Below are 68,621 nucleotides of genomic sequence, written 5' to 3' on the forward strand. Positions count from 1 at the left end.
ATACAGATGGACATAATGAGAAAAATGCTGATTTAGCGATGATATGACGACACTTTGATAAACGCTTATCACAAAATGTTCATCAAACAAAACACATGCCTACTGGAATGTAGAATCACCTAACATAAAAATGACTCTAGAAGGTGTGAAACATTTAAATCATTTAAAATAGAGTCGTGAATCTTCCAACATATGGTATATGACAATTTTGGAGGGCTCAAAAGTTCTTTTAAACTTTAAATCACCAGAACTACAATAGCCCAAGTGTCTACATCCATTTCTTTCTTGTATTTTAACCCCCCCCCCCCATTTCTCTATCCTGTCTCTTCTCATCTATTTTTCTTTTTCTTTTTTTTTCTTTTTTTTTGTGCATGATAGTTTTAACATTTAGTGGATATAGTCCCCATTGATTTGAACCCCAACACCATTTGCTTTGCTCTTGTATAGTTGTATTTTCTTGTTTCATCCAAAGAGACAGATCATACTCTTTAGAGTTTATTTTTTCTAGGACACGTCAATACATAAAAAGGTAGTTATTTTAACATTGCGGTAGGCTGTCAATGGGTTAGGTATTGATTGGATCCAGGTAGAATTGGAACTAACTTGACTTAAGATATTAAGGAATTAAGATAGGGTCTATAATTTCAGACACATAATTGAACTGATTAGTCCTTAATAACAACCCTACTGAAAATACTATAATGCATTTACATACATGCGTACATACATACATACATACATGTATACATACAAATATATCTATCAGGTTCAATCTGACCCATTGATAGCCCTACACTATGCCATACCATTGTCGTGGTTTGTTTTCTTCTTGCATGCTTTCATGAGATGACACATCACTTTAGAATGCTCTCTCTCTCTCTCTCTATCTCTCTCTCTCTCTATCTATCTATCTATCTATATATATATAGACCTCCTGCCAACAAGAACTCTACCCACAAACACTACCTATGTGTGTTGGGAACACCTCCCATGCATAATAACATGTAAGAGGATGAGATGTTCCTTATATTGTGACTGTGATGTTATGTGGGTAGGTGTGGGTAGAGTTGTCGTGAGTAGGAAATATGGACTAATAAAAGAATGAAGTCTAGGAATTTTCTCCTTTTTTGTTTTTTATTCCATGTCGTTTTTGAAACAACCAATGATAGGCTTTCTTTCTCCATAAAAATTTACCTAAAAACTCTATCTCTCCAATACACACAGAGATTCCCAATAACCTAAATAATCTCCTCTCCTAAAATTTCTCCTAAAACATCTCCGAATCTATCTCACAAGAAACCTTATATACATGTCTCTCTATCTATTCCCATCTCTATCTCTGTTTACCTTCTAAATACATGCATTTAATTTTTTATCATTGTATTAAAATATTAATATTTAAGTCAAAACTTAAAAAAAAAACAGTTTAATCTAAAACGTAAACATTGAAATAAGATGAGTAAACAAATATCTAAAATACTAATAAGAGAAAATAAATAAGACAATAAGACAAATAATAAAACTAAAGTAATAAATTTTAATAATTAATTAAAATACTATTATAATTATAAATAATATTTTCATGTTGTTATTATAAAATTTAATAATTAATTATAATAATTTTACAGTTATAAAGGGATAAAATTTAATTTAAAATTTAAAATGATTAACATAATAGAAAATCAAAATAAATTACTGCTTTTAATTTTAACAATAATTGTTAAAATTAATTATAATAAAGTTATACTTAATTTATAATAAAAAACTCTAACATTATTAAAGATTGTAATCAATAATAGACTTAGATAATATCATAACCTAAATTATGTATCAATAACAACTTATTAAAAAAATAAGATTTAATAAAAGTAGAGATTATTAATTTAAACCTAATTTTAAAATAATGAAAAATAAGAAAAACAGATCCAATTTAGTACAAGTTTACTTAAGGTTATGATAGTGATCATAACCATTTGGATAGAATTTGTTGAAAAAATGCATAAATTTCCAATAAAATATAGAATTTGCTAAATGTCATAGATATTTTGAAGAAAATACACATACTCGCAATAAAATATACGACAATACACAAAATTTTCAACAAATATGCATAACATTTATATATTAATGAATTTTAAATATATTATTTAAGTGATTTTTTTTTTCGTACAGTTTTTTTTGTCTATCTTAAGCTTTTCTGCCATCATCAACAAGTAAGTCATTGATTTTTTATTTTTTATTTTTTATTTTTTGAAACTGTACATTTTATCACGAAATATATGTTTTTTTTGGACTTCGGTGTTATAAAATTATTTGATGGTAAGTTTTCTTTTTGTTTTATATGATGTTCATTTGTATTGATTCTGAATGCCAAATATTGATGTTCATATATGCTTGCACCATGTGAAAAATACACATTAAAGATGAGAGGAAGGATAAGTTGATAGCTAAGACTCAAAAGGTCCAAAGCATGATAGTGGTGGAGGGAAGAGATGGGGTATTTGTCATACAAAATCTTCTTTTTCTTTATTGTAGTTATATATAGAATAATAGAAGTATTGGACTCAATATCCATTTTTATTTTGGTTGGTATTTTCTTCAATTATACAAAAAATGTGAATGAAACTTTGAAGATTAATTTTTTATTAAACAAAGAAAATTTACTTAATAACTTAATTAACTTAAACCTAATAACTTAATTTATTGTACAATACTCGATCATCCATATGGTATATGGGTGTGAGTTTCTTTCCTTTTTTTTTTTTTTTTTCTTCATGAGGTTACACAATGGGGTGTGAGTTAAACCATATCCTTTGTAGGCACCAAATAATTTTATTATAATTAATGATATACAAATTCATTAATAAAATTCAAAATTAACTAACAAAAATTTAGCAAATATCACATTAACAAAATTCACTTAATAATATCATAAAATTCTAAATAAATATAATTTGAGTAAAATTAAATTAATCCTAATTATTTCAAATAAATTGATTAAAACTAACTTCATTAATAAAATAAATATAAATTTAATTAATTAATAACTTTAAATATAAATCTTAAAATTTAATAAGTTTTAAAGTATCAATAATTTTTTTAACTTTATTAATAATTAATAACAACTAACAAAGGTCATATATCCAAAACATAATAAACATAATAATTGAATTGGACTTGAACCAGAACAATTTCTCCTGACAAAAACAATACTTAGATTGTTCTTTTGCTTCAAATTTAATCCCCTCTCTATCATCGTATTAGATAGCGGCTTTTCCCGTGCATCACATGAGGCCCTACTACTTTCTATTAACTTTTTTTTTTTTTTTTCACTTCATAGAGCTACGTAGCCAGCCCCCGTCCAATTTTCGAAAAAAAAAAAAAAGAAAAAACTAAAAACAAAGGAATAAAAGAGTGTGATCAAAACGCCCGGTTTATTGGAATGGGATACTTTGAATCTTGAACATTCCCTAATCAAGAGCATCTTCTTTCAAAAATTCACATCGACTTCCCATAAAGCGTGTCCCACAAAACATCCCAACCGTGCCTTGAGAACATCTTACCAAGGCCCACTTCATTCATGTTCTTAACCACTTCTGGAGGTGCCCAAGACCAAATCCAGCCCATTTGAAAATTGGGGTGGGCTGGTTGGTGGGGCTGCAGGCCCAGTTCCCTCAGTTGAACACTTGAACTTACCACCATATATATCTCGCGTATAAATTGAGCACAAACCCAAAACCCTAGTTTATTCGGCGGCCATTGTTCTTCGTTCGAAGGTGAGCGACCGTTCCCAATTCTCCGAAAGACTGCGACCCTCTGAAATGCAAAGAAGAAAAACAAAAAAAAAAGAAAAGAAAAGAAAAGAAAAGAAAAGAGATAGAAACATCGAGCATAACTGATTTTCTTTCTTTGCCTTGCAGATTTATTTAACGGATTTCCTGAGCGATCTTCATCGGATCACTCCAGGAGGTAGGATTTTACTACATTTGTATTGATTCCCTCAACCCCTCCCATTTTCGTTGGTTGTGACGAGCTTTTCTTCTGATAAACTCACGATTAAGGCATTTTCCGTATAATGTATAAAAATATATCTATAGTTTTGCCCAATCTGCTTTGAATCTAGGGGCTTTCATTTGTTGTTTTTGTTCTTGCAAGCTTATAGTTGTAAGTCAAACTTCTCTGTAAGAATGGTGTTAGTTCTTTAGGTTCCCTGTGCAATTTTTTTTCTCCTCTCCCTCATCTGAAATGTCGCTCTTCCTTTTTTTTTTTTTTTTTTCTCGGATTTGTATTTTTGTACCTGTATTTGTATGCCGTTTTTTTCTCCGTTTATCTGGCATCGTTGTATGTTGTTGTTTCCATTGTTTTACTTTATAGGAGCAATGCTTTTACAATGTTCAATTCAAGTTTGTCTGTAATCTATTGCTTGATGTGAGACTTCTTGTTGTGATAGGATTCGTATTAACGACTTGCCAGTCCTTTATCCGGTTGCTTATTTACTTGACATCGATTGAACTTAAATATTGATTGAACGTTCAGCATAAACCCGTTTCAGTAATTCTGCCACGACCTGAATGATCAGCCAATGAATATCGTTCTATAAAACCTTTCTATTTAATGAACAAAGCTAGTTGATATCATTTCTTCTGCTGGTTGCTTCTGACAACAATTGCAATTTTCCTTGTGCGTTTACTGATATTGCATCACAAATTGGCAGGAGCAGGTGATGGCTCCACAACAGCCAAAGAGTGGCCTCTTTGTGGGGTTGAATAAAGGGCATACTATAACCAAGAAGGAATTGGCACCACGTCCATCTGACAGAAAAGGAGTATGTTAATATTACAACATATGTTTTTCTTTTGAGCTTTGAAAATAACTATTCTGTTGCCATTTCCATATGAGTTTATTACATCCTATCTCCACAGAGATGCAGCAGCTATATTCTTGTTTGAGTGGAAAGAAAATGTTTTGAAATGATTCTCTTTTGAAAATTGGGATTGATAAAATTATGAAGACGGAACTTTTTTTTTTGTTTATTTTACATTCCCATTGATGTGAGTAGTTTTTGGAAATGATAATGCCACTTGCTATTGGCAGTTGCTTTGTCAAATTTAAAAATTGTTTACAGTTGTTGCAGCCTGCTTTTTCAACTTAGGGCACTGGTATATTACATGATTCTTCAACTTTTTTTGGTTACTCAGAAAACAAGCAAGAGAGTACACTTCGTCAAGAGCCTTATCAGAGAAGTTGCTGGATTTGCTCCTTATGAAAAGAGAATTACTGAGCTTCTCAAAGTTGGGAAAGACAAGCGTGCATTGAAGGTAGCAAAGAAAAAGCTTGGCACTCACAAAAGGGCAAAGAAGAAGCGTGAGGAAATGTCAAGTGTCCTCCGCAAGATGAGGTAATTATCAATTGTTACATTCCTTTCCTCTTCTACAACTTTTAGTTAAGTTTATATCTAGAGGAGTCCTTTATGTGGATATATAATTTCTATTTGTCCTTGGAATAATTGCTACATGGGTTGTCAAAATTCAAAACCATTTTGCCTTTGAATAAAGTTTAGAGCTTTCACAGACTTATGGGTACTTATCATCATCTGTTTTTTGGGTACTATTCCGTGCAGGTCTGCTGGAGTTGGTGATAAGAAGAAGTAAGCATTGAGTGTATATCAGTTGTGCTAATAACTTGCACAAGTAGGAGTTTCATTTTCACTTTTGGATGGACGCTGAGTAGTTAGAATCTTTTGTTTAATTTTTTTTGCCATTGTTTTGAATTGGAGATTGAAATTTTGCCATTCTTTTCCGACGGCCCTCATTGAGACTGATTATGGCCTCGAAGAAGATTTTCCATGCGTAATTTCATTCAGATTTTAAAATTATAGTGACAGCAATTATAGGCTCAGGCATGTTAATTCTAATGCTCTACCATGAATGTGGAGTTCACATGCATTGTTGCTGGAGAAAACGTGGATTCAAAATGGACCTTAATCCATCACAAAGTTTCCATGTGATTTTCATATCAGGCTTGTAATGCACTGATGAATCCTTGAAATGCAAAGGATTTCTGAGGGCCTGCCTTAATGTGATTTTCCTGAAATGCAGATGATTTCTGAACATAATCAACCGATGTTTCATAATTATCGTCTTCAATTCTTAGCTACTCCATATAGAGATTTTAGATGGTTATCTGTTTGTCCTAATCTACATGCAAATTGGATGTGATCCAAATTTCATCCGATCTTTACCAAAAAATTTGGATTTATGCAATCACCCCATCTTTTTTTTTTTTTAAACTTAGACCAGTCAGTGGTGCATTCTGAAGAGGATACTTTGGTAGGGTGATTCCGACCTTGTATTTCCTTTCCGCTGGGTGACATGTACTGAGTCTGGATATCCTGCGCACGAGAACTCTGCCCATGTTAATCGCAGTCACACATGGAGAATCTCATGGGGAGAATCTCATGGGGAGATATGTTCCCAATTCACCTGGGGTTGTGTATTGTGGGTAGGCGTGGGCAGGAGATCTGGAGTCACATGTATTAACCAGTTTGGAAAATACAAATATAAATATGTACTGATGTATAATGCAAAACTGTGCATACTCCTTGTATGATTTTCAGCTTTGCTTTTCTGGCTTTCTTCGCCTTCCTTTTTAGGGGTTCTCAATATATGGGCTGGATCAAACTAACATTGGTGGTTTGTTTTGGTTTGGCCTTAAAATGATTTGATTTGGTATAACAATTTGGTCTAATTTTCTAAATTAAATATATATATATATATATATATATATATATATATATTATTCTTGCTTATTTCAAATTTTAATAATTTGATGATCAAAGGAGCTGTTTATGTTTGAGAGTCGATGCAGTTTATATAACAGTAATTTGTAATTTGTGACAATTATTAACATTTCAATTTCATATTTGAATTAGATTTGTTATTTATGCAGGTATGCATATTATTTGAGGTTTCTAATTGGGTTTATCCCAATTTAATGTTCCAAATAAACTGGACCAAACCATAATAGAACGGTTTTTTTTGCTTTGGATTCTATAGTAAAATGGTTCGGTTTGGTTTGGTGTTGCCTGAGATCTCCAAACCAAGTCAAAGTAGACTGTGAATGTGTGTATCTTATTGGTTTGAGTAGCTGGTGATAGCGGTGGCAATTGGGTGGATTGGGTTGGGTTTGGTTTGGGTTGAGCTTCAACCCAACCCATCTAACCTGCCAATCTATTAATGATCCAGTTATATAAAATTAAATTGGTTGAGTTTAATCCGCCCAAACCCATTAATCTTATATTTATGTATTTAAAAAAAATCAACTCTCTTGACAAATAAGTTGGGCATAGGAGCATAGCTTGGTGGTAATAGTAGTTACTAACTTGAACTATCTAATTGGATTATCTTCGAGCTAATCACATCAAGGGTGGTTGAACTGATTAGGTCGGTTTAACTTAGATTCAAACCGGTTAGACCAACTTGAACTATCTAATTGGATTGTCTTTGAGTTAATTGCATCAAGGGTGGTTGAACTGTTTAGATCTGGATTAGTCTGGTCAGACCAGACCAGACCAGATTGGTTTAGTTAATGGTAGATTGACTTGGACTGACCCATATCAGGTTTGTGCATGGGTCTGAGATCAAGCCAACTGGTTCGAAGTGGGTCAAGAGAACTAAATTGGGCTGGTCCGGTTCGGCTTGGGCTGTATAAATACAGATAGAGCCAGACAATCCAAACCAGGTAAAGCAAGCGGGTGTCGGGCCATCCCGCCAATACCCATTTCGAATTCGGGTCAACCCGGATCAGCATGTGTTGGGTCGGGTCTGTTTTAGACTAGGCTAACAACCCAAACAAACCAGGTCTATTCATATTTAGACCAAGTTAAACTGGTTCGGGCTCTGGTCAAGTTGATTTGGATTTATATCGATTTGGGTGTAATTTGTTTATTCGAGACAACTAATTTTAGTCAATAATTAATAGAAAATTAATACATTAATTATAAATTACTTCATTCAAATGAAGAAAATAAAAAAAAAAAGCTAAGGAATTAATACATATATCTGTAGTGGTTAACCCAATGGTTATTTACAACCCAACCCATTTAAATTGACCCAATGGGTGATCAACCCATTTTCAACCCGCCAAGTAAATGGTTGGATTGGGTGGATTCAGTGGATTGGGTGAAAAATTACCACCCCTATTGGTGAGGCCAAATTTTTTTGGCAGAACATGGGTCAATACATTAAAAATTCAAAATTTGGCCTATATGTAACATTGCATTCGTGGTAATCGCCTTATCAGGGAAATTTTTTTTAATTAAAGTTTCTTTTTGTTTTTGAAATTTTAAACCCTACAAGCAGTCTTAGCAATTCAGATAATTCAACAAAAAATTCTAAAATATTGAAGCCATGTTTTTTGATGACTAAATAAACCTAGGGCATGGACGATCAACATTTAATCATTTTAGTCAATTAACTTCAGTCGTCGTACTTGGATTTCAAGTAATCTAGCCCACCCAAGTTAAGTAATGATGAGGGCAAATTTGGCCCTCCAGTAAAATTGTGACACATGGCACCTCATGACAACTAGGAAAACACCCAGCTAACAAACTTACGAAGTTGGTGACCCACCCGGGCACCTGCTTGGCCGGCCTGGCGCGACCTGCGCGCGGCGCGCGCAGCCTGTGCGAACTGCGCATGGCCTGCGCGAACTGTGCACGGCCTGCGCGACCTGGCCGACCTGGACCAGCCTAGCGCATGATCCGGCCAAGGCACCAGCTTGACGACTTGATCTAGACACACTCGCCGACTGACACAGGCGCCAGCTTGACGACCTGATCTAGGCGCTGTCCCGCCGACTGACACAGGCGCCGACCTGACGACCTGGCCTAAACACTGACCCGCCAACTGACGCAGGCACCCCTCTGACAACCCGGCCCAGGCGCCGACCTGGCCGCCTGACACAAGCGCCAGCCTGACGACCTCGAGGAGTTCACCACCGTACTCCGGTTCTGACCGGATGCGACGAGTCTTACCGTTTGGAGGCTTTTCACCCACCTAACCTGCGAAGACTCCGGTATATAAAGACCTCACCCCCCAAAGGGGAAGGGGATGGAAAAGAAAGGGAAGTAACCCTGCTCTCTAGCTCTCTCATATTATCTTCAAAGCTCTCTACAATAAGAGTGTTAACTTAAGCATCGGAGAGCCCCCACCGGGAAAGTACCCCCGGGACCTCTGATTCAGTTCTCGCAGGTCCTTCAGCTCCCGCCGCCTACGAAGAGGAGGAAAAGATGCAGTTCTCGGAAGTCCCTCAGCTCCCCCCACCTACAAGGAGGAGGAAGAGATGGAGTTCTCGGAGGTCCCTCAACTCCCGCCACCTACAAGGAGGAGGAAAAGATGGAGTTCTCGAAAGTCCCTTAGCTCCCACCACCTACAAAGATGAGGAAAAGATGGAGTTCTCACAGGTCTCTCAACTCCCGCCACCTACAAAGAGGAGGAAAAGATGAAGTTCTCACAGGTCCCTCATCTCCCACAACCTACAAAAGAAAGAAGACCGCCTCATGCTGAGGGCAGTCGGATTGCGCCGCACCAAGGAGCTCCAAGGCAATTCGCCACCAAGGTAGTTTGCCCCCAGGCAGTTCGCCCCCAAGGTAGTTCGCCACCAGGGAGTTAGCCTCCAAGGCAGTTCGCCCCCAAGGCAGTTCGCCACCAGGCAGTTCGCCACCAAGGATTTCGCCACCAGGCAGTTCGCCCCCAGGCAGTTCGCCACCAAGGCAGTTCGCCCCCAGGGAGTTCACCACTAGGCAGTTCGCCCCCAGGCAGTTCACCACCAAGGTAGTTCGCCACCAGGGAGTTCGCCACCAAGTAGCTCATCACTAAGGTACGCCACCACCGGGTCGAATAACGAGGTACTTGCCAAAAAATTTCACATCACAAAACATTGATACGTGGCCGAAAAACGGTTACATCAAGTACCAACCCAAAAAAAAATAATCCATTAAAGTGATCTTTTAATATCAATGTTTTAATACCGATCAAGTGATATACCAATGGACCAAATAAAAAAATAAACAAATAAGGCCATCAAAGTAGCTTCCTAGAGCAACTAATTAATCTTACCCATACAAGTGATATATCAAATCATTCCAATTATCTAGATCATCAAAATGGTGTCCATAAATAAATCACTGGATCTAAACCATTCACATGGTTTTTCTTTTTCTTTCTTGGGTAACTTGTGAGATCTAAGGCCTATACGGGTACAGGACAAAGATGGCTCTCGATTAGGAAGTCCAGTCAACGGCCCACATATGCACAGGTAATCCCAATTTTAAGGGACAGGTGGTCCGGTATCATGATCTTCATTCTGCAAGTTGTCAACAATACGAGTATGGAATTACATACTCGGCCCAATCTAAGCATTCGTGGCTAATAGATTTATTGGAATCATAAAATAAAGGCAACACAATTCGAACAATTTCTATGGTAAGATGCTCAACTCAAGACCATATTTAATCAAATGGTTCCTGACTACCTGAAGAGATGGAGGTCGAAACACACCAAACGTCCCGATCATGGACTCCTAGTTCTAGTAGATTCATGCAAATTAGTCTGCTCTCCTCGTCCTTCACTCCTCCTTATACTTAACAAAATATATGAATATATAAAAAAAATAAGCATGTCCTTCCTGGCAAATAGCTTCAAGTCAGCTGAACTCTTGAATGTGATTGTGGACCTTGGGATCCAATCCAATCTCAGATCCACACTATCATAGGCGAGAATGGCCTCTTGGCACACATCCGAAGGTTCAGAGCTGAATGGTTACACCCCATTTTTTAATTACTAGCATTAATCCGTCCTCTTGACAAAAGAAGCAAGGACAAACAAGCTGTTCCTTCTGTGCCAGAACTAATTACTGGATAAAAAATCACTATTACAGACAAAAAGATGGTTGAAAAAAGAGATACAAAAGTACAGTCTGGGAGTTGGGAAAGGCAGCCTCAAAACAAAATAGGGAACAGTGGCGAAATCCATCAGCCAGCTGCATTCCTTACCACGAAAATCATTATTTTCTGAACAGTTGAAGGCTTCTTTAGCACCGCCTTTCCCATCAACAAAAACCATCACAAGTTTCACACCTTGGGTCATAGCAAATAGAACTGTGAATAGAGATAATCTCGGATCTTATAATACTCTTCAGTTAAAGGGCCTTCAAGTACCACTTGCTGAGTCCCAGTACCACCACCCTATAAAATGTTCAGTCAGGAGAGAGAGAGAGAGAGAGAGATGTTAATGATCTCGTGTTGCATAACTGTAAGGCGGAACTAGTAAGAGATGTTAATCACCTTCTGCCCAGCATCTCCAACTTTTCGCAATGTCACATACTCCCCACATCGCAAGGCACCACCAGCAAATTCTACCTGAAAGGAGTTACCAAAAAGTAACTAACATAAGATATCATGAATAAAGCACCAAAAAATGTTGATTATCCAAAAGAATAAAGTAAGAGACATTACACCACCCGAATTCACAGGATCTTTCCAGACAGAACTCCAACTTTTATCAGTCTAATTTTGAACATGCTTACCCAGGATGTTGCCATGAGTGAGAACCTGGGTTCTAGTCTGCAAGTGGTTACTTTGTGCTGAAAAATGCCGAGGGTTTAGGTCTGTATCCAGTCTACCTCTCGCGAGACACCACAGATAGCGGGGACCAACATTGGGTAATGGCCATTTTTTCACCCACGATGTTGCCCACCACTGAACCGGTTAGGCAACCTGTTTGAAATATGTTTCATAACTTGAATCTTTTAAAAAGAACCGAGTTCAATTGGGTTAGGATTTTTAGAATCAATTTTTCTTTTCAGATTGCAAATATTCGATTAGGTGATGAACATTTATTTATAAAGGAAGGTCATGCCACCAATCCTCACCACATTTCTCAATGATAATGGGAAAATATCTACTTGCAAAGAAGAAGAAACCACAAAAGGAGAGGGTGCCTACATAGTTCAGAACTGGGATGAAGCAAGATACAAGATACAAGATACAATTAACTCTTAACTGATTCAGACTGAACATATCCCTCTAAGGAGGCTACTAGGGCACTAACTGACCTAGGAAGCCAAGAAAATCATATTTTCAAACAAAATACCACATCCCAAACCACCATAGGCAGAAATCACAGCCTTCACAGGTCTATCCTCTTAGATAGAGTCCAACCAATAACAATACATGAATCTTCTTGAAAAACACCCTCTTTTTGTGAGAATTATTTCATGAAAGATCCTGTCTAACTAGATACCCCCTTGCCATGAACAGTAAGGAAATGACTAGCAAATCATACCCTAATGAGCAGCTGTAGCAAGTTACTGAGCCACTTTCGTGCTGCAAATCAGATCCTCATGGCAGTTTGATTTTAGCTATCCCTATCCAAGAGATGAGGTCCACATCTGGAACAGTCTGAACTGAATAAACAAGTTGGTTAACTTATTAATTGTACATGAAGATTTTTATCATCACCATCCAAGCCTTATCCCAACTATATGGAGTTGGTTACATGAATCCTGTTTCACCAGTCCATCCTGTTTAGTGCCATATCCATTGCTAAATTATTGGTGCTTAAACCATTTCTTAGTACTACCCATGTCCTCTTTGGTCTACCCCTTGCCCTTCTAGTCCCTTGAACTTGTAACAAATCACTTCTTATGGGAGCTGTTGATGGTCTTATATGCACATAACCAAACCATCTTAGTCTAGTTTCTCTCATTTTATCACCTATTGGAGCTACTCCTAAGTTCCAACAATCTACAAGTGACTTCACTTCTGATCTTACCTTATCTAGTTTTTCCACACATCCATCTCAGCATATGGCATTTCAACCGCACTCATTTCCTGGACATGTTTATTGACTGCCCAACACTCTGCTCCATACAACATTAGCTGGCCTTACAACTGTTTTATAGAATTTTCCTTTTAATCCAAGTGGTATTCGCCTATCATATAAAACTCTAGATGCACCTTCCATTTTGCCCATCCTGCTCTAATTCTATGGGTGACATTCTCAATTTCTCCCTTGCTATGAGTTATCGAACCAAGGTACCATAAAAGGTCAAATTGAGTAATCTCTTGATTTCCAATCCTAAATTTACCCTAATTTGCACTTCCATTATTATTAGATTTACATTCCACATTATCTGTTTTAGACGTACTTTAATACCTCTTGTATCCAAGGCATTTGTTAATAAGCATAATTTTGCATTTAATTGTTCGTTAGTTTCATCAATGAAAACGATGTCATCAGGAAACAATATGCACCATGGGACCCCCTCCTAAATATGTTTGGTCAATTCATCTATGATCGGTGCAAATAAATAAAGGCCAAGTATTTTACTTAACTGTAAAATCTGATAGCTCCCCCACGGGTGTTCTAACATTGGTCCCCAATACATTTTTATGCATTTCAAAAGTCCTGTTACATTCAAAGGAATGCATTTAGCAAGTACTGAATAAAGATACCTGGACACCCTTGCTTGCAAGGAATTGCTTGAAATCTGCTAGTTTTAAATCACCAACAAGAACAGATTTGTGTGGTGGAGGTGGGGTTGAAAGAGGAAGCAAGGAAAGCATGTCATTATCTGTTTTCCCTACTTGAGCATCTAGCCAAGCTATCTCATAGTCACCAAGCTGTAAAATTGCACAACATTCAGATGCAGATCCAGGCAAGGAATTCACAACAAGCAGAGCACATGAACATAGATTATTTGCATCAGATACGGTAACATAAAGATGCTAACCTTCTTGAAGAGTACATTGCTCATCAACTTTTCAGAAAGTTGCACCTGCAATTGACATTGCATAAAATGTAAGACATACTGACCATTACTAGTTCATAACGATCTTACAGCTATCCACTATTGCTACCTTGTAAGCACACAAATCCGAGGTGACATCAATTGTTTCACCAATCTGAGGAGCATACACATGGGGGCAAACATGTTTCAAGCAATGCTGCTTCAAATGCTCAGTTGCCTCTGCTGATCCATGCACCAAAACCTTCATGCAGGGAAATGCATATGGTAAACACAATACTTTATGGAAACTTTATCAAATCAGCTTAAGTTACCAAGAAAGATTACATAATAGTTGGATGATTTTGGTCCAGGAACCTTTGCTTCTCTCAATGGTTAGTGGCGGATCATCACCTTGGGAGTAATCCCTTTTAAGATCAAAGCATTTGGATTCAAGTTACAGAGGTCATTTTGAAGTCATTTCTCTTCATCATTGAAAGGTGATTTGATTTGCATATGCAATCAAGTAGGGTTGTCAAATCCTTGGCAGGGCCCTTTGTGGTCTGGTCTATTTCCTAAATGACACAAGAGAGACTGTCTTGGTGGATCTAAAGGAAATGCTTTCAGTGGCAGTAAGTGTAAACACATTAGGGAGAATACAAGGCGTTCATCTGATGGGAGAATTTGTGGAGGTAGGCCATTGGAAAAAAGCTTTGAAGATTGAATCTAAGGAGCTCCTATTTGAGGAACTGAGATTAAATGGTCAGCTGAGCTTGAAAATCAGGGAAGCAAAGAGAAGGATGGTGCTGTTAGAAGGTTTGGGGGTAATTGAAGGGGTTAAGGAGTTTGTGGAAGGTGCAAGTAACAAAGGCAAACAAAATAGTTGGAAAGAGCTTCTCTCAGAAACTGGAAGAAGGTTTGTTGTAGAGTGTAAGAGAAACCTTAAAGGTTATTTTATTTCTTTGACAGAAATTTTTGGCAAGGGTAGAAAGCAGATGGTCTGCTTCCCAGAAGGAAGGAAGAGTCAGGGCTGGAAGGCAGTTCATGGCGCCTTATGTGAACTGCTGCAATGCTTGGGTGCTAAAAGAGAAGTAATAGTAAAAAGGAAGATAAGCAGTTCTAATAGTATGGTGAGCAATAATAAGCAAGAGACTCTTTTAGTGATAGCTGGGGCAGGTAAATACAGATTGGGAGTAAACATACAGAGAGGTGATTGGGAAAGTAAACTGATAGTTAAAGCTTCAGCTCACATTCTAGACTGGAGGAAAGTTGCAGATCTGTTAACAGCAAGTTTAAAGTTGAAGAGCACATTTATTTTAACACCTTTTGAGAAGGACAAGGCTTTGCTGGATCTTCTTGAGAATAGAGTAGAAGTTGAGGCTTTAAATATCCAAGCTAAACTTGGAAACTTCACAGTATCAAGATGGTGTCCGGGTTCAAACTCCAAAGATTTCTTTGTTGAAGATAGAGTGCTGGTGCGTCTCTTAGGTGTGGAGGATCACTAGGAGGTGCTTTTTGGGGAGACCTTTGTTCAGCTTCCCTTTTATTGAATGGAGTAAAACCTGAGGAGATTCCTCGGAAGATAGAGGTGCTAGTTGAAGGACAATGCTACTCAGTGTGGCTGGCTTCATCCATTGAATCGGTGCTCTAGAAAGAGGCTCGTAGGGAGGGAGATGAGAAGGTTGAAGAAGAACTGCGTGGCAAGAAAGGGTTGGAGGATTCAAACAAGAAAAGCACTTTCACTAAAATGGAAAAACAAATGCTGGAGAAACAAAAGGGTAGCATTCAGGGGGTGGGATTTTCGTGTGTGGAAGCAGTGAACAGTCTAGAGGGTGGCAGGTCCTTTGCACAGGTTGTAACCGGCGCCAATCTGACTTTTTTGAACAAGGAAAAGGGGTTGGTCCAAGGAAGAACCGAACCTAGACCTGATAAAACCAAACCGAGCCCGGGGTTGGACGTGCGTGACCTTCTTAAAAGTCACGTGAGCTCGCGGGTGTTTAAGAATGAGCCAAAGCAAAAGTCCATGCAGACTGTTAGTAGTGTTATTAAAGGCCCAAACAGGTCAGCGGGCCCGACCCAATGTGAGCCTTTAATGAATCACGTGACTGGGGTTTCGACTAAGATAGACAACGTTAACGGTCTATCATCGTCCCCAGTTGCGAGACAGGGGGGGAATGCACGCAGTGCCGGAAACCAGAGAAGAAGCGGGCTTTACAGTGGGTTTCCCGACGAAGTCTGAAGGAGCTTAGCCCCTTGCGACGCTCCTCAGAGAGGCCGAAGCCAAGTTTCGCTAGGGGAAGAATTGAAGAGAAGGAAGAGAAGATTGAAGGCTGGGTGCACTGCAGTGAAGGCGATGATGAACCGGAGGACCTTTCTGTTGATGACACTAGCGTGGGAAGTGTAAACGACGAAGGTAGTTGTGCTGGAGGTGACATGGATGGGTGGAATATTGCAAGCTTATTTCAGGGTGAAGATTGCAATCAACTTAACTCATTCCCAAGACCACAAAATGAGCAAGGATTATTAGAAGGGGCAAACCGGGAGAACCGGAAGCAGAGCAGGAACACGCCATCTAGGGGTGAACCAGGGGTAGAGTGGAAAGATCACCAGGTTGACCAAAGGACAGAAGTACTTCCCAACCAACTCAGGGAGATAAATGCTTACCAACCTCTGGAACAAGAAAGGAGGCCGGGAGTAGTCCTTTTCTAGCTTGTCCATTAGTCCCAGGTAACCAATGTGATTTCGGTTTGTGCTACTAATGTGTCTCCTCTGTCTTTGGTTCCAAATTCCGTTTCTGTTCCATGTCATGTAGCCCATGAATATGCAGTTGGGCTAGCAGGCGGGCTCTCCGAGGAGGGGGAGAGGGGAAGGAAGGAATGTGGGAAGGTGCGGGAAGAAAGGTATAGGAGTGGAAAAGTGTGGGAAATCACTGAAAGTATGTTTAAGGAAGTGGAAGGGAAGCTGATCTGGAGGAAGGAAGGGGAGGAAGGAAGAGAGGAGTTAGTGGAGAGGAGGGAAAGGAATGAGGGTTGAGATGGAGAGGATTACGGGGAGAGAGCAGGGAAGGAGGGAGGTAACATGAAAGGGAGGAAGGATGGAGAGGAAAGAACGGAGGTGGGACCAGAGGAGAGGAAGGAAGGGCAGGTGGACAGAGATGGAGGGGATTCTATAGGAAGGGTAGGGGTGGAGGAATCGGTGAGAGAAGACGTGATAGCAGAATTTGTAGGGAAGTTGAGTTGTAGGCTGGAAGATTTGAATGAGTTGAAAGAAAGTTTACAAAAGAGGAAGAAGCAAATCATAACAAAGAAGAGGAGATTGAGTGAAGTAGAGAGATTGAAGAGAGATGTAGAAGGAGACAAGAAGCTCGGGGTAAAAGGAGATAGAAGGAAAAGGGGAAAGTAGTGGGTAGGTGGCAAGGGGTTTTAAAAAAGAAGCGGAATGAAGATTCTTAGTTGGAATGTGAGGGGAATTGGGAGTGCAAAGAAGAGAGCAACAATAAAAGAGGTAATAAGACGGTATGACCCAGACATTGTGCTGTTGCAAGAGTCTAAGAGAATGGAGTTTAATGACAAGTGGGTAACGTGTGTATGGAAAGCTAGGGGTATTAGCTGGGTGGTGGCTCCAGCGTGGGGTGCTTCCGGGGGGATTGTAACAATGTGGAAGAGGGATGTGGTTGAAGGTATGGAGGAGTTGATCGAGAAGTACTCGGTTTCCATGAAGTTTAAGCAGCAAGAGGATGATTATATGTGGGTGCTCACAAATGTTTACGTACCGAATGACTATAGAGAGAGAAAGGAGTTATGGGAGGAACTGGCTGATGTTAGAGGGTTGTGCGATGGGCCTTGGTGCATGGGTGGGGATTTCAATGTGATCAGATTCTCGGAGTCCAATAAGGTTAACCAGAGGGTGACAAAAAGCATGAGGAAGTTTAACAGTTTTGTGGATGCCTTTGAGCTTAAAGAGATTCCCCTAGCACATAAGGCATTTACATGGTCAAATCTCCAATCTAAACCCATTTTCTCTAAGCTGGATAGATTCATGTTCTCTTTGGATTGGGAAGAACATTGGGGAACCTTGGCTTCTAGAGCTCTCCCAAGGGTGACCTTGGATCACTAGCCCATCGTGTTATGTAAGGAGGAAATAAGGTGTGGAGGTCCTACCCCCTTTAGATTTGAAAATATGTGGTTACTTCATCCAGGGTTTCCTAACAAAGTGAGGGAGTGGTGGCATGAGTGTAACCCGCTGGTGGAATGGGAGGGGATGAGATTCCATAAGAAACTACAATTCTTGAAAGCAAGAATCAAGGAGTGGAATTTGATGGAGTTCGGGAGGATAGAAGAAAGAAAGGGAGACCTGATGGATAAGATTGAAAGCCTTGACTCTAAAGAGGAAAGGGGAGAATTTGGAGAGGAAGACAATGATCTTAGGAGAGACTTGAGAAGACAAGATAGAGGACTGCCTGCACAAGGAGGAAATTAGCTGGAGGCAAAAATCTCGGTGTAAATGGTTGCAAGAGGGAGATAGAAACACTAGGTATTTCCACTCTCTAGTAGATGGCAGGAGAAGGAAGAACTTTATTTCCAAATTGGTAGTAAATGGAGTTGAGTTAGTACAACAAAAGGAGATTGTCAGGGCCTGTGTGGAGCACTTCAAATCTATTCTAAGAAGGCCTGCGAGTAGAAGGGTGTGGGTAGAAGGTTTGGATTGGCCAAATGTAGGGAAGGAGAACAGGAGAAGGTTGGAAAGAAGCTTTAATCTATGGATAGAACAAAAGCTCCAGGGCCGGATGGGTTCATAATGGCTTTTTATCAGGATTGTTGGGATATCTTGAAAGATGATCTCTTGCGGGTGTTTGAGGAGTTTTTCAGGAGAGGAATTGTCAATCCGGGTGTGAACTACATTTATAGCCTTAATTCCAAAAAATAAAGATGCGTCCCACCCGAAGGATTTTAGGCCAATTAGCTTGGTTAATAGCTTGTATAAGATCATTGCAAAAGTGTTGTCTTTGAGATTGAAGAAGGTACTGCCAAATATCATTGCACACTATCAATGAGCTTTTGTGAGTGGAAGACAATTTACAGATCAGATTTTAATTGCTAATGAGAGTGTGGAGAACTTTAAGAGGGATAAGAAGAAGGGAGTGGTCTCTAAGCTAGACTTGGAAAAGGCTTATGACTTGGTGGACTGGGATTTCTTGAGGAAAGTTTTAATTAAATTCGGGTTTGGGGCTAAATGGTGTAAGTGGATCATGGGCTATGTCCGGAATTGTCATTATTCAGTGCTAGTCAATGGGAAAATGGTAGATTTCTTTCCAGCCATTAGGGGTATAAGACCAGGAGACCCCCTTTCTCCTTTCTTGTTCATTCTAATTGCGGAGGTTTTGGGGAAACTGATTCACAGAGCAGATTCTAGGGGGCTCATTAGAGGCTGGAGAGTTGGGAGGGTGGATAACCCCCTCACTCACTTACAGTTTGCTGATGACACGATTCTGTTTTGTGAAGGCGGTAATGTGAGGTTTATTAGGAACTTGAAGTTGGTGATACAACTGTTTGAGCAAATGTCCAATTTGAAGGTTAACATTGGGAAAAACTGTGTAATGAGGGTGAATTTGGAGGGAGAGATCAAGGAGAGTGCTAAAGTGTTGGGGTGTGAAATTTCGGGGTGGCCTTTGAACTACTTAGGGTTTCCATTAGGTGATAATCCCAAGAGAGTTTTTGGAACCTGGTGATGGAAAGGTTTGAAAAAAGACTGGTATCCTGGAAAAAGAACTACCTCTCTCTTGGTGGGAGAATTACAACAATTAAGGCCACGCTTGCTAACTTACCCATCTTTTTCATGTCGGTGTTTAAAATCCCAGTGAAGATTGCTAATAGATTAGAGAAGTTAACGAGAGATTTCATGTGGGAGCCGAGAGAGGAGAAGAGGGATCATAGAGTTAGATGGGAGATAGTGTGTAGGAGTAAGTCGTGTGGTGGTTTGGGGCTTGGGAGTATTAGGAGAAGGAATATGACTCTGTTGGGGAAGTGGTTGTGGAGGTTTCCTATGGAGAAGGAGAAGCTATGGGCTAGAATAGTGGCAAGTATACATGGGTTGGAGCACAATGGATGAGACGCTGGAATCAGAGCTAGGACCACAAGCAATTCTCCTTGGAAAGTCATTCATGACCTGCTACCGGTTTTCTTCCCTAATATTAGGTATGACTTGAATTCTGGTAACTCCATAAAGTTTTGGGAACAAACTTGGGTGGGGAGTGCCCCTCTAAAGGATCAGTTTCCGTCTTTGTATGCTCTTTTTGATTTGAAAAATGAGCTGATCTCATCTTTCACCACCCCGTCCTCTTCCAATTCTGGGATTGGGTGGAACTTGGGTCTAAGAAGGGATTTGAGGGACTCAGACTTCGACAGTATTTCGAGCCTTATTGCACTTATTGATAACATTGTCTTAGACCCCACTAAGGCGGACTCTAGAATTTGGACACCTACCCCCAATGGTATTTTCTCTTGTGCCTCATTCTTCAAAGTCTTAAGTCAGTCCACCAGTCCTACCCTTACCCCTTTCCCTTTTGGTGAGGTTTGGTGCAGAGCTATACCCCATAGGGTTGGTAGTTTTTGTTGGGAAGCCTATCTGGAAAGAATCAACACTGGTGATCTACTCCAAAAGAAGAGACCCAATACTCGCTTGTCACCTCAGTGGTGTTTTCTGTGTAAAGTGGATGGGGAGACTGGTTTTCACCTACTGGTGTCTTGCCACTTCGCGAGGTCAATTTGGGATTGGGCTTTCTCCTTATTTGGATGCAGTTGGAATCCCCCATCAGACTTGCAGGGCCTTTTCTCCCCTTCCTTTTTCAGGTGGCGGATAAAAAGGGGAAGGACAATGTGGAGAGGACTAAGGGCTGCAATATGTTGGACACTGTGGGAAGAAAGAAATTCTAGGATATTCTCAGAAACTCAGAGAGGAGCAGCAGATCTAAGGGCTATCATACATATTAAGGCAGTACAGTGGCTGAAATCTTTGGAACTATTCATAGATTACACTGTGGATGACATGTTGAAGAAGTGGGATGAAATTGCAAATTGCACGTAGACCAAGTTAGTAATGAGTGTGGCTTGGACCCCCCCACCTAGTGGATTATTGAAATTAAACTTTGATGGGTGTAGTAGGGGAAACCCGGGACAATTGAAGATCGGGGGTGTTTTTAGGGATGAAAATGGGGTCATCTCTGTTATGTTCTCAGGCCCAATTGGAGTGGGTGACTCCCTTAGAGCTGAGATCTTTGCAGTTATGGAAGGAGTCCGGAAAGCTAAGGAATTGAACATCAAGAAACTCATAATTGAAGGGGATTCAGAGGTGGTGATAGGGTGGCTGACTAAAGATCAAAACAATTTATGGAAGTACAATAATGAGAGAAGGAAATTCAAGTGGATGGTGTGGGAGATGGAAGTTAAGACATGTTGGATTAAAAGATCGGCTAATTCCCTAGCTGACAGTTTAGCTAAACAAGGGGCAGAAAGGGATCCATTGTTTTGGGCTAAGTTGTAACGTTAGTATCTTTTTCTTTTTTCCTTTCTTGAAGCTCTTTGTGACTCTTGGAAGATAAGTGTGTTTGTCTTCCACTTGTAAATTTTCTACTGATGAATTAATGAAAGTGTTATTGATAAAAAAAGTAAAAAATAGTTGGATCAACTAGAAACTTGTATAAGAAAGATTAGTAGATGCTAAATAATTGTTGATGGTCCTAGACCTAGTATCTCTATGACATAAAGAAAGAATTCCATACAAGTTTCAGTGGGGCCACATGTGCAAGAATTGATTTTATTGACCGGCCATCAGAACGGCCCTCAAAGTCCATGTATATCAATGAACACTTAACTTGCACCTGAAACAAAGATGACAACATTAAACAGAAATATGTTGGTTAGGAGTATTAAAAGTACTATAGCACTGCAACTCTTTTAATAGATAAATAGCAACATGACTGTAAATTCTGAAAAAATAAGTTACACTATACAGCATTTTTGGTCCTTTGGGAATCCAACCTAGAACAATTAGAGGGATATTTTAGTGAGAACATGGAGAAGATGCCAAAGGGTTATTCAAAACCTAGTTTGAAGATCTATCAGTTAAAACAATAATCAAGCCAAGAAAGATAGTGCTGAAATAGTTCTCAGGTCAGAAGATCAAGTGGCAAATGTTTTCACTAAAATACTGAATAAGTACGAGAACCGTCATGCCATTACCATTTGCCAGCAACATTTGACCCCCGACCCCCAACTTCAGGGAGTACATGAATATTGTAGTTATCTTGGACTATCAGGGTCAAAATGCATTTTAGTTGTCAAGGCAGTAGAGCAAGGTTGAGCACCTTGTCATTTACATGCCTAGTGTTGCCTAGGTAATAAAGTTAACAAAAAATCCTTATAGGTTGTTTTCCAAGTTAGAATAGCAACTGGGCATGTACAGAAATTAAGAAATATTAGTAGTTTCACAAACAATAACAGATCTCACATGACAAAGAATTCTAAAACATTGAACAAATTAATGAAAAAACATAATTATTTAATACTTCGTGCCAATTATTACAAATTAAATAAGTTAAAAGGCATTCACTTACACACATACAGATTATAGCAAATTAAAACAAATGCAAAATTACAACAAGAAAAAAGATGGAAGGGTGTATCCCTATATTCAAAGTGCAGGGAGAGGCATGGAGATGAAAACAAGAAAAGAATAAAAGGGGAGCCCATATTTTCTTCATTTTTCGGATAGAGAAAGAAAGAGACAAAAAATAAAAGAAAACAAGAAAAAAGATGAGGGTGGATACCTTAAAATAGCACTATTACCAATTTTTTTTTTTTCCAAATGAAGATGACTAAGATAATTTAACATCTATTTGCGAGACAAGTACATTGTTAGCATAGGGGTATTTCTGTCTTTATACCTTGATTAATGTTGCTGATCTGTAATGTTGTGTTGGAACAAGTGCTCTTAACTTAAGTAAGGGCACATAGGTCTTTTCAGTTATGTTTTAATAATAATATAAATACTTACTGGCCGACTGGGAGAAGTCAAGTTGACTCTTTCAGTTCGAACCAGAATTCTCTCTTCTCTCCCTCTCTCTCTCTCTCTCTCTCTTTATCACTTTTTCTTCTTCTACATAACTGAACTCAGTCAGGCCGAACTCTAAGGCAGACCTGAATTCTATCATGGTATCAGAGCTTCTTGAAGCCGCCTAGATTTATGCTTGCCTAGGGTTCATTCTCTGCGCACCCTATCTAGGGTTTTCCTTTTTTTTTTTTTTATGTGTTCGATTGGAGATAAGGGAAAGGGATGAAAAGGAGTGATCGCCCCCTTCCCTTGGAGGTCTCTATGCCTCTAGTCAGGTCGTATGTGGTCGGTTGCTGTGATTTCTGAGATCGTCCTCTCCTAGTAGAGGAAGAATAGAGGGCCGAACTGTATGGGCATTGGCTATTGTGTGTGCAGTGGCTGTTGTGCGTGGACTGCTTTCCTGCTCGTATGGGTGTTACTTCAGCGATAAGGTAAGAGATTTCAGTGCATGATATCTGTTAAGGATTAAATAGGAGGTGTGTTTCAGACCATATGCTAGGGTTTCGGCCAATAAGTGCTAGGGTTTATGCTGGTTTCTTTGTGCATTTTGAAGGAAGAGATATGATCATATAGTGGTGAGATTTCAGGTAGTTGTAGGAGTAGAGTTTGTGGCGTGAGCACACGTTTCAGCAACAACAAGTGCTGAAATCAGTGTGACAGGGGTGATCTAGGGTTTGTGGTATAAAGAGCACACATTCCATCAACAATTAGTGTTGCAATCAGTGTGACAGGTGTAACCTAGTGGTGTGTAGTGTGCAGATCTCAGTGATAATAGAATTCAGCAAGTGTGCAGAACCAGTGATAACATAATGGGAGACAATAATGATTATAAACCTAGTGTAATGGTGCCTACAAACTACCTGAATGTTCAAATGACCTCCATTAAATTAAATGGAAAGAATTATGTGCCTTGGGCTAAATCCGTTTAAGTCTTTCTGAAGGCAAAGAAGAAGGTAAAACACATCAGAGATGAGAAACCCTCCTCTGACTCTCACGAGTATGAAGACTGGGAGCAAGAGGATGCTCAGATCATCACATGGTTGTGGAACAGTATGGAACCCAGGATTAGTGTGAACTTCATGTTCCTTGATACTGCCAAAGATGTGTGGGACCATGTGAAGAAATTGTATTCGGGGCAGGACAATACAAGCAGGGTTTATCAGCTTTATCAAGAGTACTTTAACCTGCAATAGGGCAATCAGAGTCTTGAAGAGTACCATGCCAACATGAGGTACATACGTAATGAGTTGAATGTCTATCATCCTCTCACTCCTGATGTCAAGATTCAGCAACAACAGAGAGAGCAGCTTGATGTGACTAGATTTTTGGTGGGACTAAAGTCTGAATATGAACCAGTACGGGCTCAGATATTAGGGGGATCAGCTCTTCCGTCCCTAGAAGAGGTATTTGCTCGACTCCGGAGGATTTCTATCGGATCTACTGAGAACTCTAATATCTCAGATAGATCTGCCTTTGCTGCATCGAGAGGCCGTGGTGTTAGAGGTGGGGCTCAGGGAGCTCAGTCTGGCCGTGGTGGTGGTAGTGGTTCTGCATATGGCCGAAGTGACAATGGTGGGTCTACTCATAATCGTGGTGGTGGTCATACTGGGAGCAGAGATTCAGAGGGAACCCGTGGTAGAGGACGTAGCTCAGGCCCGAGGAAGTGCACTCATTGTGGTATGGATGGACATACCATCAACTATTGTTATGATCTACATGGTCCTCTCTCAACCTGGGCCAATCATGCCGCGACCGGTGACTCAAATTCCAGCTTTAGACAGGAGAATCATTCATCTAGCCAGATGCCTCCTACATCCACAAATGGTCCCATGAAGGAGATGGTGAGTGTTCCCAGGGATGAATATGAGAGGTTTATCCAATCACAGCAGAACACGACGACTTTTGCTCACTCAGGTATGGCTTGTCTGGCATCTACACCCAATCCCTGGATCATTGACTCTGGAGCCTCCGATCACATGACTGGAACTCCAGGTGTGTTTTCCTCCTTATCTCATTGTTCCACATCACAATCTGTCACCCTTGCTAATGGTTCCACATCCTCAATTTGTAGTGTTGGTAATGTTGACCTAGATCCTATATCCCTCTCATTAATTCTGTATGTTCCTAAATTGCCTTTTAACCTTATGTCTGTTAGTAACCTGACCAAATCACTTAACTGCTCCATTACCTTTTTTCCTTCTATGTGTGTTTTTCAGAATCTCAAGACGGGGATGAAGATTGGTGGAGGGCATGAAGCAGGTGGACTATATTATCTTGACGGTGGTGGTGGTAGAACTTCAACAGCTCTCTAGCGGCACTGCCGAATTGGTCATCCGTCACTAAAAGTCTTGAAGTCCTTGGTTCCGTCCTTGAGTCAGCTTTCTGTTTTGGATTGTGAGTCGTGTCAGTTTGGGAAACACCATCGTGTTCCCTTTAGTTCTAGGGTTGATAACCGTGTGTCGAGTCCTTTTTCTTTAGTTCATTCAGATGTTTGGGGTCCTTATAAAGTGATGTCATATAATAGATACATATATTTTGTCATTTTTGTGGATGATTTTTCAAGGATGACGTGGCTCGATTTAATGAAAGAAAGAAGTGAATTGTTTACCATTTTTCAAAAAATTTATGCTGAGATTCGTAACCAATTTGGTACCCACATCAAAGTTTTTCATTCTGATAATGGCCGCGAATATTTATCCTCATCATTTCAGGAATACCTGAACCAACACGGCATTATACATCAGACCTCGTGTACCTACACCCCACAACAAAACGGGGTGGCTGAGAGAAAGAATCGCCATCTCCTTGAAATAACAATATCCCTTAATGCATCACATGCATGTTCCCAAACCTTTTTGGAGTGATGCAGTGCTTACCTCTTGTTTTCTGATTAATCGGATGCCCACGTCTCTCAAGTGCATCTACCTTGGCTATTCTCGGACCCAAAAAGGGTATAGGTGTTACCATCCTGGTTCTCGACGATCCTTTGTCTGTGCTGATGTCAGTTTCTTTGAGTCTACTCCGTTCTTTTTGGGGTCTGGTGATGCTTCTTCCTCCTCATCACCTCCTCCTCTTCCACTTCCCGTTGTCGATCCTCCTCCCTTTGTTCCAGTTGTGACCAAATCCTTGCTCCGGTGCCACCACCTGTTGAGCGCCCACCTATTCATCATGTGTATACACATCGCCCACGTGCACCAGCTATTACTCCTTCGGCTACATCTCCGTCTACAGATCCGGCACCAGACCCGCACTTAGCATCTGAGATTGATCTACCCATTGCTTTGCGGAAAGGTAAACGTACTTGCACCCTTCATCCCATTTCTAATTATGTTTCTCTTACTCACCTTTCCGCTTCCCATCGCCAGTTTGTTACCTTGTTATCTTCAATTATTGTTCATAAAGATGTCCAAGAAGCCCTTGCCTCTCCAGGGTGGTGCCGTGCCATGGAAAAAGAACTCTCAGCCCTTCATCATAATCATACTTGGGACCTCACTGCTCTTCCTCTTAGGAAGCAAGCTTTGGTTGTAAATGGGTTTATACGGTTAAGTATATGCCTGATGGTAGTGTTGAACGCCTGAAAGCGCGATTAGTTGCAAAAGGGTACTCTCAAACCTATAGTATTCACTACACAGAGACCTTCTCACCGGTCGCTAAGATAGGGTTAGTTCGTGTTGTGATCTCTCTTGCAGCCATGTATGAGTGGCCACTATATCAGCTTGATATCAAGAATGCCTTTTTGCATGGTGACTTACTCGAGGAGGTCTACATGGAGCAACCTTGGGGGTTTGTTGCTCAGGGGGAGGATGGTAAGGTGTGCAGACTAAGGAAGGCTATATATGGGCTTAAACAGTCTCCTCGAGCATGGTTTGGTAGGTTTAGTGAGGTGGTAAAGAAGTTTGGTATGAAACAATGCAAAGTTGACCATTCTGTATTTAGTCATGACTCTCTGGGAGGAAAAATACTGTTGGTGGTGTATGTAGATGATATTGTTATTACTGGGAATGATAACATTGGTATTGACATGCTGAAGACTTATCTGCAGGATCACTTTCAGACAAAGGATCTGGGTAAACTGAAATACTTCTTGGGGATAGAGGTAGCGAGATCCAAGTATGGGATTAACCTGTGCCAGAGGAAGTATGTGCTTGATTTGCTGGAAGAAACAGACCTATTGGGTGCCAAACCAGCGGAAACACCCATGGACACAAATACCAAGCTAAGTAGTGATATGGGTGAAGTATTTGAAGACCTTGGCAGATACTGACGACTTGTGGGCAAACTGAACTACCTAACCATTACCAGACCAGACATCTCATTTGTAGTTAGTGTGGTAAGCCAGTTCATGCAAAAACCTTTGATTCCTTATTGGAATGCAGTTCTGAGAATTGTGAAGTATCTAAAAGGGGCTCTGGGTCACTGTCTGATATACAAGAGTGGGGGAAAACTTGAAATAGAAAGGTATTCTAATGCTGATTGGGCCGGTTCTATGTCTGATAGGCAGTCTACTACAGGCTATTGCACGTTTCTGGGAGGTAACCTGGTGACATGGAAAAGTAAGAAGCAGACGGTTGTGGCAAGAAGCAGTGCAGAAGCAGAATATAGGGCTATGGCGCACACCGCTTGTGAATTAGTGTGGCTAAGGAACCTTCTACAGGAAGTAGGGTACAATATTAACACTCCAATGAAGCTCTATTGTGATAATCAGGCTGCAGTTCATATCTCCTCTAATCCAGTGTTTCATGAAAGAACCAAACACATTGAGGTTGACTGTCACTTTGTGAGGGAGAAGGTGCTGAATGGAGAGCTAGACACTACACATGTTAATACAGGAAATCAGTGGGCTGACTTATTTACAAAAGGCTTGAGTCGGGGAAGAGTGGACTACATATGTAACAAGCTGGGAGTATATGATATATACTCACTAGCTTGAGGGGGAGTGTTAGCGTAGGGGCATTTCTGTCTTTATACCTTGATTAATGTTGCTGATCTATAATGTTGTGTTGGAACAAGTGCTCTTAACTTAAGTAAGGGCACATAGGTCTTTTCAGTTATGTTTTAATAATAATATAAATACTTACTGGCCAATTGGGAGAAGTCAAGTTGACTCTTTCAGTTCGAACCAGAATTCTCTCTCTCTCTCTCTCTCTCTCTCTCTCTCTCTCTCTCTCTCTCTCTCTCTCTCTCTATCACCTTTTCTTCTTCTACATAACTGAACTCAGTCAGGCCAAACTCTAAGGCAGACCTGAATTCTATCATACATAAACATATGGCTATTAGTCGAGTTTACTGAAGCTATGAGCATACAGTTCTACCCATTAATCTAAAAGTTCCACATGATAAGGATGGAAATAACCAAAAAAAATCTCATAAATCAAAAGGACAAGGAAGCATGTCTATTTGTAGAATGTTCATTATCACAGGCCACAGAGAATTTTGAAAATGCATATATGCATGATAATAATCTTCAAGTTCCTAATGATTAAAAATAAAATATCTCTAAGTTGATAATGCACAAATAGCATCTTGTCTAGACCCTGTAAATGAATAAGCAAAAGAATAACACCACCACCCACAAAAATCAATATCGGTGACAGATTCTGAAATTGATGCCCCTTTACTTTCATAGAGAGTGAAAGTACCCCTTGAGATAAACAAAAGATAGGGTTTGACTTACTGTCAATTCATTTGAAATAACTTTCGAAGGTTTTGAATCAAGTATCAAGTTGGCAGCGCTTTCATCAAGTTTTCCATCCAGATCCCCACTGACCTGAAGCAGAATATCTGAAATATTAGGTGCATATAGGATATATTTATCAAGTTTAAAAGAAAGTACTCAATTAAGGTTTTCTTTTAAGTTACATTGGATATATTTACAATAAATAACTAAATAGATTACAGAGCATATAGAATATTGACCTTTGAGCAATAACAAACAAATTATTAGAACAGTAACCAAACATAACATGCCACAATCAAATCAGCAAATACAAAAATGTGCTTGAAGCCCCTGAACCCACGTTTCTTAAAATTGATGATATAATATGATGTCTTAAAATTGGCACATGGGAGGACATTTCTTGTAATATAATAGTGATGAGAACTTCAATTTGAATTCAATAAAGAATGGTTGATACTCAACATTACTAGAGAACATGTCATGAGAAAAACAAAAACATCAAATAAGGTGTCTAAAGCATCTGTGTCATGATTTTTCAAGTTTCTTTACAATATTATAATTATGCAGGTAAATATCTATCCAGCCATTTGTTCCGTTGCAATGATTCATAAAGATAGATGTCATTGGGTCTTGGTGGGTAATATAATCAGTGGTACTCTCTTTTATATTATAGCGAGGGATTGACATTACAGTTCTAGAACTTACCCTTCATTTTGGCATATGGATTAGCCTTGGACTCCTTGAGAGTTGACACTCGGACACTATTTTTTTTATCGGCACAGGCACTATTACTTTTTACCATTGTACTACCTTCTATTGTAAGCAGCATTCTTGCATATGCTTCAGGAGTTATTCTATTTGTGTTTCTGACACATTAGGAAGGAATTTTGAATTTTCTTGAAAATGAATTTAGAGATTCTCTTTCAGAGCCTTAATATCTTAGAACCTCCTGAAGTTGAAATATTGTTTATGAAAGGTGCCCTGATAATGTTTCTTTTTATATTGATAAAGACAATTTTTGTTAAACATATGAAAAATGATGAGTACAAGTAAAGGAGAGAATGAATTGGGCTTCCATGTATCAGTGTTTCACAGATTCCTCCTAATCCATGTCAAAGTCAACTTCAGCTTGGTTACCTATAACAAAATACAAGAAATATACATACATAAAATCTTTTAGAAACACAAAATCCCATCTGATTCTCTTGCACAGTATGGTGTGGCTGGTGTTGTAGAATTGGGCTTCCATTACCAAAGCAGCATTTTGCTAGCACTTCTTTGCTTGACTTTCTTGTTTGTTTGTTTCTTTTTTTTTTTTTTGTTGATAAATGAGTAAGATTTTATTAAACCAGCAAATAAGAGTTGCATGCAACCCATGGAAAGGCACGAGATGCGACCTTTCCTTTAGAACTAATTAGAGAATTATAACTAACTACAAAAAAAATTACACAGAAGCCCAAAATAAAGTAGCCCGAAGAACCCCTTGGTTTGCAAGTGAATCAGCCATTGAGTTTTCTGATCTGCCTATCCACTGAACTCTGATTGTCATATTCCTTGATAGCCATTTAACATTTCTGAGAAGATATCTAAAGCTCCAGATCACAGAGTCCAAATCCTTCAGCCAACCCACTATCACCTAGGAATCCCCTTCAATAATCAGATGCTCTATGCCTAGCTGGTTTGCAAGCTGGATTCCTTGTACAGCAGCAAGTAATTCGGCCCTTAAAGAGTCTCCCACATCCGCAGGACCTAAGTACAAAGATAGAATGCTACTGTCTTTGCTTGTCAGCACTCCTATGTCTGAAGGTCTTGGATTTCCTCTGCTACTTCCATCAAAGTCCAGCTTGATAAACTCCTCCTCTTGTGGCATCCATTCAACCACATGTCTGTCCTTCCTGGTAGAAGTATTAGCCACTACTAACCATCTTCTCCATAGGTCATCAAAAGAGTATGCACCAAAGAGCTTTAGAGTTTTCAGCCACTGAATTGCCCTTGTCAGAATACTTTCTTTAACTTCCGAGAAGCTCATTTCTTTTTCACAAAAAATTCTGGTGTTCCTTTCCTTCTAAACTATCCACAGCATGGCTGCTCTTATGCACTTCCACATAATTCTCCCTCTCTTTGTGTGCCATTCAAAGATATACAGACTAAACAGCAAACTAGTATCAGATAGCAGGTTCCACATACACTCAAACAACATAAAACTCCAATTCCATAAATCTGTAGCAAAGGAGAAAGAGATCATCAAGTGGTAACAGTCCTCATTCTGAGATTTACAAAGAACACACCAATTAGGGGATAAGCACCATTTTGGTCTCCTCTTTTGCAGGTTTTCAAAGATATTAATCTTACCATAATAAACTTCCCAACAAAAAACAACAATCTTTGGGGATTGACTTTCTTGTTTCTTGTTTCTCAATTTAGTCCTTCTACTACCCCAAACCCTCTATTGCACTCATTTTCTTCTTTTTCCATGATTTCTGTAAAGTCAATCTGGAAGATTTTTAGGCCAGCTGATATTTATTGTGGTTTTTCTTGTCATTAATTTTCTAGTGAGAAATAATTTTAGTTCTACTTTGTAATAATTAGTTTAAAACTGTGGTATGTCTTTTAATTGAAACCCCTCTTCCACACATAATCCAGATTAAGAGTGGCAACTAGCAGGTTGCACCCAGCCTGAACCCAAGCTGTAGGCCTGGTTATGTCAAGAGGCTGGACCAGCCAGAGACATTAAGACCTGCTCCAGCCAGGTTGTATGTAAATACTATGCTAATATGACCCACTGTTTTGTTCTATCAGAAACTAGTTACCATTAAAAAGGAAAGCGAATACTATGTGTACGCGATGTTCCATGCACCCCAGAGGGTAGCGAGGCCACCCACCCACACCACTTTTTTGTTGTCACTTTGCATTGTGGTGTTCTAACTTCCCCCTTGGGAAATCATTCCCCATTATAAAGCGTATTAATTTGCTCCTTGTCTTGCTAACTTTGTCCACCAGACCATTAGCTAACTTATATGTCAATGTGAAGTTGCATTATCTCATCTACCAGCCTTTTCATTTTCCACATTGTATTCATATATACCCATGGACCTACACTTTTTTGCTTACACTGTCCCACCACTAGAATAGAATCCCCTTCAGCCACTATATTGGTGTGGTGTAAGGACTTCATTAGACTTAAACCTTGCATTACAGCCCTTAATTCTACCTTTATGGAATTTCTCACTCTTTTCAACATCTTTTCATGTTATGTTATAAATATTTATACATACATATTAAATATTAAAAGTTGATAATTGATATAAGATATACAAATATCTGTATATGAAATCTATATAATAAAAAATATTAACTAAATATCATGACCCAGCCTTAGGGTTGGAATAGGCTTGTATGTTAGGCCTGGTGACTAGGCCAGCCCAACCTGGTAAATTGCCTCCTAATAATTTGGGACATTTGTTTCTTCTTTTGTTTTTTTTTTTTTTTTTTTTTGTGTTTCCAAGTTTATGTTAAGGGCAACCATGCACCTTGCTAGATTCAGGCCAAATTTTACTGTGAATGATTATAAGGGCCATATGGCCAGCCTAGGTTTGGGGCCAAATATTTAAGTCCGAACTGACCCTAGCACTGGCAAGGCAGGGCTTCCTAAGTCCTAACATTAACATGTTAATGTTAAGGGTGTAAGCTCGATGTTTGAGCCTTTGAGTGCAAGAGACCAATATTCAAACTAGGGATGTCAACGGGTCAGATATACCTGAACCCAATTGACCCAACTAAATGAAGAAGGCCATCGAACCTGACCCGACTTGTCTCATATATAATACACCTATACTCAACCAAGCCTATAATCAAATATTTCAATGCTGAAATGCCAATGGTACAGGTTTAGCATGAGCTCACCTCAACCTAAAGCTGATCTAAAACTTGATTTAGGCTGACACAACCCTACCTTGATAGGGTTAGGTGAAAGGGGTGGGAGATCCATCATATGGATGGCCGAACTCAGTAGGAAGGTTGGGCGAAATTTCAAAAATTTCTTTACAACCATCCGGGAATCCCATTCCCAATTTAGAAAACTGCATTTTCAATGTCCATTTTTGTAACCAAACCGGACCAAATCTGAAACCAGAATTAGAAAGGGATATACCTGATACGGAATCCACGCAAGAATGCTCCTCCCAACGTAGGTGTTCACGCCTAAAGAGTGTACCAAATCCTCCCTCCACTGAAGATGACACAGCTTAGGATGAGGCAGGATCAACAGGTAGTTCTTCACCAAGAACTTGTGATTCTTCAGCAAGAATCGAATGGGATAGTGAGCACAACTTCTAAATTGTTTCTTCTGGCAAAAAACAATATCAAGATCGAATCTTGATCAAATCCAAGAACTGGAGATCGAATAGAGTAGGGCGGCAAGAGCAGGAAGAAAAAGAACGAAAGGCAAGATTAGTCTAACTAAGTTGTCTTCTCTCTGTATTGAGTGAGTGTGTCTTCAAGGTTCGCCATTCTCTCTTATTTATAACCTTAAAGAGACAATTTCTTAATCTCATTAGGAGTTTCCTGATCCAAACCTTTATTTGGATCTGGACTCTTTAAGTGATAAGGATAATCCCTTATCTTATTTGCAGATAAAGATCAACCTTCTTAATCAAATTAGGAGTTCCTTGATCCAAATTTTTATTTGGATCTGGACTCTTGAAGTGGATAAGGATAATCCCTTATCTTAACTGCTGATCCAAATCCTAGATCCGCCCCTATTTAATTAATCTAATTAACCTAGTTCGAAATGGGCTTTTAGGCCCATTAAGCTTTCAAGCTCACTTCCTCTTTAATGCTGGCTAGCTTGGCTCTCTTTGTATGGCGTGGGATGCTATCATTGATCTATACATCAGCCACATGGATTCAGCCCAACCTCTGTTACAAGGCTTGGCCGAATTCACTGCTAAATCCATTGAACCCCTGAGTTCATCATTATGGACTCTTAATGGGTCCAACATTTATACTAAATGGTCATTGGGTCCAACCATCTTATGAAGGCCCAAGGACTGTGGGCAGATGCAAGATTTGCCCATCAAGTATAACCCTCAATGGTCTTACACTTAACCTCTCAACCTATAATGATCAAACACTGCCCGACAAGACAGGACCTCTCCCTCGGCTGCAAGGTGCAGTGATGCACTCTTTACTCACATGGATCCCGAGAATTAAAACATTTTGCAAATATTTTGAAACCATAATATATATTTATATCTCTATATAAATATATTTTGCAAAAACAAATTTCAACGGTTGAAATCAACTGCCAGCAGTTTAGGTTTCTATCAGAGAGAGTGCATCCCCGATCACTCACTTTGTCTGACAAAGGGGCTAATCATGTCACAATGATCACCCACTCAGATGAATTCTCGGACTGTCTCAACATACCTAGGTTTTGACCCCCTCTAAAGATTTCACTGATTGGCATATCAAAGACAACCCAATCCAACACCTAGTGCAATATCATAATCGAGTCTAAGGACATTCCAGTTTTGCCCATCTATCTCCAAGGCCCAAGGCAATACTGGAATTTTGATCCGGTTTAGGGTTTCAAGAAAACCTACACTGCATGTATCTCAGGTCTCACCCTAGCAACTGAGACAAGCCACCCCAACCAACTTGGTGGTACATCGGTGTCAGCCTTGGTAGGATAAATCTCCCCAGATCTATCCAACGACTGTGAAGATTCTAAACTAACACGAGTCTCATATATGTCCAGTTTAAGGGTATTACACAGAAACACACCATAATAACATGAATCAATTATGTAATTTATTCATTTACAATAAATGTCAAAAGATACATCAATCTTATTAGAGCTAAGGGCATACACTGTCTAACATTAGGTCAATGCAGGTTTACCACTAAACCTGACCCATTGGCATCCCTGGTTCAAACCATATTATGCCTGATATGGACTAGTGGAATATAAACTTTAAGTAGGGAGGAGACATATGCATTTAGGCCAAGCAAGCCTTGAGATATAATTCAAGGCTGGATCCAGCTTATGTCCTGGCTAGGCCATGCTTGGATGAGAAAAAAGCTAGGTCCAGGCCCCAACTTGATGGTATTTTCCATTCCATGTGATTATCAATTTTAATTTTATCCATGTAGTTCAGTCAAAGCTCAGACCAGTCCAACTGGTTCAGCAACTTATCCAGTTAGTGAGTAGTTTGGTTTCTAAAACACTGTTCATTATGTTGGAAACTTAAGTCTTTCTATCACAAGTTAGACTCACTTGATGGACAAATATTGAGTTAGTCACTTGGGCAATTTAACATTCATTAATAGCAAATCGAATTCTGCTAGTTATTAAACTCTCAATTCATCCAACCGTCCTGCAAAGCACTTGTGATATCAGCAATCAAGCCTAAGGGGGAAAGTAAACTGACTAACACCGTCTTTGAATCCCCAACAAATATTTTTGCATGCAAAAGATTTATAGTGGAAAATAACAGCCTGCAAGATAAAAAATAAAAAAACTATTCTTATAAAAATTTCTAGTATTTGATTGCAATCCCGAAACGAGGGGAAAATTAATGTGGAAATGTGCTAAAGCAGATCTGTTATAGACTATTTGGGAGGAAAGAAATGCCAAAATCTTTCAAGGAAAGCAAAGGAGTCTCTCTAAAGTAAAAGAGTGTATCTTGAAAAGGGCAACCCTTCGGCTGAAAACTTCAACACTTTTTGAGAATTACTCCCATGATGATCTCAGGAGAAACTGGGCAGCAGTGGCTTTCACATCTTCTCAAAAGATTAGAATACGAGCTAGCTGGCTACTCCCTCCAGAGGGTGCTGTGAAATTGAACTTTGATAGAAGTAGTCAAGGGAACCCAGGACCCTCGTGCATAAGAGGGGTTTTGAGAGATAAGGATAGCAACATTCTTTCCTTTTACTCAGGACCAGAGGGAGTTGGAGACTCTACAAGCGCTGAGATACTAGCAGCAGTACAAGGAATACAGCTTGCCAACCAACTCGGAGTGGAGAGTTTGATAATTGAGGGAGATTCTAAGGTGGTTGTGGGTTGGGTGGCGAACCCAGATACTGTTAATTGGGATTATAGGGATCTCCTAAGAAGAGTTAATTGGCTTACAAGAAACATGTCGGTTAATTTTCAGTGGGTTAGCTGATCAGCAAATGTTTTGGTTGATTCTCTTGCTAAACAAGGGGCCTCAAGGGTTTCTTGTATTGGGCTACTTCGTAAACTGATTTCTGTTTAGTGTGAGTTTGGTGATTTCATCCTTAAAGAGGAGGTCGCATCTCATGCCTCTTCTTAGGTTGTTTGTATGCTCACTGTTTCTCTATTAATAACAATTTCATTCATCTATCAAAAAAAAAAAACAAAAAGTTTGAAAAACAGGGTGACAGGATTCCTAGATTTTAGGCTTACAAATAGGGATGCTCACGGTTCAGTTAACTGAACTGTGGGCTATTTTTTGAAACCAAACCAGTACCGTTGTCTTTTGAAAAAACGTGAAGCAAAAACTAATTGGTTAACCAGTTGATCAGTTTGGTTCTTTGGTTTCTCGGTTTTTTATATTTACAATATACTATAATAAATATATAAATATAATATAAATACTATATATATATATATATATATATATTTTGTTGAGCACCCCTACTTACAAGGAGGAGAAAGACTTCATGAAATCAAAGGTTCTTGTGAAGGATACTAATACTTCTAAAATGTTAAACCCACAACCTCATTGGTGACTCCAAGTAAAATGGCTTACCTTTTACATTTCAATAAAACTTTGCTTCCTCATGTGTTTTTACTAGTAACCAAACACTAACAAACTAATACTGCCCCAAATTCAATATTAACTGCTAATTATATATATAACATTTTATAAGGAAAGTATTGTTTCTTGAAATATTACAAATATATAGTACTTGATAAATAAAGAAAACAGTCAAACAGACCTCATAGACAGAAAGGAACATGGAATCACATAGTTAATTGATTAATTGTTATTTATGCAATAACTAAGCAGATATTCAAAAAAAAAAAAAAGAAACTTACATGCATAAATGTTTGATCCATGTCTTCTTCCTTGATTACATAATCATCAGGATTAATGACCTCACCAAAGTCATCCCATTCAGCAGAGTTCTCAAAAAAGGGAAACATCGGGGCAACACTAGTGGATGGAGGAGCAAATCCATCAATTAAGATGTCCCGTTGCCCACTACCATGTGGGCCAGTCACTGCATAAGTATATCAACAAGTGAAATGAGCAAGTACACTATAACTGTACAATGTTCTTTTTTCTCCTAGGCAGCAGTGCCATGGTTGAGAATATGAAGACATATTATCTCCCACCAAAATGGTGCATTACATCTAAACAACTCGATGAAAGCAGAAGCAATAGTTGATGATATGTACCATCTGTATATGCATGGAATGTATGGTAGTAGGTAGGTTCGTGCTCATGTAGTAAGGATCAAAGTATCACAAAATCAAGTGTTATTATGACAAGTAACAGTTATAACAGAAATTCATTCAGGAAAAGTGAATAGATCAATTTAACATGGCAATTCTAACATTTAAGCTCGGTTTGTTGCAGTTTCACCAATTTATTCCCATTCCACACAGTATGCAAGCAACTATCATACTTGGATGCCTATATAAGGGTGCCACATCTAATACCATATCAGATACTACAATTTTTAATGTATATTTCACATCTGACACTGTCCAGGTGTGCTCTTGCCGTATCTTGGTAACATAGGCAATCAATTCACAAATCATACATGGCTACCATCATCAGCAACAAAAGATCTCATTGCTCCACTCAAATTTATCCTGGCATATTTTCTATTAAATCTTAAATCGCCATATCCTTTTTATTGCCACAAAGTGTTAGTGTATCAAGGTGCAAGCATATGAACTAGAATGCCCAAGATGATAGATAGATAGATAACTGGACTGCCCAATATCCACAAATGGGATTCATCTTTTATTAAATTATTAATTTTCTTCTCAATTTTAGGATCACTTTTTATCCTTGTATGGTTTGTCATGGACAGCTCCATAATGTATCAAGGACATTTTTGTCCAAAATGTAATTTCTTGTCATACTAAAAGAATGAGACTGTTATGGCATAGTGCAAAGGCTGCTATTTTGTGGAGCATTTGGGGCAAAAGGAATGACCAAATGTTTGATGATAAAGAATATAATCTGGAGTCCTTAATTGAGCCAACCAAAGTCAGAATAGCTCATTGGGTGTTGGTGTGTGAGGATTTTAAAAGGGTTTTACTGTATGATCTTAACAGAGGCTAGAACATAGTAGCAGGAACACCAACCTTGATCCAACCAAAAACTGTAAACTAGGTTCCTCCTGAAGAGGGATGGCTCAAACTAAACTTTGATGGTTGTAGCCTGGGTAATCCGGAAGAATCTGGTATGGGAGGAGTGGTAAAGGACAATAGGGAAAGAATATTGTTAAGTTCTGGGACAACTGGGTCTGGCAATTCCTTAAAATCTGAAATGACTGGTGTAATTCAAGGCTTAAGACTGGTGGCAGGTCAAAACTGGAGTAACATTATTGTGGAATGAGCCTGCAAAGTAGTCATCTCGTGGTTAGGTACAGATGAAGAAACTCCTTTGGGCTTTTCTTTTTTAATGCTAGAGAAGCCAAAGCATTGGGGAGAAACCTAAGTTATTCGTTCATGCTGATCTCTAGATCTGCCAATTATTTGGCTGGCAATCTTGCCAAGACTTGCGAAGAATTTATAAGCTGTAATCTGATAATATTATGCCTTCATGTTTGAAATAAAAAGCTGCTGTGCGGAACTGGTAATGGATTGTGTAAGAGGTTGGAGCATAGGAGGTTTATCCTTGAAAGGAAAACTGGCTTGGAACATGGCTCCTGCAGCTGTTTTTTGGTGAATATGGCAGTGTTTCAGCAAATGGATGTATTGGCTATCTGTAAACAAATTGTTCAAGGATAGGAATTACAACACTTTTTTTTTGTACAGGAGAATCTCTTTTTTGTAAAGCAGGGCTGGGGGGTATAGGTCTGTATGGGCAGTGTTTTGTAAATCTGTGTACAGCATCTTGCTGTACATGTTTTTTTTTTTGATAAATGAATGGTTTTCTGTACATGTTTTACATGATTTTTGTTTTCCTTCTTTCTTTTAATGATATTATATTTTACCTGTTGTCAAAAAAATGCTTTGTCATCTGTGTGCTGTTCTGTACTCTTCCTGCTGTCTAACCATGTACAGTGTGGGCTCCTGGATTTGAGATGAATGCAATTCTATTTTTACTCTTGATGATAAAAAAGAGTTGTTTGGCACATTAATTGTCAAAAAATGTCCTTTGGCATAATAATCTATAGTTCCTATTAAATTCCAAGTAACCAAGTCCTTTGCCAATAAGGTTCGAACCACTATTCAAAGTTAATACACAAAAAGAAACAAAAGTTCTAAATTTCCAGGTGGAAACATCATAAATCATTCAAATGAAAGTTGTAGAAAGTTATACCGTGTGGTCAAGGATAGGAAAGGAGTAAGCATACCATCTGATGAAGAATGAGAATTGCTTGCATCAATGACCATTGGATCCCCCAAATTAGCATCAGATCCATGAGATGCTTTTAAGTCTTCCTCTTTGCTTTGGCTAGCTTTTAGGGCTTCTTCTTTTTTTATTCGATTCTGTTCTTCCTCATAAGCTCTTAACTCCTCTCCAACCAATGGAACCCTCTTGCACATGGTCACTTTTACAGCTTTAGGAGGAGGATCTGCCTGAAGCATGCGGGCTAATGTAGCAAACTGAATGAATATTTGGTGTAAAAGATGTTAGAATCGCATAACTTAAGGCCGAATGTAATATTATGAATGAAATAATGGGCATTTTCATGTATTACACCAAAAAAAGAGACGAGAAGCACCATATAACCATCTCGGTCCCTGACACTGATCAAGAAAGGGTTTACTGTTCATAGGATTTTATATGGGCAAAAGTTTATGGTATTGTATTACAATTTTACAACCTAACTACTTCACAACAAAAAGCCTTGATCCAGTTCCTGCTTTGTTTTCAGTTAAGATAGCCCTAGTAAAACTCCTCACTTGCTTAAAGAAAGACTGAGAAGAAACTTCACATCTGGCTTGTCAAACAGTAAATTAAGTATCTAATGCTTATGTTGCCATAAGGAAAAGAAACCAAGATAGCCTGCCCAATTTCATATATCAAATGGAAGCAGAGGTAGCTACCATTGAGGCTTAGAACTATGGTGACGATTATATTATCTAAGAATGTACATAAGTAATGAAGGACCAACCCATTTGAACATATATTTGTCAGCATTAGGAGAAAGCATATATGTTAAAAATGAATTTGGTTGAAAACTAGATAGACTGAATAGAAGATATACCTGGCCTCTTTCTGTAAAAAGCACGAGATTCTTGGCATCACTTGCCCATTCAACAAATATATCATGAGAAAAACCCACCTCCAAACTGGCCATGGATACTAGAACAATCTAAATAAAATGAGAATCAGTTTACTCCCTTAAAAACAGAATCCCAAATGCATGCACAACCATGTATATATGCTCTTTGATTAGAATAAACTTCAAGAAATACGGGTGCTACAAACCTTTGGACCATCTGGTACTTTCTCAAGTTCACTCTTGTTGATGAGAAGGGTTACATGCCTGAAAATTTTCATCAGAGATAGTTGTCATAAAAGTTCATCAAAGAAAAACATATTTGGAAAGAAACATCAAGGCATGGGCTGATGATTGATGTATTTAGATGTATATGGTGTTTTCTTATCAGTGCATCTAAATTAATAATGGCTATGAACAGATGTTCTCTACAAAGTATGACAAAACAGAAGAAACTTACTTCAACAGAAAAGCATTATCGCGTGTGTGTTCAAAGGACTTTGCTATTGAATCACTCATCCACTCAAGAAAACTCTTGACATAATCAATTGTGCTCGATGAGACATATGTGAGGAAAAAAATTGGATAGTTCAGATGATGTTGTGCCCAGTGCTGCCATATACATCAAATCACATCTTTATAGTACCACTGGAGTTACACAAGAAGAGAACACTAAAAGACATGGTTTCTGAAAAGACCTGTTCCAATATCAAAAGAAGTTCCAATACTCGACCAGCTGTATCAACAGGAAGTAGTACATTTCCATCTGCTCTTAGAGTCTTCAGAATAGCATCTAAAAAATTATGCAAATATAATGCCCAAAGAACAAGTCAAATTATCATCCGCAGAATTTTTAATTCAAATAAATTTGGTGGAATAAGATCAGCATACCTAAAAGTTCTTGGTCCCTTTGGCGTCTAGAAGGCTGATTATTCAGAGCATTATAGGCATCTGTTATCAGGACAGCTGGTCTAGCAAATGATTCTAGAACAGTTCCATTTAAGTGCCTGATAGATAACCAAACCAATAAGTTTTTTCCCATATTTCCGAACATAAGCTAGAGCATTCACCGACTTTTCCTGTTTCGCATTTTATGAATAACAGAATTGCTTTTTTAACTTCAACAGAGGAATTTGGTAGGAAGGTTTGTGTATAACCTTTCTTTACGATGATTGAAGTCAACAGCATATATTACATCTTCCCCATCTTTTGTTATCTTCCAGACAGTGCCTCCCAAGAGATGCCCAGCCACATGAGGAGCAATAATGATTCCTTCTCCTTTGCCTATCATAAGCCTTTAAGTAAGAAATACCAAGAAGATGAAGAAGAGAACAGGAACAGGAAATTTGCACATATGACCTATATGATGTCCACCTTAGTCATACAGGTGGTGCACATCCAGAGGAACTGGAACCTGGGAGACAAGCAGAATAGATGGTTCTCTGTATGTGTGTGTGTGTGTGATGGTGCTGGATATGAAGATATCCAAACAAAAGCATCTATTTTTCCAGTTTAACCATGTTTACAAGATATATTGTAACAATGCCTACCAGACAGATGATGATTCTGAGAGTATGTCAGCCTCGTTACATTTTGGAAAGCAGAATCAATATCGTCCAGAGTAAACAAGTCAAAATCTGAAACTTGCTGCAAATGGAGAGATCATGAGATAAAATCTAAGAGATAACAGCAATACTTCCCCACAATAAAAGCGCAAAAGTTGGGTAAAATAGTGACATGTAAAAGGCAGAAAATAATAGGAATGGATGCATCTCTTTGTGCACACATCTGAGGTTTGTCCACATTCATGTTTCTTGTGACACTAAGAAGTTTTACACTTTTAAAACCGCCCAATACAGTTGTTTCTCCCCACCCCATCCCTACAAGAAAAGATTGCAATATACTATTATTGCCAGATACAAAAAAATAAATAAATAAATAAAACCATAGCTACTTGATTCATGTATTCACTTGGTACAAATTCTGGTTTGTAGCAATTACATGAATTAGATTCACTAGAAAAAGGCAGGTCAGGATTATAGGACAAAATCCTGAAGTGGAAAGCCATTAAGCTATAGAGACGTCTTGGTGGAAGGAGATTTTCATATTGTAGTGGGCCTGTTAATAAACAATGACCTAGGTCCAAGGCAATACAGAAACATATTGAGGGAAGGCAGATGACATGTGAATTGAGAGAGCTAGTTTTCCATGGACACAAAGATGATTCATTGGTCAAACAAGGAATGAACAGGGATAGATTGTATCGAGGTGTGATCAATAGGGAATATGATTTGAATTGTATACAAACCAGTAGGGAGTAGGGACAGATTGGTAAGGTGTCAAAGGCTACTGAGGGACAATGGTGTGCTTCGCACATTCTCCTTGTACATGTTATACATTCTTTTATCACTAATTAATAAAAGTGAACAATTACCAATAAAAATAGGATTATAGGAGAATACCAAGACAATATATCCTTTTTTATAAGTAAGACAATACATCTTATTTCCTACGTTTTAGCAGTCTTTTTTTATAACCTACATTTTAGTAACATTGTTTCTTTTTATTGTTTGAAGCAGCACATCAAATAAATATATTTTTATTTAGTATCCTGTTTACATAAAGTCATCAAGTTAATAGGAGAAATTTTTCTTTCTTGAATTTATACAAACCAACTTGCAAATTGGTTCATAATGAACCACTACTCAAATCAGATAGGTGGTGACTGAATTAGGTAACTATGAGAGGAATAAAGGTTTTACACAATTATACCAGTATCTGGCTTTAGTATATGCTTAAAAGACCATCACTCAATGCTGGTCCCATCTATCCGAGGTCTTGGAAGAGCTACACCAGATATGAACCTAACCTCCAGCATTCACATTAAATGGCCAATGCAATATACTAAACCCTGTGTTCTCTCACACTTGTCAGCCCAATATTTTACCAATGCACCAAGCAATGGCCCCTTCAAGGTTTCATCATTTGTTTCAGAATGGTAAATAATCACATCAAGGTAAAACCTAATAAAATGCCTGCACAGTTCAAGTATCAACTAGAAAATTCAATTCAAGTATAAAAACATAAGAAGAATGATGGATATTTAGAGATTAAAAGTAAAGAGTTTTCATTTCTACAATCTAAACAGACACATAGTGTCTAAAGGCAACCCTCAAAATCCAAGACATGGGTACTGTTAAAAATAATCACTTCAAGGTAAAACCTAATAAAATGCCTGCACAGTTCAAGTATCAACTAGAAAATTCAATTCAAGTATAAAGGCATAAGAAGAATGATGGATATTTAGAGACTAAAAGTAAAGAGTTTTCGTTACTACAATCTAAATAGATGAGACAATCACTATGCCCAAGATCTATGGCTCCCCATATCTCATGACGATTAAACAGAGTTGATCCAAAAAAAGAATGATACTTGAGCAGGAGTCCCAAATTTTTTGGCTCTTTGAACTTCACGATAATACTTAAGGGACCACCACTGCACCAGCCTTTGATCTATAGCAGAGGTCTCTTGCACCTCCCCCCTTCCCTCCCTCCCCCTCCATCTCCCTCCATCCCTCCTCCCCCGCTTGCTCATGTGTAAAGTAATCTACATCCAGGCTTCTATTCTTTGAAAGCATCACTAGTATTGTCTACCCTCCTTCAGCAGAGGACTACAGTTATCCTCCTTTGTATTTACACAAGACACATGTAAATGTGTCCAAATCTGTGTCCACACATTTCCAAATCCTTGCTCCTTACATGTAGCCATGTCCCCCAAATCATAAAATAAAAACCATGAAAAAAGCACCAACGAGGTAAACAGACCTTGCGGATATACCACATTCCTCCTTGAATTACTAAAGTACAGAGATGGATTATCAGGAGCCGAATTGACCAAAGGTGTTGAACTTTCTTACATCAAATTCAGATTGTCTCTTCTTCCACATTCTTCCTTGAAAGTTTATTTTTTCCTTCCCAAATAGCATTACATAATAGAGATGTAATAAAATGAAACATCAAAACAAACTAAATGTATTTTCTTGGGCCTTGAAAAGGTTCTATCAGGTTCAATAAAAAATATCTCTTATTAACCATGCAAAAGCAGCATATAAATTGGCATTAGGATCTAAAGGGTTTGATAGGTGTTACCCTCTACCAAAGTCAGAACTAAAACGAAAAAGGCAGCTAACCAAAAATCATCTTCAACTTTTGTTATTTTTAAAACTTAAACAATTACCTGAAAAGGAAAATTAAATGGTTGCCTTCTCAAACTCCAAGTATAGAATTCAACATGGTTACCCCATACCAGCCAGAAGACACTCATCATAAATATACATCATTAAACATAAGAAACAAAAGAATTCAAGAGTCAGAAAAATCTTCACCTTCCGTGAGAGATAGTGATCATACATGGTTAGGAGGCCTAGTCTGTACACAGGCTCTGTCGAATAAACTGGAGCAGACAGTGCAAGGTGTTTCATGGCATATGGCAAAGCACCAAGATGAAGTATATCTGGATGTGATAGCAAAACAGCATCTATGGTTGAAGATATCCTGCATATCCATGACAAGCCTTTAGGAAACTAAACCAACTTTGTGCAATCAGAGTGCCAACTCATTATAAAACTAGCAATCTTGAATTTCTTCTTAAAGAAAACCAAAAAAAAAAACACTTCTTATTCATCAAAAGAAATGTTAAAAACAATCTTGTATGATTGCTACCTGAATTGGTCATGTTCATGTGTTAGGCCAAGGATTACCTTCAAGACATGTAAAAAGGTGAAAAAATTGTTCCAAAATCTCTTTATATTTTTCTTTAACTTCTTCCGGTGGAATCTAAGGCTTCATGGAATATACCAAATGTCTGATTGCCCTCTGCATAGAGTAGATAGAACCACTTTTTTTTGGTGGAACTAAAGTCAATTACAAGTATATCTATTGAATGAGAATCATGATGACAGAACCACTGTAAGAAGATGTAAAAGCCATAAAATCATCCTAAAATGTGACAAGTGATTCATAATCCACAAGTGACTCATAATCCACAAGTGACCATCAAAACAGCATATTAATAATCCACATTTCACTGTTTTCCTTGATTGGGTTGCTCTTAGCTCCAAAGGTCCCTTACTTGTGTATATGCATACTCTTTCCATGAAGCAAACATGTCATAAAGGATTAAGGGCTCCACAAAGCATGATCCCAGGCACAAACACCTTCATATGCCAAGCATATCCCAACTTGCTGAAATAAAATGGTAGCACCCAATTCATTTGAAATCAATCCAAAAAATGGTTTCAAACCTGAAATGCGAAGTGAGAACTTAAGAAATTGCTACAGTTACCAACAATAGTTCTCCTTAGGTATGCACCACTTGGAGATTGAGTTATTTCTTGGAATTAAATAATCAACAGTGAGATTCATATCCCAAAAAGTACATTAAGAGCCCTTTGCTAGGATATCAGCTTCCAAACGAAAACCACCAGAAAAAGTCCCTTTTCTCAGTAAATAACAGTACATACCTATTTCTTTTGAATCTTAAGTTTCAAGCCCTTTCATCATCTCCTTTCCCCCCCCCCCCGCCACCCACCCCCCCACACACACACAAAAATGAATTAAGATGAATGCAATTAGATAAGTACAAACCCCAAGGGTGTCAGGAAAAAATAAAATAAAAAATGGCACACTAGGGGCTCCTCTAAACGTTATATATGAAAACTATGATAAATTGGCATGCAGGGTCTCAAAAGAAAAGGCATTTACTTCTGAATTCTGATCAATTGCTCCCCACCCACCAAAAAAACAACAAAAAAGGAGTTTATTAATCTCTAGGGTCTGCGGAATGAGAGGAAAGATTTAGAAAGACTCCCAAGTCCCAATTTTGGGAAGCCCATATCTGATATGCAATGTAGGCAAGTATGCAAGATCACGGATGTACCGCAGGCAATGGTTTATGGTTCATCAAGACCAAGAAAGCAGCATCTTCCACCAAAACAATGCTAAACAGGTGGAAGCGAAGCTGGAAAAAGAGAAGCCACTGGAAGTTCTACTATATATATATGGCCCTCTGTACAAGTAGTTTCTATACAAGAACATTCCTTTAAGGACCCCCCAAAAAAATCTATGTTCAAAAAAGAGAAAGAGAAGTCATCAGAACTGAAACATGTAAGAGTAGACAACCAAGCTCTCAACATGTCAACTGCACAATTGATAGCATCCTCCTCTGAATTAGATTTCTCTACCGTTCCTTTCAGACCAGATTGCCCACAAAACTGCTAGAGGCACCACATCCCAACAAGCTCTCCCTTTCTTGGACATTCTGTGCACCCACCACCCAGTTAGCAAGGTCTTCACTGAAGCAGGAAAGCACCCATAAACTGGAACAGCTTATTCCAGACATTATAAGAGAAATTGCAGAATAGGAACAAATAATTCACAGATTCCCTATGCTCGTTACAAAAAGCACACTCCAGGCCTGTTAGATTAGCTCCTTTTCTGACCAGCAATTCCTTGGTTAAGCACCTTTCCCATGCCACCACCCACTCAAAAATTTTAACTTTTGACTTTTGAGGGTGCTGTGTTTCCCCAAATGGCTTTGTAAGGAAAGGATCTGTCTTTCTCTCCCAACAAGCCAACATAAAAGGACCTGACTGAGAAGGTACCTGACTTGGACCATCTCCACTGTCTAATCTCTTGTCCAACCACATTGACTTGCTGATTATACACCAAGGACATCAATTCAACTACTAACTACACCTCCCAGTAAAAAAAATCCTTCTACCTGAAAGCAATCTGCTATTATAGCTTCTTTGTTGCAAGCCAAAACAAACAACTCTGAAAATTTTCTTTCAGAGTCAATTCATCACACCAAGGGCAAGGGACAAACCAGAATTTTATTCTAGTCCCATTGCCAAGAAGGTATATCTTATTCCTTTCAAGAAATTAGGGAAGACTTTACAAATTCTCCTCCATACTCCACAACCATAAGACAACCTAGAGTCCAAAGCATACCAACCGTTATCACTTAATCCATACTTCTCAACAATCAGCTCCCTCCACAAGTCATTGCGATTTGTACAAAAGCTCCATAACTACCTGTCCAAAAGAACAATCTTGAAAGTTTTTTCTTTTCCCAAGTCCTCCACAAGCTATAGGTTTGCAAATATTCTCCCATCTCACCAAATCATATTTCTCTTCGTCTTTCCAAACTTTCCACAAGAATCCCCCATATCCTTCTCTAATTTTTCTGCACCTCCCTTGGAATTGGAAAAAGAGACAAATAATAAGCCGGTAGGCTTGTAAGGACACTCTGTATTAGAGTTAACTTACCCCCCTTAGATAGAAAGCAGGCCTTCCAAGTTGCTAGTTTCTCATTGACCTTATCCACGACTGGATCCCAAATGCTTTTTGAAGTATATCTGGCACCTAGGGGTAAAGCCAAATAATTAGTTGGAATTTTCCCCACTTGACAGCAAGAACCTCTGCCAGATTTGACATAATACCCACATCTCCTATTGCCACCATCTCACTCTTTGCCATATTGACCTTCAAACCTGAGACCACCCCAAACCAGCATAGGAGATGTCTCAAACTGGAACCATTACTCTTCACTTCAAACCCTTCTAAAAGACCTACCTCAAAGGCTATTTCAGTCATTTGGCTTAAGCCCTCCAAAACTATAAGGAACAATATGGGAGACAAAGGATCCCCTTGTCTTAATCCTCTTGAGCTCTTGAAATCCTCTTGCAGAGCCATTTATTAAAATGGAAAATTTGGGAGTTGTTGTGCAAATTTTGATCCAATTCCTCCACTTCTGCCCAAAGCTCATTCTACTCAACATATAATCCAAAAATCCTACTGAACATGATTGAATGCCTTTCCCAAATCAACCTTAATGATTGAATGCCTTTCCTTTTTTTTTCTTTTTACTTTTTTTCCTGTATTTTCATATCAGATGTGCATGAGGTGCAAGAGGCGTACGCCTCTAGCATGCCTCATGAGAAAAGCGCAAGAGGCGTACACCTCAGAGGTGTCAGCGCCTCTGGCATACGCCTCAGGGCGTTTTGGGAGCGCCTCCAGGCGTACGCCTCCCACGCCTTTTAAAACACTGATTTAAATACCAATAAGATGTGCAAATCAAAGTTTCAGCACCATGATTAAAGCATTCTTTTACCTCACACCCTATCTAGCAATGTCTAGTTATGCCAAGGGATATCAACTTCAAACAAAGCTCTATTTGATAATAAGTTAAGTGAACAAATATGCTGATAAGTGCATTGTTTTGTCAAGGTGTCTGTATAGCTAGAAGCCTAGAACCTTCGTGGTAAATAGCATCCCCTAGGTCACAAAATATGTGCCTAACAAGCAAACTAATACATAAGTACATAGAATAACTTGAGTTCTCCCTTTGATGCCAACAAATAGTCAAATATAATGGTTATGAACTTATGATCCTCTGACTGTCTTGGTTTCTACATTATTACACACTCCATTCATGTGTGAAATTGTGGATGATGGAACAATAAAACATCTACATGACCAGCGACCAGCATCATCCAGAAAAATAACCACGTTCCCCCCTTATCTGGTTCCTAATGAGTTGAAGGATTATATGGAATCCATAACTACGAAACTTACAATAGCATATTTCGGCTGAGTAAGATAGAATACTCTATCTACTATATTTCTATAATTCTATTATTGTTTGGCTAATCAAAGGCTTCATGCCACAGTGAGAAAGAAAGGTGTATAAAGAAGATTTGGAAGCCAGATTATGTCATCTAGATAATGCAAAGTACCAACCAGCAACTCATAAAAGAGCCTTGTAAGATACCTATTTCTTTACCATTCTTCTTTTATTAAATTTGACAAAAACGTAATTATCTGCCACGAAAAATTAAGGATTACAGCCATTCTTCCACGTTTAATCGTCTGTAGTAGTATAGTGTTTCAGGCAATAATAAGAAAGAAATTAGAAACGCATTTTAAGAAGAATAAGAAGAAGAAAGAAAGAAAGAAAACTAGACTACTTCTAATGAATCCAAAATGAAAATTTCAAGTAGGCATTAAGAGATGCCTCGCAAGTAGCTATTTCTTTAGAAAAAAAAAAGTTTCAACATCAATTCCCCGTCCAGTAAACACTGAGAAGGGGAAGAACAGAGGCAAACAAAATGAATTGGATAAGAGGGGAATAAGATTGAGCATTGACCTCGAGAGTGGTTGAAGAAGACTAGTGTCAAAGAGATCGTTCCATCCGCAATCAACAAGGAAGTTGAAACCGTCGATAGAGAGAAGGTAACAAAGAGGGTTTTCGTTGTACACTCCACAGAGTGGAGTGACCTGTACCGAAGTTCCCATGGCGCCTTTACTGTGCCTCTCCTGTGTTTCGGAAATACCGTGGAAGTGTGAAATGGAGGTACAGAGAGCGCCGAGTTTAATTTCGGGGCTTATAGTGGTTCATACGGCAACCCAAACCAAGGATTTGTAAATGCGCGGTCGAAATCGGCTTACCCGATTTAATTGAAACTGGACCGTGGAAGCAAAAGATTGGTCTAGGTCTATGGACCGAGGGATCCATAAAAACGGTCTTTGGCTAACGCTCTTGCAGCAAACCTATCACCTTGGGGAGACCGAATTTAGTCCTCACAAAATGTTTTATTCATGAAGAGATATTCTCAATATAGGGATACAAGTATTGTTAGGACGGTATAAGGATAAATTTTGTGAGGACTGAATCTGGATTCATTTCCGGGTCTCTGAATAGTTTATTTGCAAGACCTGAGCCAATTGAACTGTGAATTATTTCAACTGATCAGCGGGCTATAATTAGATATTAATTCTCTTTTTTTTTTTACCAACTCCATCATTAATAAAGTTGACCCATTTGACAAGGATGATTAAACAAACATACGAGGCTCCGATCCACCAATCAAAAGGAAAAGTAATTCCATTTCCAAGATGATTTTCAAAAACATTGGTACAAGGGCAATAAATGGACTTTGTTCTCATAGACAATGAACTAGTAAGCAAAACATGTTTAAGCAATAAAAGGAATAGAGGATGGCTCCATAATAAGGTTACCAAAATGTCCTTACAAACTTGGTATTAGGATTTAGGAAGATCTCATTCAAGTATGAAATGGTTTATTTACCACAAAAATCTAACATTCGAGAGGTGGGGTGGGGTGCAAGCTTACTTCTAAAAGTTGATTATGAAATGACTTTGATGGTCATTGGACAATAAGGTTACATTTGGCAAGCAAGCAAAGAAGACACATGGTAGCGTTTATTAAAGTTACATTCGCTAAGAATGCAAAATAGATACAGAAAGTTCATTGGTAAGATGTATGGGTTCCTAATAGCGTCTTTTCATACTTGTTTTCTAAGCTAACACCTCAATGGTCATTGGGAATGGGAGAGTCTAGAAATTTTAATTCCGTTTGGTTGGATAGAATTGGAATCTCATTCTCATTCCTGGTGGAATGATATTCCACCTAAGGTTTAAAATATTGATATACCCGGCATATTGGGTCATATCGGTACTGATTTTTTTATTTTTATTATTATTTTTTTAAAACCAGTTCAAGGGGGCGGTTTAAGGCTCATCCACCCCGTAAACCGGTCAGAACCCTGATACACCCCCTGTAGGGGCATATCAGGGAGCTTCTGAAACGATATGTAACGATACTTTAAACCTTGATTCCGCCATTTAAGAGAATGGCCATTTCCTCCCTCTTCTTTGAAAATGAGAATGAGTTTCAATTGATTCCGATTCCTACATGAAACCAAACAGGTAGGAGAAATATATAATTAATTTAGATTCCAATTCCAACTGCCAACCAAACAAATTCTTATTGTATTTGATACGTTAGTATGGCTATTAACATCTCAAACCGTCAATTTTCATTATTTATTGTTTGTACTGATACCATACGCACGACATAACGTGAGATTGATGTATTTATTATTCAAACGCAATTGAGCACGCTTTGACATACGGCAACATAGGCTCAGTTTTGGAAGGAATACAAGTAGAAATATATAGAGTGCAAAGGTTTGCATTTTGTATTATTTTGTATACGGGAAAATCTATAATGTGGAAAAGATATGGTATGGAAAGAGTTTTGAGTCTTTTGACCAATCAAAACTCACCCATGAATTTTGATAAATAACACCTAATTGGCTAGATTCCAATTGATTGGTCAAAAGTTTTTTAAATATCGCATATTTTCCATATCATAGTCGTACCCTTTGTATACATATTTGTAATTTTGTATTTATACTCTTTTCAAACTGAGCAATAGGAAAAAAAGCACAACATTGCAATTCAGAGCATGGTTCAAACTTCAAATTATAATACGTATAACACTGTATCGTACAATACGTATCACACCAATACATAAGATACATTGAGAAGTGGAGTTACACTTTAGCTCCAACATGCCAACCAAACCAAAACACAGCCATGCTGTACCCATTTTTGGGAGCACCTCGAACTTCACATTGTAATAGCATGAAGAAAAGAGTCTCGATCAGGTAGGCACGTCGTTATAAACATGTTAAATGAACACTTTCAAATTTTTTTTTGACACATGTCCTTTGAAATACCCCCAACCTACACTTGAAAAAGATTAAAGACAACTTTTAAGAGTTGTCAGAATATTTACAAAGTGCTTACAGAATGTACTTCCTATACTGTGCCTACTGGATCTACAAACAAGGCTTGTACAATAGGCTACATAGAGTTTGGCTTGGATCAATGCAACGCCTATTTGAACAGCCTTGCATTGGGAATATCTTCATACTTATGTGCTTTATTTCATTGGGAATATCTTCCCAATGCAAGGTTGCAAGAGGCTGTTCGAACATTATGAACACGGGCTTGCACTGACCGAAGCCAAACTCGGCTACATAACCCACTCAAAGGCGAACACATCAGTCTACATGTAGCCATCTAATACAAATGGAAAATCTCTCATATTTCTGAAGCTAATATAGTAATATATGATATCTCTCATCCTGGTCAACATGAAAGGCAAGTTCAAAAGTCAGAACATCGAGGCCCTGTTCGCTTTTCGGTAAGTCATGTAAATAAGGCAATAACCATTTTAGTCATAAAAATCCATTATCAAAAAGGGCATTTTTGTCCCATTCAAGTGTTGGCAACTTTCCCCTAGGTGGGAAAGTTATTTACACACCTAGGAGATCCAGGTAAGTGGTACCCAGGAAAATAAACTTTCCCTGGTCCCCACATAAATCTGAAAAAAGAACATGGGATTCTTGGTCAATGGGAGCCAAAATCCCATTGACCAACTTTCCCCCCTCTCAAAATATGAAAAAAGAATGCCCCCCAAGAGCCTAGATGTCAAACTACCCTCATGGCTGGAATTCTGGAACTGCCAATGTTCAGAATTTTCATCATTATTTAAGCCTTATTAAATATTTTGTGTCAACAGCCACTCAGCCAGTGTTCATGATTATCATTTTTATATAAGCAATAGCTAAAATATTCTCTTTAAAGTTTTTTTCATTACCACAACCTTCTTCCCTTGTGGTTTTCCCTTGTTTAGCAGTCTAGCTATCCTTATGGACAAAAGCACACATACATTCAAGAAAGATACATGTAAAAGAATCATAATGTTGTCAGTCAATTGCTAATGACTTAACCTTAGATAAGTATTGTTTAACCTTAGATAAGTAAAGGATCATAGTATTTGCACTAGTAGTATTAAAAGATGATAAATATAGGTTTACTCAGGTAGCTCTGTAATCAACTGTGCATGCCAGACATTTTTTAACTGCACAACACTACCTAACTGACAAGGGATTAGATAAATGACCTCTTTAAAATCTGTAGGTTCCTTCCAAAATATTAGTGACACTACCTAAGGAAAACAATGCTCAGAAGATAATTATGTAATCATATTTTCTGTTTTGACAACTGACACAAAAACCAAGTCTAATCTAACTATATTACATCAAGATCATTCCATATTAACAAGAGGAAAAGATGCTGCCTTTTGACATTTCCAACCCCTGTGCATGATGCATTTAGTTTCAAGCTTTTATTTCTATCACTCAACAGAACAACACGAATACAAGTACATTTTTCTCTGTGTTACATTTAAACTGACTTTTAAATCTTTATAAGCTATACTATCAAGGAATTCTACCACATCCAGAACATTTGATCATTCTTAAATGCAATAATATGTGCACGTTCATGGACAAGTCCAAAAAATTGTTGATCAAGACTATACACTTGTTCAAAATTCCAGGCAATCTTGTCCATCAGCCACACCAGAAGTTCACTAGATGATTCCAATAGAACATAATGGGTTGTATAGTAAACTGACTGTTTTTGGTTTCATTGGGGGTGGGTATGGGGAAGAGAATACAAATACTTTTCATGTTCCCCAGCAGTCAGCAACTCTAGTTCTCTATTCTATCTGAAAATTTATTTCCAAACCAAGGAAATATTAGACACAATGTATGCCAGGCAAAAAAAAAGACAAGGTAGAAAGTTAAACAAATAAATAATACATGCAGACAAGTGAAGAATAAATTGATCCTTCTTACCAATCGAAAAGGATGCACTATTGTTCTGAGTGAGATGTACACCTAAGTATCACAACCATTGTACTTTAGCAGCATTCTCTTCATAATCTTGATGCATTAGAAATATGTTTTTGGAATAGTAGTCACAAAGTTACATTATGTTACACATCAAACAAATGATTTTAAGTAGTTACAGTACAATCAGGACTCACAAATCCAGTGAGGCTACAATTTTTGTCAGTTTTCTCAAGGATGTCTGCTCCATTTTATATATCAAGTCAAACATGGTAATACACTACTTGATCCTCTTCATATAACAGGCATGATTAAGATACAAAATCTAGCAAAGCTGAACCTAGTCAACTTTTCCTCCTTTTGAAAGCAGGATGTATGGTTCCACCTAAAGAATCAAGGTTGTCAATCATAGAAATGCATTCATTCATTCTCTTCAAAATGAGAGGCATAGAAGAGACATTATTGGAAATCTTGAGTTTAAGCATACATATTTTCTCAGCAGTCTCTGGATCCTTTTCTGCCAGTAATGCATCTTGACTTAATTGAACATGTTCTCCCCCATCTGTATAGGTTAGAAATGGCAAATACCTCAACAAGTATTAAAAAAGGCAAACCAATAAAGCAAGAAAACCTCTAAGATGATTCTTGAAAGCATTGTTGACAAAAGAGTAACAAGGTCATGTGTTCAATATCCATTTACACAGTTGATGCCTCAAATGTAGGTCCATGCAAAGTCCCTAACTAGGAACAAACTACCTATGCTGATGTGTGCACACTGTACGACCATATGTTTAAGTGACTCGAAATGAAAGCAATTACTGTTATTGATCAAAAAAAAAAAGCAATTACTGTTTATTTGCAATGCAATTTTCTTTTATTCTAAGAAGCAAAATAATGGGTAAATGTACTAAACACAGTCAATGAGCTCTCTGCCAAATAGTGAACAAAGAAACAAAAACGTGATAACATGATTAAGAAACCACGTATAACAATTTCATCCATGGTTACAGTCAATGAGCTCTCCATTAAGTTGCATTCCAAACATGTTATCTATAGTAGTGAAGGTAATACTTAAACTAAGCAGAGAAATGATTCCATTTCAACACTGTATCCCCACGCTTAAATTGGTAATGAACAACATTTTCAATTCACTCAGCTCCTAGAGCACGGAGAAAACTGAGGTTATATAAAACGGAACAAGGAAGACTTTTTTCTAAAATATGAGCATTTGGACAAAATAATCAACCCAAGTCAGAAGGTGATGCTCTGCTTTCTAGTGATGACTGCAGTATACATGCAACAATCTGTTATTTACAGTAACATAGTAGAAATCTACCTATAGAAAATATAATGAAATATACTTTCGAAAAATAATTTCCGTCTAGAGTCTCCAAAGAAGACCACCATGAGAGTGGAAGGGGCAAAAGGCAACAATATTCTCAGGATTAAGAAAAGGAAAAAAAAAAAAAAAAAAGGAAACCCTAGAAATGCACCTGGTGTACGATCTCCGGAAATTCCGGATTCGGCGGCTATGTCGAAATGAGGAAGAATGGGTCTCTGAGAAACAAGAATTGAAGAGAGTGTGCTCTTGAACTGATCCGGAAGAGTCGTTCGGTACTCGAGGATCCTTTGTGCCATTTGTTTCACTTCAGCTTCCAGCTTTTCAAGATTTTCAAGTTCCTCCTCCTCTTGGTCGTCCTCGCCCCGCTCTTCGGAGCTTAGATCTTCTAGGGTTCGAGGCTCCGCCATTTTTAATTTCTTCTTGTTGACCGTAGATCATGTGTTCGACATTAGGATTTTTAACTTTCAAATTTTGAATTCCCATTGCCTGAGCCTGCTGGAGTTAACAAGCGTCCCAAACAAGCCACTGCAGTCGCACAAGCGTCCGATGTGCGGCTGCAGTGGCTTGTTGGGACTAAACCCGGTCTCCTGGGCCTCACCTAGACCTGTTCATGGGCCGGGCCGGGCTTTTATCATTAATGAAAATTTGTTAGGCCCGAGCCCGAAGCCCGATTATGTTCACTGGTGAATGTGTTCGCCGGAACTGAGTTCGCGGTGACTATGGTCTGTGAGCTATGACCTGTGATTTTAAGTTCAACAGTGATCAGTTCGCGTCTGAGAAAGAGAGAGAGAGAGAGAGAGAGAGAGAGAGAGAGCTCACCGTCGCAGCTGGTGCCTATATTCGCTGCCTTGTCGTCGCCGGTGTCTGAGATTTGAAAGAGAAGTAAGATTTGAGAAGAGGAACGAAAGAGTTAGAGAGAGAAAGAAAGAGAGAGAAAGAGAGAGAGAGAGAGAGAGAGAGAGGAGTGAGGACTCACCGCCAAAGTTGTTGCGTCGGTGAATGTTTACAGCCTCGCCAGTTGTGTGGCTGCCTGAGAGTGTGAGGATGAGAACTGTGGAGGATGTGGAGATTGGAGAAGAATGGTTCGGCTAGAAAAAGAAAGGAAAGAGACAAAGAGGTGAAAAAAAGATGGGGTCTTCGACTAGGGTTTTTAGGTTTAGTTATAGGTCGGGCCGGGCCAGGCTATTTTGGCAAATTCCGAGCTCGGCTCATATGCGTGTTAAGCCCGCGGGCCCATATGCGTGTCCAAACCCGTCTGGGGCTGATGATTCCAAAGGCTACAACAAGGTCATAACTGTAACTTATGTGGTTGATGAGGCTGATGATCCCACCTGTCACCACAAAAAGACATTAGAAGCCTCGGGATATAGTCCCAAGTGCAGGACTCCAATAGTCAAATTAGCCATGGAAATGAGAAAGCCAAAATGCAAGGAGAGCAAGAGCAAGTAAAAGTATTGGAGTGTGTAAGGAGTTACTTGTGGTCAAGGATCCATACTTGTCGAGGTCTATTCCAAGGCAGCACTTTAAGTTCCCTGTAACGGCCCCGCATGTCAGGCTTCATTAACAACGGGGCATTAAGGTGATGACCATGTAGTCGAGTGTTACTCTGACATAAATTCATAGAAGAACTCGGCCGAGGTTGTATCATCCATCATTACAGCACCTCATTAAGTCAAGGCTTGTCTTGAGGCCTGTGTGAGGATACATTGATGCCCCCGAGATAAAACTCAGCTAAAAATGGTAATTTCATTATCTAAAATAATCATTTTATAAATGATATATAGAACATTGAAAAGAGATTATCTAAAATAATCAAAACTGAAATCCTCCCAAACGGGCTCCTACTATCAATTGAACAGACGCAGAAATGGGACTAATAATCATCCACCCAAAACCATGCAACAGGGTCACTTGGACAGTTTGATTGGAGAGAGGAGTTTTAGATATGTGCCTTGTACGTCACACGATAAACAACTGAAGTGGCTGAACTGAATGGCTTCTTATGATTTTTTTAATGGATAAAATAATAAAAATTTCAAGGGCATAGTGATAAGCCTAACTTCAGTTTCAGCCCATTAAGGAATTTGCAACCTCCTACATGATATACTAACCAAAATGCATCGCAATAAGTAATTCAGTTCAGCAAGTACTGTTGATATCAAACTACCCCCTTGGCATTTCATATATATCACCATTTATCCGTCAAATCAGAGAAAATTTTGTAGTACAAACCGTGTATTTATATAATACCCCTATATTTCTGGTGGAATTAAATTGATCATTGTTTTCATGGAGGCCAAAATACCAAATCTATCAATTCATCATTAAAAAAAAAAAAAAAAAACTGATAGTTTCAACCGCCAATAAATACCGGATTACTTACAATTAAGGGTGTCAACGTCCAATCCAAAATCAATTTGGACGGATTGGACAGACAAACAAGACATATTTGGATTGGACCAATCTGATCCATATTAAATTTATATTGGATTGGGTGGATTAAGCCAATATCTGGTTCATTGATATAAAATAAGAATATACTAGTGGGGAATTGTGTGATGTACGGTAAATTGCAGTTTTAATTAGGGATGGCACCGGGGTAGGCTCAGAGAGGGTTTTGTAGGTTCTAGACTCTATCCCACTCCCTAAGCTTCTCAATCCGTATCCTCTCCAAAACCCATAGCGGGTTGAATTTTAAGAATCCAAACCCTACTAGCACATGAAAATGCAAAACCCTCCTAAACCCTACCCTCCCCACATTCAAGGGTAGGTCGGGTTGTATTTAGAACCTGCACATAATTTCCTTTTATTTCTTGTCATATATAAGTAATAAATAATAAAAATAACACAAATAACAACAAAAATTCAAATTATTTGATTAAGGCGTGTAAAAAACACACAAACTATCAATTGTCCTTTATGTAAAATTTCAAATGTTATTAAATTCAAGAGCTAGTACATAAAGTTTATATGCTTTCCAACAATATGCAGGTTGGGGAGGGTCGAGTTTAGCCTAATATACATACCCTACTTGTACACGTACGGGTTGTAGAATCTTAAAACCCATCCTTTCCCCAAAACCCATTCTTCAAGCAAAAAAGCTTGCCCCGTTGTCACCGTCGGGGAGGGTAGGGCTGTAGGGGTGAGTACCCACCGGATAGGGTAGAAATTGTCATCCCTAATTATTAAAAATATCATAATTATTTAAATTTAATTAAAAGTATTTTTTTAAAATAATTATTGTTAAATATAAAATAACCATATGTTGATTTTTTAGTTATAAAATAATTATTGTTAATTATAAAAAATAATTACTGTTACTTTTCTAATAATTACTGATAATTACATATTTTCATATTTTTAGAAACATACTTACATTGTTTTTCTTTTCTTTTTTTGAAAACACTGTTATTTAATAAATAAATTATTTTTAAATAAATACTGTAACTAACAAAATACTGTTAATTAATTAAATACTGTAATTAATACTATTAATTAAGAAATACTGTATTTCATAAAATAATGTTAATTATTAAAAAATAGAAAAAAACTGTAATTATGAAAACTATTGTAATTATTAAATTACTGTTAATCAACAAATACATTATACTTAATAAACTCTCTAATTATTAATACTTGCAATTATTAAATAGTGTCGATTACTAAAATAAATATATTAGTTTTAATGAATACTTTCATTACTAATATTTCTAATTCATAAATACTGTTAATTATTAAAAATACTGTAATTATTTAAATGTAATTTTCTGATAATTTTAAAAACAATCATATGTTGATTTTTAGTTATCTATGGAAATAATTATTGTTAATTAATAAATACTGTAATTATTTGAATGTAATTTTCTGATAATTATGATTAAACATACAAAATAATTACTCTGCTCAATACTGTTAATTAATAGATACTGTACTTATAAATAATGGTAATTATTAAAAATTATGAAAAATACTGTTAATTATAAAAATAACAATTACTGTACTCAATACTGTTAATTAATAATTACATTTATTAATTTTATGATAATTACTATTAATTTCCAGTAATTATTAAAAAAATAATTTTTAAATATTTACTATTCATTCTTTCAGAATTAAAAATTAATTTTTTGTACTATTAATTAAACTCCAACAACAAATTTAAAATAGCAAAAGAAATTTGAAATACACAGCAATCACAAAAATAACATAAATAATCCAAACATCAACAAAAATTCCAACAACAAATTAGAAACACATCAATCACGTAAATGTCATAAATAAACCAAAAATTTTGAAATGAATTAACTAAATACTGTATTTATTGAAAATACTGTTAAACAATAACAGTACTTTTTAATTGATATTATTAAAAATACTGTTAATTAATAAAATGTTGTTTTTTAATAAATGATGTTAATTTTAATTTTTTTATTATTTTCAGTATTTAAGTTAACTTTTAGGTTTTTCATAATTTTCCTTATTTTTATATAAGTTTTGGCATTTTTTCAATATAATTCAGTAACTTTTCTTTATTATTCAGTATTTTCGGACTTTTTTTTTGCATATTAGTATTTTTTTCATTAAATTTCAGTATTATTCAGTAATTTTCAGTATTAATTATTCATTAAAAAGTAATATTATTTACTATTAATAATTTTTCAGAACTAAAAATTATTTTTAATTAATTAATAATTAATTCTTAGTTATTTACTATTCATTCTTCCAGAATTAAAAATAAATAAAAATCAAAATTTTTACTTTTAATTATTCAGTATTTTTTTCATTTGAGTATTTAATAATATTTTAAAAAACTGTATCAATTAAAAATAATTAATAAATACTGTAATTATTAAAAATTATAAATTAATAAATACTGTATTTTTTACATATTGTATTTAAAAAAAAACTGTAATTGTTAAAAATATACTGTAATTAATACTGTTAATTAATAAATACAGTATTTTGTAAAATACTCTTAATTATTAAAAATTATGTAAATTACTTAAATTTAAATACTTCTAATTTATAATGTTAATTAATTAATGAATACTATGTTTTTTAATAAATACAGAATTTATTAATTAATACTATTAATTAATAAATTGTGTAATTAATACTGTTAATTACAGTACTTTTTTTTAATATAATTCAGCAATTTTTCTATATTATTCAGTATTTTAAGTAATTTTTTTCATATTAGTATTTAATAATATTTAAAAAAAACTGTATTTATTAAATATAATTAATACTGTTAATTATTTTTTATTAAAAATGCTGTAATTAGAACTTTTAATTATTAACTACTGTATTTTTTAAAATACTGTTTATTAATAAATACTGTATTTTTAATAAATATATTGTTTTAATAAATACTGTTACTGTTTTTAAGAAATACAATATTTGAATAATACTGTAATTATGAAAATACTGTATATTAATAAGATACTCTTTCATAAATATGAATATTGGATATTGGTACTTTATTAATTACGCTATTTATAATTAATAAAGTAATTATTAATACTCTTTCATAATTAATAATTTCGCTATTAGTTACATTACTAATAATTACTCTATTAATTAATAAAATACATTAGTTAATAATTAATAGTAGTTAATTACAATATTAATAATTACGCTATTAATAATAAAAAACAGTATTTTTTATTAATTATAACTATGGCTAACCCATAATTAATTACAATATTTAAATACGGATAACCCACGGATTCTACACGGTTAATCCGTGATCTACATGGTTCGGGTTCATATGATCCGAACTATGTTTTTGTAAATGGGTAGAATAGACCCGCTTACTTTCTTTCGTCTTTTTCGGATTTCTTTCACTTGTAATGGGTTGGTGTGGATTTTATTTGTAATTTTGATATATTTTTTACCACAAAACGTTAATGGTTGAAGAAATCGCACCTGTTTTTTTGTTGTTGTAACTTTAACTCTAGAGCCAACTGGAACCTTCTATTTTTCACCAGAGAACCAACTTGAACCAACTTCTATTCTTCACCAGAAAACACACTTGAAGCAATATATGAGAACCATTAACAAAAACGAAAAATGAATCTGAAAAAAAAAACCCGGTAAAGAAAACATACCTGTAAATGAAAAACGAACTCCAAATTAACCCAAGGAAGAAACCCTGCAAATGAGCAACTATGCAACCAATAAACGAATTCCAACCTTCTTAGAAAAGGCAAGTTGAAAAAAGTAGAAAATACGAACCTGAAATGTCTCTACAATATTCTCAGTTACTTGCCAACACTAAGACGTCTATGCAATTTTAAAGAGAAATTTGGAGGAAAACACTAAAACGTCTCTGCTACTTGTCTCTGCTACTTGCCAAAACTTTGAAGGAGAGAAAACATTTGGAATACCTAGGTTTCAGACATCTCATTCGAGAGATGCTTGGGAAGTCTAAATGTCCAGATATCTCTTGATATTACGTGGAATAAAAAAATTAAGAAAAAAAAAAAGAAAAATAGAAGGGGGGTGTTTCATTGCAAGAGGCATGCTGACATCACAAGACCAATTTTATATATATATATATATATAGAAGTATCAATAGACCGGATTTGGATTGAAACTAATCTAAATTAAAACGAATTTGAACAGATGGTCCAGACATTGAATTGGACTGATCCAAAATGATCCAATATTCATTGGATTGGATTGGACCTAGTCCATTTGTAATGAACTCACATTGGACTGGATCAGATTAGACCAAGTCCAATCCAATTAACACCCTTACCTACAACTCCAGATACACCATAGTTTTTTCCTGCATCTTAATTTGTCCCAAGTCTTCCTCGAACATTCTAGAAAACTGGCCAGAGAAATGACCTTTCTAGTAGTTGTTAAAACTTAAAACAGCTTGTTCTTCTCAGGCTACTATTTTTAATATTACCATCATCTTGCCTCAGATCAGAAGAAGATTAATTTAATAGGGACATGGAAAACCTGATCATAAGCATCCTACTCTGTTGTATTATTTTATTTCAAATTAACAAAATTCTACTTTACCTTCTTCAAAAAAAAAAAAAAAAGAAAAAGAAAAAATTGTGCCCCCCACCCACCTATCAGCTTCCTTGAATCTAATACCTTTAAAACCATATATACCATGTATACTTAGGGTGTGAAATTATCAGTGAGGGCTCCAACTTCATGGTGTTGATAAAAAAATCCATAGCTCTATTGAGCTTCATCTCTAAACATGCCAAATAAAATGGATTTTTCTTAAAAGCCAAAAGGATATTTTCTTCAAACCACCCAAAGCTCTTAAAAACCTTCAGTTTGCCATGATGAAAAGCAACATAGCATATGGAAAAGTTGTCATTTTCATCTTGGACATGCACAAGAAGTAAACTTGCCTTATCAGGATTTAAATGGTCATCCTTAAGATATCAATAACTGGACAAACGCATCTCATATAATGAAAGTGAAACCTTTAATTTTCAACTCCTAGCATGCAGATAATGAGAATCACATAATGAAATCATATTCCAAAATATACAGTAATAAGACAACAATTATTGCTAGACAATTGGTCAGAGATCTAGGCTGATCCAAGTAGAATTTAGTCCTAAATATAAGTTCATTAGTTTCCAAGTACCAAATTCCCTCATGCAGGAAAAACTTCTCCATATAATGTGAGTTGCCATTCTCTGTCACTTCTGGTTTGTTTAGTTTTAGGTTAGGTTAGAAAAAGGATTCTCATTTTATAGAGTTTTAGGTTTAGTTAAGTTGTATTTCTGTACCTTTATGATATACTGTTCTAAGATTTTGTGAATTTGTTTCTTGATTTGCAATTGGAGAGTATGTTGATCTAACTTTCAGGTTGCTACTTGTGGGGAAAAGTGTGTAATTGTTATAAATTTTAGTTCCTTAAACTTTACCCTAGATGCATTTCTTTATATTCTTCAATTCTGTCTACTAATTCCATTTTCCCGCAAGTGATGATAAAGGAAACTCCGTTATTAAGAATTGATGAGGGCAGATTTGGCCCTCTAGTGAAATTGCAACACGTGGCACCTCGTGACAATTAGGAAAATACCCAGGCAACAACTTACCAAGTTGGTGTCCCACCTGGGCACCGGTCTGGCCGGCCTGGCGCGACCTGCACACGTCCTGCGCGTTGCCTGGCGTGGGATGCACGCAGCCTGCGCGCTGCCTGGCGCGCGGCCTACACGACCTGGCCGACCTGGATCAGCCTGGCACATGATTCGACCTGGCCGACCTAGCCGCTCATAAGACGCCCATACCCCACGAGCTCGGTAGCTCACCAATGAGCTCGCCAAGGAGCTAGGCAGCTCGGCAGAGCTCGCCACAAGCAGCTCGGCATAGCTCCCCCGGGCAGCTCGCCACTTGTAGGGTAGCTCGGTACAAAAGAGTAGTTTGGCGTATCGCAGGAAGATCTCCTGCCTGACAACCTGGCCTAGACACCGACCTAACAACCTGGCCGCCTGACACAAGCGTCTGCCTGACAACCTCGAGGAGTTCACCACTGTACCCCGGTTCTGACGGGAAGTGACGAGTCTTACCGTTTGAGGGCTTTTCACCCACCTAACCCGGGAGGACTCCAGTATATAAAGACCTCACCCCCCAAAGGGGAAATAGATGATGGAAAAAATGGAGGTAATCCCTGCTCTCTAGCACTCTCGTTTCTCCAATATCATCTTCAAAGCTCTCTACAACCAGAGTGCTAACTTAAGTGTCGGAGAGACCCCGCCAGGAAAATACCCCCGGGTCCTCTGATTCAGTTCTCGCAGGTCCCTTAGCTCCTGCCGCCTACAAAGAGGAGGAAAAGGTGGAGTTCTCGCAGGTCCCTCAACTCCTGCCGCCTACAAAGAGGAGGAAAAGATGGAGTTCTCGCAGGTCCCTCAGCTCCCACTGCCTACAAAGGAAAGAAGATCACCTCATGCAGAGGGCAGTCGGGTTGCGCTGCACCAGGGAGCTCCACCATTCTCTGAGTCACAGGTCGCCTAGTAGGGAGCTCGCCACCAAGTAGTTCTCCAGTAGGGAGTTCACCACCAGGCAGTTCTCCACCAGGGAGCTTGCCACCAGGCAGTTCTCCACCAGGGAGCTTGCCACCAGGCAGTTCTCCACCAGGGAGTTCGCCACCAAGTAGTTCTCCACCAGGCAGTTTTCCACCAGGGAGTTCGCCACCAAGTAGCTCTCCACCAGGGAGCTTGTCATCAGGCAGTTCTCCACCAGGGAGCTCGCCACCAAGTAGCTCTCCACCAGGAAGCTTGTCATCAGGCAGTTCTCCACCAGGGAGCTCGCCACCAAGTAGCTCTCCACCAGGGAGCTCATCACCAGGCAGTTCTCCACCAGGGAGCTCGCCACCAGGTAGCTCACCACCAGGCAGTTCGCCACCAGGCACTTCACCACTAGGTCAAATGACGAGGTACTTAGCCAAAAAAATTGATACATCACAAAAAATTGGTACGTGACTAGAAACGGTTACATCAAGAATCGTTATACCAGTCCACTTATTGAAGTATTACTTATTCTTTATTTATTTTGTTTTTGTTTGCATTTTTTAATATTCTTTTCTCGACTACAACATTTTGAACTTTGGGGCCTTGGAGATTGGTACATTATCTAAGGCTATGTTTGGTTTGAAGGAAAATGTAGGAAAAGGAAGAGAAAGATAAGAAAACCTTTACAAACCTTGTATTGGTTTCTCTATCTCCCTTTCTTTTCCCACCTTTTCCTTCAAACCAAATATAGCCTAACAGAATACAATCTGAACTCCTTTCCAATACCCTTGTGGATTCCAAGAGAGCTCGATGCCGTTTGGTAACTTAGATAAAGAAGTCATAGCAAGCCTGTCTGCTGTTCAGCTCTGATGTGAGGTAGCTGTGACTTAACACTGATCTGATCATACAATTCTTTTTACATGTTATAGCATCTTTGTCAAATAATATATTCATGCAAGTATGTAATATCAAAAGGAACATAATTATAATAACTTAATGGCCGCACAAAAATGAAACAATTATAATGGTTTGAAGCATGATATATATTATAAATTCTGTGTAGCTAATAGTGCTGGCATATGTGTTATTCAGTAAGGTTGAAAGTATCGGCTAATAAGTATTATATTGGTAGAGGTGAGTATAATTTGGTTAAATCGAAAAATCGAACCAAAATTTTAGTTTCGGTTTTTCGGTCAGGTTCGATTTTGCTGTTCGGTTTTTTTATATTTTGGGTTTTAGTTTCGGTTACCATATTTGTTAAATCGGTTTTTCGATTTAGTTTTATAATTATATATTTTTGATATTATTTATATTATAATTTAATAAATTAATTAATTAATAAATATCGTATTACTATTACACACGTAAAGTCGAAATTCGAAAACAGCAAAAGTGGAAATTGGAAAACTCTTCGTCTTCCACAATCCACAGTCCGCTATACCGCTAATCCGCTTCGGCCGTTCGGCGCTTCCAGTTCCAGTTTCCAGACTCCAGAACGGAAACAGAAACCAAACTCCAGAGTCGAGACTCGAGAGTCCTCCCAAGTCCCAGCCCCGGGCACTCTGCAGTCTGCACTCAGACAGACTTCCGACTGCCGTAGACTCAGACTCAGTTCCGCTGCGCTCTAAGCTCTTCGCCTCTTCCAGTCTTCCTTCCTGGCTTACTCAATGGCTCAATCTCTTCTCTGACTCTGAGTTCTCTCGACTGCACTCAGGCAGACTTCCGAATGCCGTAGACTCAGACTTAGCCCACAGCCCACTTAATTTTCTTTTGGTTTTTGACATTGTTGCCAAATTTCTCAGTGGTTCTGTACCTTCACAATGGACTGCCATGAGCTTGCTCGACCTGTAAGCACCCATGAAGCTTCCAGCTTTCATTACTTCATTGTTTTTGACTGATTGAAAAATGGTTGATTAATCGGAACAGTGCTAATCCTCGGTAACAATGCAGCTCTCTTATGGGAAACCACGTGTCAGGTTCATTCCCAATAGCACTAACAAACATCACAACCCTCCGAAACCTGGATGATGTGATTTCTCATTGGAGTTTCTTTTTTATAGACTGATTTTGATTTTTTTTCGATTTTAACCGAAATAATCGAAAAAAAAAATTGGTTCGATTTATTCGGTTTTCAAATATTTCGGTTTTGGTTCGATTTATAATATGCTAAATTGGTTTTTTTTTATTTGGTTTTGAACCGAAAAACCAAATGCTCATCCCTACATATTGGAGCCTTCCTGATACATCCCTACAGGGGGTGTTTCAGGTCGGCAAGTGGTTCAGGGGTAGATCGGCCTTAAATCGGCCTCTCTGAACCAGATTCAAAAAATAAAAAATAAAAAAAAAACAAAAAAAAGGATCGATACAGGCCAATATGCCCTACCGGTATCGATACTTTGAACCTTTGTTACTAAAAAAAGAAAGAAAGAAAATAAAAAGAAGACATGAATATAACATGCAGTCCCACATGTGCTTGTTACAAACTTGTGTTGTACAGAAAAATATTTTTCTAATATACCCTAGTTTATGTACCTGTTCAATGTTGAAAATTATAAAGAACCTAAAGGTCCCTCTGCTGAGCATGAAGCTTTATCTCAATTAATTTTGTATTGCTGATATTTGTAGAAGATCGGTACAACTTAGGCAACAATTAAGGATATTGGCTCTCTAATGACCACACTAGGCATGCAAGGCCCCTCAAATGAGCCATTTACCCAACAAAGCATACAAGGTATGATTTGAATCCGCCCCCACGCATTAGATCGGGGAAGTTGAGTATCCATCCAGAATGGGAAAATTGCTATCCCCAGGCCTCATTACCTAGCATAATCCACGGGTCATTTATATTGAGGGGTAAATTGCTAAAGCCTCCCTTGAAATTTATGATCATTGCTGAAACATCTCCTTTGAGTTTGGTAATTGCAATCATCTTTCCTGAACTTTCTAACACAGTTGCAAGTAGATCCCCTCTATTAGAATTTCTTATAAGACATGAAATTGTCCAAAATACCTATACAGATACTTTTCATCAAAATGTTTATTTTTCAAATCTTCTCTTCATATCAATCTCTTCCCCAAAGTCCAAGCCCTTTCTATCTCTATTTTGAAATTGTTTTATTTCCTAAATTTGCCCTTCATATCAATCACTTTTTTTGTTGTTCATAAAGTTTGTATTGTTTTTTCTATAAGAACCAGCCTCATATTAACTGTATGGGCATTTTGGACATTTTCTGTGCCTCTCGTTAGAGGGAGTCTACTCTCAACTATAACAAAAGGTTCAGGGGATGTGATTGCAATTACCAAACTTAGGGAGGTTTCAACAACTATCAGAAACTTCAGGGGAAGTGATTGCAATTACTAAACTTAGGGGGAGGTGTAAACAATGAGCAGAACCTTCGGGGGGAGGTTTCAGAAATTTAGTGGAAAAGCTAGTCGAACTATTGGAGTCCTGCGTCGAAAATTAATTCCAAATGGAAAATGAAATTCAGTTCATTTACACTCAGAATAGGAAACTTCCTAACGAGAAACTCTTAGTTTTCCTTATTTTACTTGAACAGGGAAGTCTCTAAAATGGAAACTTCGTAGGATTATTTCACTTCTCAGTTTTGCTCCTGTCCGCCTATTGTTTACTCATTCGGTGATTTTCTAATAATAGAAAGACACGTTCACTCATATATGAAATTAACTGCCGTACGTTTCTATTTCTGGGCTGTGTTTGATTGCAGTACAATTTTATTTGTACTAGTACAAACGTATAAGAATGCAAATGAAAAAAAAAATGCAAATTTTGATTTAATTTTGTTTTAGATTTTATACTGCAACTAAACAATGACAAAAATAAATCAAAATTTACACCTAAAACGTTTTCACCGCCATAGTTTTACATCAGTGCAAATAAAATTGCACTGCAACAAAAAACATCATTACGTCAATATCGGATTTCTACTTCCAACAATATCTCACTCCTACTTCTACTTAGTTTAGAAGTTTCTATATATTTCCAACTCATTTAATTAATCTGTATAAATAAGACTCCATCTACTATGCTCTTCATTACTCCACAACAACAATTCCGATCCCTTCCTTCTTCTTGGCCTAACATTTCATCTACTTCCTTTCTTTCTTCTGTAATGGAGAATGTGCTTGATCTCCAACTCAAACTGGGTAAGAGACCACTTAAACCAGACGACGATTTCAATTTCTTCGATGCTCCCCAACTAATCAAACCCATACCAGTTAAGAAACCCCATCTTTCTCTCCTCGGTGGTGCAAACCAATGCAAAGGAAAACAACCCATGATAGGGGAATCTAGCTCTTCTGCTTCTCATTCTATCAGTAGACCCATGGAGACCCTTGCTGAAACGAATAAAAACACAGTGGAGCTGGAGCCGGTCTTTTACAACGTACCTGGTTTGGAGAGAATCAATGATCGACCAGTGGGCATGAACCGAAACAACCTCCTCCATTTGCAAGAGAACGAACCTCCTGGTATATCCACAGCACTTACGTTGCATGAGGATCGCTACGTCATAAGGAAGAAGCTAAAAGTAAGTGACGTCAACGGACTCTCTCGATTGCTTCTGGGGACGAACCTAGTTCAGAGGTTCATTCTACCATTCTTGGGAGCAGGGGAAGTAGAAAGGGCGGAGAACGGAGAAGGTACACGAGTGGTGATAAAGGATGTGGAAACGAATACGAACCATG

The 68,621-nt window shown here is 37.9% G+C and overlaps 3 protein-coding genes across 8 annotated transcripts; 1 reads left to right on the forward strand and 2 right to left on the reverse strand.

Annotated features, from left to right (window-relative positions):
* Window positions 1-3,675: 3,675 nt before the first annotated feature.
* Window positions 3,676-5,887, forward strand: LOC148879933 (large ribosomal subunit protein eL36y-like). Of its 2 annotated transcripts, none has more exons than XM_088961696.1 (5): window positions 3,676-3,776; window positions 3,921-3,969; window positions 4,715-4,825; window positions 5,199-5,398; window positions 5,621-5,887. In XM_088961696.1, exons 3-5 carry the CDS (start codon window positions 4,724-4,726, stop codon window positions 5,649-5,651), a joined length of 333 nt encoding a protein of 110 aa, XP_088817822.1. In that variant the 5' UTR covers window positions 3,676-3,776; window positions 3,921-3,969; window positions 4,715-4,723; the 3' UTR covers window positions 5,652-5,887. The 2 variants fall into 2 exon arrangements, with proteins under 2 accessions (XP_088817822.1, XP_088817823.1); XM_088961697.1 differs by having other exon boundaries at window positions 3,701-3,776; window positions 4,721-4,825.
* A 4,918-nt stretch (window positions 5,888-10,805) lies between these two features.
* CPSF100 (cleavage and polyadenylation specificity factor 100) lies at window positions 10,806-49,633 on the reverse strand. Its single transcript, XM_088961698.1, has 18 exons — window positions 49,220-49,633; window positions 44,397-44,565; window positions 41,563-41,659; window positions 41,170-41,296; window positions 40,904-41,019; window positions 40,711-40,805; window positions 40,473-40,624; window positions 40,222-40,279; window positions 39,998-40,105; window positions 39,140-39,392; window positions 36,639-36,823; window positions 28,571-28,663; window positions 21,566-21,664; window positions 13,922-14,053; window positions 13,795-13,839; window positions 13,517-13,684; window positions 11,345-11,419; window positions 10,806-11,245 (listed from the first exon to the last, which is right to left on the reverse strand). Exons 1-18 carry the CDS (start codon window positions 49,366-49,368, stop codon window positions 11,144-11,146), a joined length of 2,223 nt encoding a protein of 740 aa, XP_088817824.1. The 5' UTR covers window positions 49,369-49,633; the 3' UTR covers window positions 10,806-11,143.
* Window positions 49,634-51,329: 1,696 nt separating this feature from the next.
* On the reverse strand, window positions 51,330-55,456 carry LOC148879935 (uncharacterized). 5 transcript variants are annotated; one of them, XM_088961700.1, is made up of 4 exons: window positions 55,076-55,425; window positions 54,070-54,144; window positions 53,589-53,630; window positions 53,028-53,458 (listed from the first exon to the last, which is right to left on the reverse strand). In XM_088961700.1, the coding sequence occupies exons 1-4, from the start codon at window positions 55,329-55,331 to the stop codon at window positions 53,442-53,444; spliced, it is 390 nt and encodes a 129-aa protein (XP_088817826.1). In that variant the 5' UTR covers window positions 55,332-55,425; the 3' UTR covers window positions 53,028-53,441. The 5 variants fall into 5 exon arrangements, with proteins under 5 accessions (XP_088817827.1, XP_088817829.1, XP_088817826.1 ...); XM_088961701.1 differs by lacking the exons at window positions 53,028-53,458; window positions 53,589-53,630 and adding an exon at window positions 51,330-51,624; XM_088961703.1 differs by lacking the exons at window positions 53,028-53,458; window positions 53,589-53,630 and adding an exon at window positions 51,330-51,629 and having other exon boundaries at window positions 55,076-55,421.
* Between the last annotated feature and the right edge of the window lie 13,165 nt (window positions 55,457-68,621).

The sequence above is a fragment of the Nelumbo lutea genome, chromosome 1, assembly GCF_056320005.1.
Source record: "Nelumbo lutea isolate HS-2025 chromosome 1, American lotus-T2T, whole genome shotgun sequence".
Taxonomy (NCBI): domain Eukaryota; kingdom Viridiplantae; phylum Streptophyta; class Magnoliopsida; order Proteales; family Nelumbonaceae; genus Nelumbo; species Nelumbo lutea.

Excerpts from the sequence above, each read along its gene's own strand:
- LOC148879935 (XM_088961699.1), bottom strand. The coding sequence starts at position 55,331 with ATGGCGGAGCCTCGAACCCTAGAAGATCTAAGCTCCGAAGAGCGGGGC. Across the intron at positions 54,145-55,075 it reads TTCCGGAGATCGTACACCAG|ATGGGGGAGAACATGTTCAA; the intron begins GTGCATTTCTAG and ends TAACCTATACAG.
- CPSF100 (XM_088961698.1), bottom strand. The coding sequence starts at position 49,368 with ATGGGAACTTCGGTACAGGTCACTCCACTCTGTGGAGTGTACAACGAA. Across the intron at positions 40,106-40,221 it reads AAGTACCAGATGGTCCAAAG|ATTGTTCTAGTATCCATGGC; the intron begins GTTTGTAGCACC and ends CATTTTATTTAG. Across the intron at positions 39,393-39,997 it reads TTTTTACAGAAAGAGGCCAG|TTTGCTACATTAGCCCGCAT; the intron begins GTATATCTTCTA and ends ATATTCATTCAG.
- LOC148879933 (XM_088961696.1), top strand. The coding sequence starts at position 4,724 with ATGGCTCCACAACAGCCAAAGAGTGGCCTCTTTGTGGGGTTGAATAAA. Across the intron at positions 4,826-5,198 it reads GTCCATCTGACAGAAAAGGA|AAAACAAGCAAGAGAGTACA; the intron begins GTATGTTAATAT and ends TTGGTTACTCAG. Across the intron at positions 5,399-5,620 it reads AGTGTCCTCCGCAAGATGAG|GTCTGCTGGAGTTGGTGATA; the intron begins GTAATTATCAAT and ends TATTCCGTGCAG.